At 33.0% G+C, this 72,089-nt stretch overlaps 7 protein-coding genes and 1 pseudogene across 7 annotated transcripts; 5 read left to right on the forward strand and 3 right to left on the reverse strand.

Annotated features, from left to right (window-relative positions):
• Positions 1-8,137: 8,137 nt before the first annotated feature.
• Positions 8,138-9,905, forward strand: LOC120149966 (protein unc-13 homolog). The gene is made up of 3 exons (XM_039162679.1): positions 8,138-8,637; positions 9,307-9,500; positions 9,692-9,905. Exons 1-3 carry the CDS (start codon positions 8,245-8,247, stop codon positions 9,903-9,905), a joined length of 801 nt encoding a protein of 266 aa, XP_039018610.1. The 5' UTR covers positions 8,138-8,244.
• A 2,781-nt stretch (positions 9,906-12,686) lies between these two features.
• On the reverse strand, positions 12,687-13,324 carry LOC120149911 (lachrymatory-factor synthase-like). Its single transcript, XM_039162618.1, has one exon. The coding sequence runs from the start codon at positions 13,257-13,259 to the stop codon at positions 12,771-12,773; it is 489 nt and encodes a 162-aa protein (XP_039018549.1). The 5' UTR covers positions 13,260-13,324; the 3' UTR covers positions 12,687-12,770.
• A 12,199-nt stretch (positions 13,325-25,523) lies between these two features.
• Positions 25,524-26,281, forward strand: LOC120150018 (RNA-binding protein 25-like). The gene is made up of 2 exons (XM_039162713.1): positions 25,524-25,738; positions 26,019-26,281. Exons 1-2 carry the CDS (start codon positions 25,676-25,678, stop codon positions 26,268-26,270), a joined length of 315 nt encoding a protein of 104 aa, XP_039018644.1. The 5' UTR covers positions 25,524-25,675; the 3' UTR covers positions 26,271-26,281.
• A 3,725-nt stretch (positions 26,282-30,006) lies between these two features.
• Positions 30,007-30,609, forward strand: LOC120149967. The gene has a single exon (XM_039162680.1). The coding sequence runs from the start codon at positions 30,007-30,009 to the stop codon at positions 30,607-30,609; it is 603 nt and encodes a 200-aa protein (XP_039018611.1).
• A 4,512-nt stretch (positions 30,610-35,121) lies between these two features.
• On the forward strand, positions 35,122-44,102 carry LOC120149887 (probable RNA-dependent RNA polymerase 5). The gene is made up of 19 exons (XM_039162590.1): positions 35,122-35,455; positions 35,556-35,724; positions 35,804-35,930; positions 36,086-36,160; positions 36,572-36,746; positions 37,518-37,716; positions 37,800-37,887; positions 38,001-38,168; positions 38,353-38,400; positions 38,481-38,552; positions 39,026-39,132; positions 40,635-40,783; positions 41,529-41,748; positions 42,056-42,281; positions 42,605-42,750; positions 42,887-43,043; positions 43,264-43,399; positions 43,486-43,652; positions 43,787-44,102. The coding sequence occupies exons 1-19, from the start codon at positions 35,161-35,163 to the stop codon at positions 44,021-44,023; spliced, it is 2,961 nt and encodes a 986-aa protein (XP_039018521.1). The 5' UTR covers positions 35,122-35,160; the 3' UTR covers positions 44,024-44,102.
• Positions 44,103-45,698: 1,596 nt separating this feature from the next.
• On the reverse strand, positions 45,699-47,627 carry LOC120150113 (uncharacterized tRNA/rRNA methyltransferase slr0955-like). The gene is made up of 2 exons (XM_039162834.1): positions 47,013-47,627; positions 45,699-46,976 (listed from the first exon to the last, which is right to left on the reverse strand). Exons 1-2 carry the CDS (start codon positions 47,409-47,411, stop codon positions 45,792-45,794), a joined length of 1,584 nt encoding a protein of 527 aa, XP_039018765.1. The 5' UTR covers positions 47,412-47,627; the 3' UTR covers positions 45,699-45,791.
• Positions 47,628-49,192: 1,565 nt separating this feature from the next.
• Positions 49,193-50,350, reverse strand: LOC120149891 (profilin-2-like). The gene is made up of 3 exons (XM_039162593.1): positions 50,177-50,350; positions 49,972-50,109; positions 49,193-49,457 (listed from the first exon to the last, which is right to left on the reverse strand). The coding sequence occupies exons 1-3, from the start codon at positions 50,306-50,308 to the stop codon at positions 49,323-49,325; spliced, it is 405 nt and encodes a 134-aa protein (XP_039018524.1). The 5' UTR covers positions 50,309-50,350; the 3' UTR covers positions 49,193-49,322.
• Positions 50,351-51,819: 1,469 nt separating this feature from the next.
• Positions 51,820-53,780, forward strand: LOC120149899 (annotated as a pseudogene).
• Positions 53,781-72,089: the final 18,309 nt, after the last annotated feature.

The following is a 72,089-nucleotide window of genomic DNA, read 5'->3' on the forward strand; positions in this document are numbered from 1 at the left end:
AGAGCAAAGTTCTTTTATTACCCATCATTTTCTTCTTCAATAATTCAACTCCTTTTTCTAAATCAAATTTTGGGACCATTATATGTTACTAATAACATGCCAATTTTGTAATTTAGATTTATAATCTTGAAATTAAGGCGGAGTTAGATATTCTGAATATAGATCGAGATAAAATTAACAAATAAAACAAGATTGAAACTAAAAAAGTTGTGTTCGAAATTATTTAAATCAAATTATTAAAACTTTTCAAGTGAAAAAGTTAAAAAAATCATTAATTAGAGAGCTAAAAGGACTAAATTAAAGGATTAGCTTTTAGAAACGACTAAATCTATAATTATAAAATTAAACCAAGGAGGCCAAGGCCCTCTCTTCCCAAACATTTGCCCAGCTTAATATTGGCCTCCCCCCAAAAGCTACAATTACTTTTAAATCCTTTAAAGATTACGAAAAGGGTAAAATTATTTTTAAATCCTTGAGATAATTACTTTTAAGATTGAACAACGTGCACCATTTACAAATGCAACATTTTGATTCTGATACGACTTTCCAAAAATAAACCTAATAATGGAATATTATTTAGTAATTTCAAAGGCAAATAGTAATCATGTCTCCAGATGGGGCAAGTAATAATTCAATTTGCTTTTAAATTGACGAGTCTTGCAAGGAATATTGATAAGTGATTATCTATGATAAAGTGTCCTATTGTCATGAATAAACAGATTGATGTTAACACGTCGTATTTCTTTAAAAAAATTAAATTATTATATAATTTAATAATATTATGATGAGGTGTGAAACCTTAATAAATAATTATTAAATTTAACTATTAACGTTAATTAAATAAGGGAATTGGTAAAATTCTAAAATAATTATTTATTTTATTTGTTCACAAATTCGAGAATTTATGATGTCATTAAGTCAAAATAAAAAGAATGATCATTAATATATCTATGTATTACAAGAAAAAGAAAGGCGAAATTTCCCACGGTAGTGTGTTTTTCGACATGTGTTTATCAATTGATTTATTATTATTATTTTGTAAATATTATAGATACGGCCTAAGGGTTCCATTGACAAAAGTAATAATCACATCTTTGAAGCCAGACAGTACAGGACAACCTAAATTAAAGACAGACAATGAACCCAATCAAATTCACAAGCAGACATGTGACATCATATATACTTAATGATTTTTTTCTCACACAAGTGCAATTTGTCCATTATAGGTTCAATTAGAATGGTTAATTTCATAATAGATTTTTTTATAGTATTCGGTTTAAATTGATTAATTAATAAATTAAATATTGATAATTAAAATATAAAATTAATAATACTTAAATGCAGTTATTTTTATTTTAATAATTAAAAGAATTATTAACAATCTATGAATAATAACTCACATATTAAAATTCTTTTGTGATCGTGTCATGTTGAATATTATGAGATCTAATATGAACGTATTATAATGAAAGTCTAAATCAAATCGTTGAATACATTGTAGGTATCAATAGTACGTATTAGATTTAAATGCATATTGTTGCATAATGAAAAATATAAAATTTGAAATTATAAAATTAAAGTATTGATAAAAATATTTAAAATATAAAATTTTAAAAATAGTACCGTCTCCTTGATCCGCATCAAAATGCAAGCAACTGGCATTTACTTAAATTTGGAAACTCTAGGGGGATGGAAATTGTCACCTGCTATGTGTCCATGTCCATGTGAATTGGACCCCGTGATGCACATGGCATGCAAATATCATGTAAAAATAGATTTGACATAAAGTTTTTGTACGTTTAAGACGTGAGAATGGACCACACTAAACATCCCTATCCTATTGGAATTTGCCGACCTAAGCTAAAGTCATTTAATCAATCAATCAAATCAACCAACTATATCCTTCATGTCATGATTATGTTTTTTTAACATACTCTTAATAATAGATTTCCGAAATTGTTTATTTATATCATCTTCAAATCCACAACAAATAGTTGTTTTAATATCTAATATTCGAATCCATAATTTAAATTACAGTCTATTATTTTAACTTGAAACAAAAAACATAAATTTGATCTTGATATAACTTGATTCAATAATACAAATGCTAATAATCACAAACTACTCCATTTAAACTCGAAGCAATATAAATTATAAATGACCAAAATTTTAAAATGATTTAAACCCTAAATGACTTGAACTCAATAATGATTCAATCTCAGTTTAATTTGAATTCGAAACAATCCTAAAATCAACTCAATAATCCAATTAGGGACTGTTTTAGGTTAAAAAATCACATCTAATTCATCTCAACTCGACCACATATATAATAAATATTTTTATTATGTAAAATAAAAACCTAATTGAAACAATTATAAAGATAAAGGTACTATAACAATTGTATCTAAATATAAAAGTAAATTATATTATTATTTCATGTTGAATCAAAAACTTTATACCCTAAGCTCAAATTCGATTTGATTTAACTTCATCTTTTATAAAAATCAACATGAATCTATTTTTTTTAAAAAAATAATTAATTATTTAAAATCAAATCAAAATCCATCAAAACTAGACCAAATTACCATCCCTAAACCCAATCCTCACAGTAGATAGCTTTTTGATGTCCACTTAGCGAGTGAAAGCCCCACCGTAGAAAAACCGGAACACGTTAGGTGGTGTCAGTCTTAGTTCAATGGCGAGAAACAGTAAAGGGGCCTCGATGATTTGCGGCGTCGGACAAAATATCTCAACAACCACAACCCTACATTGTTTAAAACGCACAAACACAATTACTATTTCGACCTTTACCTTATATTTTGTCTGTAATGTAGAAAATCAAATTAGGGTTGGGTGTCGGGAAGATGAACATGGTGGGTCGGTCTGATTTTCAGAATATGAAAAATAATAAAGTGAATTTATGTTCTTTTCTCAACAGCTGTTTTGTAAGGACAAACGTTTTGTTTTGCTTGTGAAAAACATGAGCTTTGAAAGTTATATGGTTGAAATCAATACATGTTTCCAATTCTAGCTGGTTAAATAAAAAAATTATCAAATTTTAAAATTCATACTAAAGTTATTGATTTCTAGACTAAAGATTAAATTTAGAAATCAAACCAAAAGTTAAAAGACAACAGTGTTTATGTTTGGGTTAACATGATCGACAAATATCTAGGATTCAATTGAAGATAAAAGAGTACTTGTAGGAAAATATAATTATTAGAGTAATAATTACGAATTCGATAAGTGTTGTAGAGTTAGTTTATTTGGGTCACTTGATCAATCGAAAATGATAAATGTAATCTATCATTTTTTAGTCATGAAATGCACTACTAGCTGTGTATGTTGGTAATGCAAAGCGAGAAATCTCACATTGATTGCATATAAGTTATTGCGAGTATATAAATACAACCTTTATATTTTCTTTTGTCATTGAGTAATTAGGGTTAAGGTTTACACATGCACATGATTGCTACCTTATCATATTCCTTCGACACATTTTGTGTTCGTGTTAATGCATGTCAAAACGTGTCATATATATCCTTTATGAACACTATTTTATACTTTTTTATTAATAAATCCAAATATAAACCTAAACTTTTAAAAGAAAATTCAATTCTATAGAATCAAGGCCATTGAATTCAAGTTCTATGCCTATCCCTATTTATAATCAAAGAGTTGCAATGTCAGTAATCCTACATTAACGCAAGAGCCACGAAGATATGGTTTAATATATAGTGAATATAAGGTAATATTTGTTCAAAAACTCCAAACAATTTGTAAATAAAAAACTCATACTCATACATACACGGTGCTCGAATTCAAGACTTCAAGAACAACAATAAATCCCTTAATGAAATCGTTTTGTGACAATAAGAAATTGTTAAACGTGAAACAAAGAGTGGTTTGTACATTGTTTGTCCTCAAAGAGTGGGTGAAGATCCAAAACTTTGGGTTAGCTAAGCTGTATTGACCCTTGCAAACAAGCCCATTCATAACTTTAGAACCCATTAGAAACTTTGAAACTTTAAACGATTTTCTCTTTTGGATTGAAAAAAAGGGGCCACTTACATCATTATTCACTAAATTTTAAGTTATGTATCAATTTTAAAATTAAATTTTAGTACAATTCAATTAATACATTAAACAATCAAATCATTAATCATTTGATGACGTGGTAGTTTGATGTTGATGTGAAAGTTATTTTTTTTAACTTATATTCTTTAACAAAATTAGTTTTTTCTTTTTTTAAAAAAACTCATTTTAGTTGTTGTCGAAAATCATCATTCTCGACGTCTCTTGTGACTACACTAAATAGATATAGATAAATTTATCTCATTATCTTCTACCACTTTATTAGTTTAGAATTTTGTTTTAAATACTCATGGAATTAAACATAAAAGTCATCATTTTGGAGATTTGTAAGATTTATTGAATTTGAAAAGTTTGGAGTGTTTGTTGAAAAATCTAAATGATGAAAGGTATTCTTTCAAGAATGTGAACAATAAATTTGAAAATTAGATTTATAAGATAATCATCGAAAAAGATTAGAACATTAAAAGGTTGATCAAATTTAAATGAATTTTATAAAATATAATCGAATGAAAGGAAAAAAAATAAAAGATGAACATAGCGTGAATGTGGACGTGGCATTGAATGTTAGGTGGTGTTTGTTTTTGCAGAGGTAAAAGGTCTGCAGTCTGCGGACCACATCTGCAGCAGAAGAGGTGAATCAAAAGTCTGCAGTCTGCAAGAAAAAGAATGTTTGTTTTTTAACGTCTGCAAATTGCTAAAATAAACTGAAATATAAATAAAGTGATTTTTTAAACTATACTCAAATAACCATTTTTGCTATTACTTTTTTAAAAATTATAAAATGTCATTAAATTTAATGAATTATTACAAAATAGTCACTATAATGTTGTAATAAATTATAAAATTTCGATAATATAATAATTATTTTAGAGTATTTAGATAAATTTATTAATAATTTTATAATCTTTTAATAAATTTAAAAAGTATTTTATAATTTTTTAAACTTTATTGATGAAAATGATCATTTGTATATAACTCAACGATATCTAATATACTTTATTTGAAAAAATATATTAAATAAATATTATACGAATTTTATTATTATAAATTATTACATCTACGGACTATTAGATTTTGGTTTTAATATTATACATCATTTTAAAAATTATTATTAAATCAATCGATAATGAAATCAATTTGATTTTAATTCAATATGTTTGTTTCAGTTTAAGTAATTGTTAAAAAAATTATATTTTAATTCTCAATTATTTTCGATTCACAAATATATCAATACTCGATGTTATAATATCATTTAAATCATCTTAATTTATTCGAGTGGTACAATCCGATTCTAGTAACATAAAAAAATATATAATATATACTCCATATAATATACATCAATTAGTATTTTTCTATTTAGAAAAAATATATTATTTGTTTTTTATTTATTAATTCTGTATAAAGGGACTTTCGTACTTTACCAGAATTAAATTATAAGAATCATATTTTTAAATAGTGTGAATATTTTTTTATTAAAACATTTATTTTGTCTTTTAATGCTAATAATTGTATGTCCCCGTGATTTTCGAAGTTTTTATATATAAAAAAAAGTTTACTAAGTTTAATTGTATAATATTTTTACTAAGTTTAATATATTTTTTCAAATAAAATATATTAGATATCGTTGAGTTATAAACAAATGATCATTTTCGTCAATAAAGTTTAAAAAATTATAAAATTCTTATTAAATTTATTAAAAGATTATAAAATTATTAACAAATTTATCTAAATACTATAAAATAATTATTATATTATCGAACTTTTATAATTTATTACAACATTATAATGACTATTTTATAATAATTCATTAAATTTAATAACATTTTATAATTTTTAAAAAATTAATAGCAAAAATGGTTTTTTGAAGAGGTTAGAAGAGCTTTGAAGACATAAGTCCACGTCTGCGACAAGAAGAGGACACACAGACGTTAGAAGAGCTTATGTCTTCTAAAAAACAAACTGTCTGCGAAGCCCAATGTCTGCGCGTGGTCTGCGCGGTGCAGATATAAAAGTTTTGAAGACCTTAAACAGTGAAAACAAACACCACCTTAGTCTATGGTGGCCACAACCTTAAAAGTAATAAATTTCATAAGTTAATATTGATTAAATTATGTTGAAGTGAAAAATAAAAAATTGAGCCTCATTGTTCATCGATTAAATGATGGCATTACAAGGACGAAACATATTAAAAGGAAAGCGATTCCACATTTGGAGTACATATATTCAATTGAATTTACGGAGCTAAATGTAAAAGAAGCTTTTGATTTCTTGTTCACTAAGGAAAATAACTCTAGAGCTAGAAAGGTCTAATTATAGTTTTAGTCCATCAATAATGTTAAAATATGAAATTTAGTCTTAATACCTTAATTTGACATAGCTTAATTTCTTCTTTTTATAATGTTATGAGTAGATCCGAATTGCTAACACCATCTAAGTTTTTTTTAACAAAGTTAAGAATTTGATTAATAAATTACTTTATTGAGGGTTAGACATTTCTGGCTCTGGCTCTGTATTAGAATATCGCGTTATCAATTTGAGACATTTTATAAAAAAGGAATTACCAATTTTGCCGAATAAGGATTAAATTTTAACATAATAGAGGGATTAAAATCATAATTAAACCATTGAGAAAATGTCAGAAAATCCACGCCAGAGAGTACATCACATCATTTCATATCCATTAAACAAACCTCTTTCGTAAGAGAAGAAACCATATACCGAAAATCTGTTTGATGAAATTCCCGGAACTTTCATTTCGTTTCCTTTAAATTCAAGATTTTCCATCGATCCAAAAGGAAAAAAGAGAAAACAAAGAGAAAAACACAGTGCATTAATCACTAATCACCCTCTATAAAACCTTCAATGAACATGTCGAGTTTAATTTATTCTTACCCTTTTTTTTCTGATTTAATTAACTTGTTGTGTACATTAAGGAAAAGAACTTCCAGGAAAGTCAAACGACGTTAGCATTATCATAAAACGACAACGGTGGCAGGGGCGACGATGATAAAGGTAGCGAGGGCAATGCGTAATGACTATACTGAAACGCTTTCGTGTCCCTTCGGGGAGTTGGCGACTGATTTATCAGACTCGAGCTCCGTGAGACGGCTTACGAGATTATGGTTGGAGCATGTCTGAGTTCCGTCAGTGAAACGTCTAATAATAACGTATCGGAATCGAAGAAAGCGGCTCCGTGAAAGGCTTGTTGATTACCACAGTTGTTTTCGTAGTGATAATACTGAGTCGATGGCATCTGTTGTTTCCATGGCGGTTCAATCGGCAAAGATAATGGAAGAAGAAGATCATGTTGAAGGAAACGGAAACTATGTGGGTTATGAGAGAGTTGATGGGTACATAAAGTCATCGTTGCGTGCTGCTTTTGCGCAGGCAAGTTCCCAATATTTGAGCTTATTCTATGAACGAGCAACATAAGGTAACAAGTCTCCTATATCATTCTATGTTGATTTAAGGTAAATATTAATCCGAAAAGAAATATTTAAGGTATAATCAATAAAGTTGGTTTTAGATTTGACAGTTTTAAAATCGTTATATGTTGTGCGAGTTTAAATCGTCTACATATCTTGATAATATTACCTGAGTTGATGGTAATGATTGATGACTTTAATTTAATTTAATTTTTTCGTAATAAATGTCATTAAAATTATAAAGATAAAAATAAAATAAAAAATATATGATATTCAAGTGAAAAAGATGCGTAGAAGGCATTTAATCAGGTTGCTGGTTGAGTTATAAGTAGTGTAAAACTTTGAAAGGTCATACTCCTATGTTTTTATGTTCAATTGAGGTGATTTTGGTTTTTATTAGAAATTTTAGAAATATCATTATTTATGAAAATTTAATACGTGTAATTTTACTTTAAAATTTTAAATTTTGATTCTTATAGATTTAATTCTCTTCTAATTTGGTCCTTATGATGCAAAGCAAATGTAACTAAATCAAAGTTGTCGGCAGCTAATATCGACTCTGACAAGTAAAAATTCAAATAGGGGGTGGATTTCATTATTTTACCAATGTTATATCTGAAAGATGACTCATGCTTTTTTCAAGTGATATATATTTTGGCAGGTATTGGAGTAGGAAAAGTCGAGCAAGTCTCCATCAAAGCACCATCACGACGAGATTCCTTTCATGGCCAAACTTGCAGAGGAAGTGAGTAAACTGGCTTTTAACGAGAAGGAACTATTCAATCCGATACTAAAACGGTGGCATCCACTTGCAGCCGCCGTAGCAGTGGCCACCCTCCATTCCTTCTATGGGAATGAGCTCAAACAATACGTTTCTTGCATCGACGAACTGTCGCCGGATATTTTACTAGTGCTAAAAAGTGCATACAAATTGGAGAAAGATTTGGTGCAAATGGCAGTTGAGAATTCAGTGGATTGTGAAGATGGTGGGAAGTCAATCATAAGGGAGACGCTTCCTTATGAGTCTGAATCTGTCACTTCTGATCTGGTTAAATCATGGATAACCTCCAGAACTGATAGATTGAAGGAATGGGTTCATAGGAACCCGCAACAAGAGGTAATATGGGTTGAATTGTGGCTTTCATCCCTTTTCTGTGCTAGGATTTTATATTTATTCACGGTACTTTAATTTGACATAATTTTATCCCTCTACTTTTACGTTATCATGAGTTAAAAATAAAGAATAAAATAACTTTTAGTCCTCAAACCCTTTTTTGGTCTACATTAGTCATTGATTTGAGTTCCCCCACTCATTTTTAGTTTTTGTTTTTGGTGTGACGAATCTATAAATGTTTTTCAAGGTGAGCACCCATGTATTAATAATAGAAATTTTTTGTATGGGGTAGACACAAAAATAAAATTTTAGGGTGGACACCATAAAAAAGAACAACTAATATAAAAAAATTCGAATTTCAAGGTAGCCATACACATATTTCCGCCACTGTTTGTTAGCTTAATACTTCGATGCCACTAAAGATCTCTAAGAAGACCAACATTTTCGTTAACCACTTCTGCCACTTGATGGGATCATGATTAAATGTTTATTAGATCCTATTAACTTTGAAGTTAGATAACTTATCCTCCCATTATCTAATCCTAGTTTTGTCCGTGATAATGACTAAATTAAAACACAGTAGAGGGATTAAAGCCGTAATTTGACAATCTCTTCCACTGCTTACCTTTTCCACTGCTTTTGCATTGTGAAATTTTTTTCATCTCTTTGTAGGCATGGGATCCAAAGGCGACTAGGGAGCGTTTTGCACTATCTGCAGTTGAATTGTTGCGTATTGTAGATGAAGCTTTTGAAGCATTCTTCATGTTACCAATAACTATACATTCTGCTTTGCTTCCCGATTTAGCCACTGGGATTAACGCCTATCTTCAATATTACATTTCCATGACAAAGTCCGGCTGTGGTACGTATCATCTAAACAAGAGTAATAGAACATAGGCATGATTTTATGTTAAGAGTATAAATTTAGAAAATTATATTATAAATTTAAAAAGTTCGGAATTAGATCATCAAATATCATACTACAACACTTTTAGAAATAAACAAACACCCTCTCGGTGATGCATTTACAAGAAACTGACACCATGTTGTGATACAGAGAGAGCAGTAGTTATGTACCCACGATGCCGCCTTTGACTAGATGTTCTCAACGCTCCAAGCTTCCTATTGTGTTCAAGAGAAAAGAAAAAGCTCATAAGAAGCCTCGGGCTGGAACTGCAACTGCAACTGCCAATGACAATGACTCCTTCGGAACACCCCAAATGTGCTGTCGAATCAACACACTGCAGTATCTTCAAAGTGAGTTGGATTGATTGGCGAAAAGGGAAATTCATGATATTTCCAATGGGATGGAGAAAGCGTTTAGAGTCTCAGCTGCTGCATATGAAGAAGGGATCCAACAGCTATGTGAAGCAACGGAAAACAAAGTCATCTTCCATGACCTAAGTCATCTCTTCTGGGATGGTTTGTATGTTGGGGAAGTTTCATCTTCAAGAATTGATCCTTTTCTTCAAGAGCTCGACCTCCGTTTGAAGGTCATTTCATTAACCGTGCATCACAAGGTTAGAACACCGGTTATCTCTCAAGTGATGAAGGTTTGTTTCGATGGTTTCTTGCTGGTTTTACTTGCCGGAGGCCCTGCTCGTGCTTTCACACTGCAGGATTACGAGACCATCGACGAGGATTTTAGGTGTTTGACTGATTTGTTTTGGTCTAATGGCGATGGACTCCCGGCTGAGTTGGGAAGAGTTTCTGCCCTTGTTTCAAACCGATACAGAGAGCCTGATTGAGAAATTCAGGAATTTAACACTCGAGAGTTGTTTTTCTTCTAACAAGTCCAAGCTTCCATTGCCACCCACCACCGGTCAGCGGGGTCCGACTGAACCCCACACAGTTTTGCGAGTTTTGTGTTATAGGAATGATGAAATTGCAGCTAAGTTCCTTAAGAAGACTTACCAATTGTCCAAGAAACTCTAAGGGTGCGTTTGGTTCATGGAATGTAAGATTATCAATAGTAATGTAAGATTACCAGGAAATAAGATTACTGAGAATGTTGTATTTTGTGTTTGGTTGGCTTAGCAGGAATGTAAGATTATCGTGTTTGGTTAAAGGAATAAAAGATTATTGGAATGTATATTTGACCAAATTATCCTTATTATATATTTTCTTTTTTAACAAGTTGAAAAATATTTATATATTTTCTTTAAAAAATTTAAATTCATAAAATTTATATAATTTTTTTTACAAAATTGAAAATATAAAAAGGTTTAATGAAAGGGTAAAATTTTATTTTAACCCCTGAATTTCATATAAAATTTTAATTATAAATTTTTTTTTTGTAAATCTAAAATAGTTTAAGGATAAATTTGTAATTTAACCTTCGTAGAATTTTTATTATTCAATTACAGAAGAATGATATTTTTGAAAGAAAGAAAAATTAAGGGCATTTTAGTCCAAAACGCCAGTAATCCAACAATACTGAGGTAATAACATTCCCGGTAATATACCCAAAAAAATCTACTATTGGTAATCTTACATTACCGGAAATGAGATTTCCGGGCTAGCCAAACGGGGAATATGAATTCCATTCCCATGGGAATCCCACATTCCCCTATCCAAACACCCTCTAACATTAATTTCTCCTACTTTTTTTTCCTTTTTAATTTTCTATAGTAAAAAGAACGGCAAAACTTTCGAGATAACGTTCTCGAATTTTTATTTAAAGATATAACATACTCCCAAGATTAATTGCTCAAATAGGGCGAATTGCACAGTGTCCAGGCGACCTACGGCGTGGCAGCTTCCCAGCATAGGTCGCCATGCCCTCCGGGCGACCTTGTAGGTCGCCATGCACGTTGGGAGACCTTTTCCTGCGCCTTGCACGCTGGGAGACCTTGTCCTGCGCCTTGCTTCCCGCTGCATGCTCGCCTGCTCCCCACTGCATTCAGGCAACCTCTTCCGGCGTGCATAGCGCATGTAAAGCTTCATCCTCTCACCACAGCTTGTAGCAAAGCTTCATCCTCTCGCCACAGCTCATATAGAACACTTTTGTCGTGATTTCATTGCTGCATGCATGAGGGAGACAGGGGTGAGGGAGGCAGAGCCGCCTTTGTCGTGATTTCAGCAGAATCACGGAGGAGTTCGAGCCGCTTGCATGGCGACCTACAAAGTCGCACCGAGTGTATGGCGACCAATGATCTCGTTTGGCTTGCATGGCGACCAATCCATGCATTGTATAATTCACACCATTTGAACAATTATTTTTTGGACAGCATTATCACGTGAATTATTTTTTTTCACAGCAATATCTCGTGCGTTTTGCCTAAAAAGAACAGTCAAATGATACTATAATCTGATTCATGTGAGCCATATAGCTGCCTTTGTATATGTAAAATGTTAAAAGAAATTGGGTAAAATAACGAGAACAAATTACAAATTAAAGAAATTAAATAGAAGGTATAATATTGAAGTTCATCTCTAATTGTACGATAAAATAATTATCCTGATTTCTATTTACTTTTATAAGCACTTTAGTCTTACTGTTTTATTTTATGACAAAATGTCACTTGGGTAAAAACTGTTAATTGATTAAGGAACAACATTTTCACTGATGTAGCAAGTTTTATACCTAAAATGATGATATAATATTTAACACATCATCATTTAAGTACATATAGTATGTGTCACATCATAATTTATGTATACAAGATATTTGTCGTGTCATTATTACTGTACACGTAATATGTGTCTTGTTATCACTTATATAAACGTTACATGTCATATCATCACTTTAAAAACATAAGATTTATCCGTCAACGACAAGTTCTGACAAGTTTTCATCTAATCAATGGTATTTTATATCAAAATAAAACATTGATAGTTAAAATACTATAAAAAAAATAGGTATCAAATCAAAGTGACTATTTTTATCAAATAATTTTTCTATCATTACGCCTAAATAGAAGTAACACACAAAAATACCAAAGTGCTTATGTTTCTATTTCTCTAAACTTGAGTACATACACAAACATATGGAATAATATATAATTATCCTATATTGCTTGGCAACAAGTTCATATTAAATTTAGTTTGGTCCAATCAAAATGCTTGGCTAATTCTTAATTTCTCCATTACATTTCTTCTAGTAAGAAATGATCATAAAGAAAGAGACAATGATCTTATTGATCTATTGAAGCTTGAAAAAGTTGGAGTGCTGCTTCCATTCTCCGAGCCATAACTTGTAAACCAGAACCGATGAAGAAATCCAAATCCTCAAGTCTCCATCCTTCGACAGGCTTGACTTCGTACTTCCACTCGATGGCACACCCTAGTTCCTCCGGCAACACTTTCACCGTCGCCACATACGAATCAAAACCGACATTTCCTTCTTCAATGGAATAACTAAACACCATCTCATTAGGATCAATGGACAGTAGTTTTTGCTTAGTCCAGTTCATAGCTCCTTTATCACTACTGTCGACTGGAGTTTTGAAGCCGGCGCAGAAACGAACACACCCCGGCTGTCCCGACACACCTTCGACGGGAAGGCAAGTGGTGAGAGTCGGGAACCATTTGTCTAACCCGAAAAAGTCTTGTAAGAGAGGCCAAACTTGCTCAGCTGCGCACCCTGCGAGCTTTGCATGGGCCTTACCTTCCCATTTAGCCATTAGACAAGTTTTATTTAGCAAAGATCAAAGTAAGCAGGTATTGTTTATATAGGGAAAGATCAGATACTGTTGAAAACAATGGCTCAAAGGCTATAAGTGGCTGAGCATTGTCTTTGCATGGTCCGGTGGAACCGGTTGAGTAATAAGTGATTGTTTGTACAGTTTTGTTTCACGTTGGCTCGTTTTGCACGTTGTTTTGTCGTGTTTTATTTGTCAAATCTAGCAGAATCTAAATAGACCCTAATGTGATTGTGGTTGGTTAAAAGGTAGCTGTGATTTTACATTTTTTAAGGATTCAACTGTTTGCAATCATTTTCTCCTTCATTGGTACTATAGTAAAATGGCATTTTCCTCCTATGTTGTAAGTTTTTAGAGTAGGATGAGATCGTTCGTGCTGAATCCAACGCACCAGTTCGATAGATTGAACATCGGTGATTGACATTTAATGATGTGATTAAATCTGTTCAAGGGTCGGATTATCTGATCAAGCTCGAAGGTCCCTTGAATGATATCCACAGGAAGTGAGGAGGGAGGTGTGAGAATTTTGGTAAAAGAAATGGCTTAGAATCCACGCATTTAGATCACAGATTGAGACTGTTTACTTACTACCACCTTGGCAACAGCGGTGGCAGTAGACCCAAAGGTACTGTGTGGCTTAGATTAGAGCAAACTGAATGGTGCAATGGATATCAGCATTACGAACCAGTTGGAATCACAAGTTTCCCGAGGGAAGCAAAAACACACAAGGATAAACAATGGATATCAGCATTACGTCACAAATTATGATATGCCTTCTTGGTGGTGGAGTGGGTAGGGATATGGATTACAAGATTCGGTGTTCCTGTTAAATAAACGTGAGTTTTCTAGTATCACAAATTATATTTGTTATATATTTTACGTGATAATAAGGGTAAATTATATTAAATACTATTGTGTTTTAGGCATTATATCGTTTATATTATTGAATTTTAATTTTATTCATTATAACACTAAACTTTGATTATCTTTTTAATTATATCACTAAGTTGTTAAATTTTAACGGTACGGTGATATGAACATATATTTAGGTCATTTTTATGACGTAGACAAAAGAACATCGATTTGTCGACAACTATTAATATCCAAAACAACGTCGTTTTAGACATTAAACTTTAGCGGTGTATCAATTTTGTCATAAAATCTTTAAAATGTTTACTTATTTGGCATTGTACTTTCCTACCGTCTCCAACAGCTAATTACTGCCCATCACCAATGTCTTTCTCGACAAGATTGATATCGAAATGTTCGCATTTCACATATAACATCATCAATTAAATACATACAAAAATATCACGTCAGCAACATGTATTGACCATTAGTAAATTAACATTTTTCATCCAATATTAGTTATTTTAACAAAAAATTGAAACATTAGGAGTTGAAATGCTAAAAAAAAGAATAGGAGACAAAGTGATCATCCATGTAAACGTTGGGAGCTAATTTTATCATTATGCTAATTATATTTGATATAACATACATGGCAATAAAGATAAATACAAGCAGTCATATAAATAAAATTTATTTAGAAGATATTATAAAAAAGAAAAAGAAAATCTGCTACAATATCAAATAATAAAAGAAGATTTCTTTGAGAAGATTGGAACACTTCTACTACTTAATTCTAACTATAATCCTTATTGTTTGGAACGACAAGTTGAATGTCGTGTTCACAACAACGTAGAACTTTTGTAAAAAGAAATATAGTATTTGTTTATAATCTCTTAACCATTGACGATGTACACATCGTGTAGATATAATTGATTAAACACAAAATCTTTAAGGAAAACAACACTTTTTTTAATCATTAAGATCGTTAGTTCAATATGAATTCTTTTATTCAAATAAAATTTAATAATATAGCCGACTACGAACTGTATGTGCAGTAAGATTCGTACCACAAAGGGCACAACCCTGCACCCCTCCAAGTTCAGCCCAAGAGCCTCCCCATTCACCGTAGATCCTCATTTTGTTCTCTCAATTTTATTTCTTCATCTAACATGTTGCACCACAAAATTTTCAAGTTAAACTTGGACCATAAACTCTATTAATTTTGATGACAATAATATTTTCAACATAGATATACTGATAGCATAATAAAAATAGAAGGACTAAATTATTTTAAATTAAAGTAGTAAAATCTAGAGATTTAAAGTCTGAATTATTAACCTATCCTCAACTTTGACTTACATTTAAAAGATGTTACCTTATTAAAGGATTCCTTAATCATCAATTAGTTTGTCTAACGAGACGAGACAATAAATACTTTAATAAAATTAGGAGTTTTGAATCTTAACCTTGTGAATGGAGAGAGCAGAGTTAAAAGAATCATTTCTATATTAGAACTTTACAATATTCATTCTAAATTAATCGGTCAATAAATCAAATATTAATAATTAAGTATAATCAAATCTATAAATCTCTTTGTAAAAGTAAAAGTAAAAGAAAAGCATTAAAGTTCATTTTACAATCGCTTTTGGAATCCAAAGTCTATAGAATATGAATTCTAAGGCTTTAAAAAGATTGAATAAAGAGATAAGAATGAAGAGAGGCTGGGGGGTCCTAGAATCGCACATAATAGATTGGTCCCACCATCAACCTCAGGCTTGGCGTTTGTTCCACTTGGCACCTGACAAAGCTAATAACCAGACAAATCCACCAACAAATCATGCTTTAACATTACATTGAGGGTATGTACTTGCATTAAAAAAAAGACCAAATATGTAAATAAAATGTAGAATTAATCAATATATTCGGTATAATCATAATTATTTTTTATAATTGAACGAAATACATATGAAATGAGAATCTACCCTTCATAATATTTACACACGATAAAATTCCAATCAAATACTTAAAGTATCAAGGCTTCAATCTTATTAATATAAAGAAAACAACCTTTGAAAAATAATAAACAATGAGGGGTCGACCACCAATAATTCAAGGGGACTATACCATTCCAATATGAAAAATGAAATTATTTTCAAATTGTAAAATTGTATTGGTCGTTGTTATTAATTATGTTGGATGAGAAATGAGAAAAATGATGGAGATTAGTGGTTAGGGCTCCAATCGATGTGGGATCCAATTTTAATTAATAATAACAAGCTTTTGCTCTCATCTTCACTTTCATCTCTATCAAAAGTCGTTGCGCCTATCCAAGATTGAGGTGAAGTCAAGAACCTTTGTGTAAGGTTATGATAAAAAAAAATTAAATGAAGGATCAAAGCTAAAAGTTTTGTGTTATAATTACTTAAATTAATATTAAATTTTGAAAGGGATAAAATTATATTTTTTTTCATTTACTAAAGAGGTTAAATGAGATTAAATTGAATTATTAAGACATGAAGGGGATCGATAGAGTAATTAAATGATTCAACCAAGGGTGCTAAGGCCCTTATCTACCCTCATGATTTTGCCCTTGATCTAAGACTCGGACCGTACAATAAACCTACAAAGTTAAGTAAATCATTCAACCCAAAAATAAATCTTTATTTGAATATAAATCTTATAATATTTTTTATTCAATTTAATCATAAATTAGATCGAAAATCTTACATTAAATGATTAGAGAGTATGGCTTTGAACAAATTAATAAAGCATAAACTTTTGTGCTATAGTATATAAAGCAAACGTACAACAAAGTGAGAGCCATCTCTTGGTGATTTTATTAAAAGAAGTAAAACGTGTAAGTGCTCCACATTTATACCCATTGATTTGCTTTATTTTTCTCCTTTCCCACTAAAACCTTAATTAGGAAAAGGCATTCCATCGGTAGCAATGACTAATCTCATTTTTGTATTTTTAAAATTTATATATTAAAATCTATATAATTATTGATATCTGATTTATATTAATTTAAATTGATTGTTATAGAAACTCATTGTAAGAGATCATATTAATATATTTTTTTCATAATAATATAAATTATAATTATGCGGTCTGATAAATTTGTATTTTAAAATAATATTAATTATAAATTGAAGAATGTACCCACATAATTACATTAATTCTCACTCCTCCCTTCAAAAATGAATAATGAAATAAAAGATTTTCAATTACACTCAATTCAATAAGATTTACAAATTATAATAATTAGATAAATATGTCATTGTTACATTTGTAGAATTATACTTAAATTTAATTAATAATATAATTTTTAAACATATCCTAACTAATTATCTATACTATATAAAAAATAAAGAATGTTAGAGTTTGCCCCTGTTTTTTCTATTTTTCTTTGACAGTCGATAGTCTTTATTTTCTTCATCTTTCTAATCGGCGATGTCATTAATTTTGGTGTTGGTCGCTGACTATTGATATTCATTATTTTTTTCTTTTCTTTTATTATAGTGTATCTTTGTTTTTTTAATTTTAATAATTATACTTTTATAACATGTTTTTCTCTGTCATTATGACACATTTTCAGTCGTTTGAACTTTGTTTTCATTTATCCTTTTTTTCTCAGGGTTAGATTTGACATCGCCACGACTGATCAAGATATCATTTATATGCTATCATGTTGATCTTCCCTATTTTGGACCATCGGATTAAATTTTTAATATTTTTATGTCGTTCGACTCTGATTTGTAGTTTATCGACGATCTTTCATAAATTGATCCTATTTTGTGGATCATTTATTGATACAGTCATATCTGTTTGTATTTACATTTACATCGAGTGTATTTGGTTAGGTTTTTTAACATTTTCTTTGTATGGTCCTTGTATGATCTTAAGTTGCTAGTCTTCTTATGTTAGTGAATATAGGAAAATCTTCTTATTATGTGTTTAGTTTACAATTAAAATTGTAAGCATTCACTATAATTTGAATATTTTTTATTTTTAATAAAATTAACTAAAGTTAATCTTATGATATATGATAGAAATATACAATAGATAACAAGGAACGAATCCTAAATTTATGAGATAATTATAAATTATTCTTTTAATTTTAAGAGATATATATCTTATCTCATAAATTTGATATTTTTATTTTGTCCTTGTCCATGATTAAACCCTTAACTAAATATGTAGTATGGGTATGACTTGTTTAATTATAATCTCATATTATAAAAAAAAAAACCTTGTCAATGTTATCAAACATTAATGTTAGCCTATGGGGGGTCCATGGGGAATTTAATATGCACAACTGACGGTCAAGATACAACCTTAGACGGTGAGGATTTAACCCATTTGAGATACGTGGTGTATACTTTGTATGAAAATCAAGTCGTCTCTCCAATGTGCACGGCAATAGGCCCTTTACGACCTCGTAAACACTAAATGTTTGTTTTTACTGTGCAAGCTCTTTAAAGCACTTATGTCTGCGTCGCGCAGACCACGCGTAGACATTAGGCTTCACAGACTGTTTATTTTTTGAAGACAGAAGCTCTTCAAACGTTTGCGCGAACTCTTCTTGGTGTAGACTTGATTTTATGTCTTCAAATGTCTTCAAACCTCTTCAAGAATAATTATAAAATATATTTATTTATTTAAATAATTTTAAATAATTTAATAAGGTTATTTATTTTAAAATAATTTATTATAAAATAATTTATTATAAAATAAATTATTATAAAATAAATTATTTTAAAATAAATTATTATAAAATATGGATTGATTTATTTTAAAATAATTTATTAGTATGTATTGATTTATTTTAAATAATTTATTAGTATGGATTGATTTATTTTAAAATATGGATTGATTTATTTTAAATAATTTATTAGCATGGATTGATTTATTTTAAAATATGGATTGATTTATTATTGTAGTTGTATGGATTGATTTATTTTAAATAATTTATTAGTATGAATTGATTTATTTTAAATAATTTATTAGTATGAATTGATTTATTTTAAAATATGGATTGATTTATTTTAAATAATTTATTAGTATGGATTGATTTATTTTAAATAATTTATTAGTATGGATTGATTTATTTTAAAATATGGATTTATTTATTATTGTAGTTGTATGGATTGATTTATTTTAAATAATTTATTAGTATGGATTGATTTATTTTAAAATATTGATTGATTTATTTTAAATAATTTATTAGTATGGAATGATTTATTTTAAATAATTTATTTGTATGGATTGATTTATTATTGTAGTTGTATGGATTGATTTATTTTAAATAATTTATTAGTATGAATTGATTTATTTCAAAATATGGATTGATTTATTTTAAATAATTTATTATTGTAGTTGTATGGATTATTTAAATTTCAGTATTGTAAAACTAAAATTATTTAAATCTCAGTATTGCAAAACTCTTTTAAGTTTAAAAAATCAGTTTATTTATATTTCAGTTCATTTTAACAGTCTGCAGACGTTAAAAAATAAACATTATTCTTCTTGCAGACTGCAGACTTTTGGTCCACCTCTTTTGCTGTAGATGCCTGCAGATGTGATCCGCAGACTGCAGACCTTTTATTTCTGCAAAAACAAACACCACCTTAAATATCTTTAAATCATTGAACTCTAAGGTATACTTAAGTAATTCGACTGCACCAAAGGGCTCTTTTAGTAATTTCAATGCAACTTTTCTAATCAAAGAAAATAACTAAAAAAAGCTAAATTTGTAAAAAGAAAATGAAATAAAACAAATTCCCACCACTATTTTTAATCTACTATTGCATGGAAATCATAAGAAGCGCGTGGGGACTTTGTATATAATAGGTCAAATTATGTTTTTAAGCCTTCTACTATATTCAAATTTGAAATTTAGGCTATTATATTTTAGTTTGACATTATTTGATCATTTACCTTTATAATGCATTATTTAATCAATAGTCAACAACGTTTTATACTTCGTTTAAATACTCGTATGATTTATCACAAGGAATGAATGAGATAAAGGTTTTCCCTTTTGTTGTTTCTTTGCTTTCTCTAGTCCTTTGCCTTTACGAGACCTTACTACCCACTACAGCAAAAGTGGCTTGTTGCGGCGTTTTTTTTATACTTATAGCGGCGTTTTAAGCGCCGTTAAACACCTGCGGCGTAAAGACAAACGCCGCTAAAAGCGTCGCTAAAAATAGCGCCGCTAAAGTTTGCGGCGTTTTTCAACAAAAAACGCCGCAATAGGTGACAACATATAGCGGCGAACGCCGCAAAAGGTATTGATATTTAGCGGCGTTTGGCAGAAAAACGCCTCAATAGGTGTTGATATTTAACGGCATTTGGCAAACAAACGCCGCAATAGGTGTTGATGTTTAGCGGCGTTTTCTTCACAAACGTCGCAAGAGATGTTGATTTTTACTGACGTTTTTCCTACTAACGCCGCAATATGTGTTGAGATTTAGCGGTGTTTTTATCAAAAACGCCACTAAATGTATGGTATATTGCAGCGTTTTTTGTTACAAACGCCGCTAAATAACACAGAATTTAAAAGTTCTAAAAATTATGCTTAATACCCCAAATCTGTTTTTTTAACCTGTTTCATTATCCAACAAACAAAACATCAATAACATCAAATCCAATATAATAAATAAAAGTTTTCATTAACGTAATATAAAAGTTAAGTTAAACACGGTTTAGTAACATTAACATAATGCTCATAACATAAATGAGGCTACGATGGTGGATTCTGAGGTTGCGTTTTTTGTATCATCAGCATCATATCATTGAGTCGTTTTTCAAATTCTTCACATCTCTGCTTATATATTACTTCTCTCTAGCTGCCACTGCTTCTCTCTGTGCTGCTGCTGCCTCTCTCTGTATTGCCACTGCTTCCGCTGCTGCTCTAGTTACTTCCGATGTTGCTCTCTCTGCTTCCCTTGCTTCATTTTCCGCTTTCAAGTTAGCCATTTGTTGATCCATCTCAGCCAACTTTTCTTTTAAACGACCAACTTCTAATTGGGAAGATCGAGACTGTGATGACATGCACTGTGATGAACTGGATCCAAAATATTTGGTGGGAGTAACGAATGATCCTTGACAGCGCACCCGACCATATCTTTCAGGACCCAAAACGTCATTAATAGCTTGGTTTTCAATGTCATCATCATTAACAATACCTTGACTCGAAGCAGTAGCATGATACTCTGCCCTTTTCTCCCTCAATTTTTCCTAATAATAAAGTGAATAATTAATTAAAATAAAAAATGTCATGGTACAAATATAAATAAAGTCAGGTAAATTTAAAACATCTACCCAATAAACGTACCATAATTTCTGCAGCGTCAGCAGTCATAGGAGTGACATCCTTCTTCGTATGTGTCATGTCGAAGAGTTAGATTCGACCAACTTTAGAACCAGATGTATTTTCATACAATGTACCATAATGTAATTACTATGAGTTAGTATGTACATGGAATACAAAAAAACTATTTTAATAATCTATAATACCTCCTCATGAGCTATACAAGCAAAGCTCTTCGATCCAGCCGTGTGCGTAAACTTTTGTTGTTGCCTGATAGCAACACCAACATGCTCTTGGTCCTACAATGTCAAACAACCACTTATAATGATGATTTAAATTTTGTTACAAGTATTTATGAAAAATACATCATACCTGTCCTTTTTGAGAACTCCAAAATCTGACTGCATCTTCCCATTAGTACCTGAGCATTCCTGGTGGGACTGTTTGCAACTTCTCTTCAAGGCTGAGATCATTCTTGAAGTATTTCTTCTTTAAGGAGCTCTTGTGGTCCCTCCATCTCTTCCCTAACGCTTGCTTCACATAATCGTTAGAGACCTCTAAAACAAATTTCTCCTATACAATAAATAAGTGTGCACCGTAAGTATAAATTAGTATTGAATTTATATAGAGTATCTATTATAATGACATTATTACCTTAACAAAATCCAACGCTTGATTTTTGTTACTATTAGGCATTTTGCGCCATGACTCATAATTGATCGGTAACAGATTCGCATTACGTCCAACTATGCCTAAATAACCTGCTAGAAGACGTGATTTTGGGCCAATAGGTTGACCGGCATCGTTTCTTGAAACTTTGACACGATGCCCAGGAGGAAGTTGGTATAATTCCTTTAAAGTTGTACATCCTCGAGTCTTGCGCGTTCCAGCATTTTCAACTATATAAGAAATTATTAAATGTCAGTTTTGAAAATGAACAAAGTAGTAAATAAAGTTTCGAAGATTACCTTGAATTTCTACTTCTTCAACAGTTTCAGGAACTTCGGAAGACTCAGGTGCATTCGTTTCCTCGTTATTTCTTTCTTCATGGTCTTCAGAAGCTCGAACAACCTGCAAATCAAATATTTTTCTCCTCGGCATTATATCTGTAATAAACAAACATGAGTAATAAAAAATGATTTAATTAATGAATACATTGAAAGACAACATGTTAAGGGTTATAACATTATAAATAAATAAATGAAGATATAAAATCGTACAACAGTCTTATGTAATGTCAGTTGTCATAAATATCTTCGTCAACGTCCTCCCGAACCCATTGAAATTGTGTTGTATTACTGATAGTTTTATCTAAGTTTTGTGGTAGTAGAGGTAAACACTCTGATCTTTTTTCAATGTCATCTCTACTTCCATCCCCGATGTCTATCAAGTCTCTGGGAGTATTTCGAAGCACAACATACCAACCGTCATCCATTGGATCGTGACAATAAAATACTTGTTTCACTTGAGAGGAAAATACATATAGTTCATCCATCAAACGTTGACCCGTGTGAATTAATCGAGAGAAATTCACCATTGAAGACCCGAATTTATCTCTTTTTATACATCTGTTTACATCAACCCAGTCACACCGAAACAACACAACCTTTCGTTTTCCATAATAATCTAACTCAATAATGTCCGTAAGATTTCCATAATAATCGACCTCTCCATCTTGCGAATTATTGTCCCTTACAGTAGCATAACTTGTAGTTGATGAGGTAACTTATACAACTTTTAAATTGATAAAATTGTATGGGAGCAAATGTATCACAGTTAATTTATAAAAATTATAACAAGAATTATATACAACTGCATACTATAGAACTAAATACTTACACATGTTTCATCAAATGTAGCATTTACATCTAAACAGACTCATGTTTCATTGTTACCGAGAGAGGCATTAAGAACTTAGAACGAAATATAAACCCAATTAACCCATTAACGAAGGGTTGAAGAAATAAAGAAAAAGAATAACACAAAAGGACAACCGACTTAAGTCGTAGTCAACAATTTCTCAGTGAAATACATACTATATCTCTGTGATTAATTATGATTGTTAGAAGTTAGAATTCCAAGGACAATCCACTTAAGTCTTAGTCAACTATGCGACACCAAGAATAATTTAATACATTTGACTTGACAATCTTAAAGCAACGTAAAAATACTTTACTTAATGAGTATCATGGACAAACCTGGAAAATGTTTATTATGATGCTATTTCGATGAACCAGAATAATATATGCATGTCACTAATACCTGTGCAACTCGATCAAACTCCAACAACAACAGTGATTTATGTAACTTTTTTTTTGCAAATTCTGACAACCATGCAAGCAAAGCAAGTGTACTGTAGCAAATAAACCACGATTACATATCATCATAAGGGAAAAGGAGGCTAATACGTTAAATGATTTAAAGAACCTAAACCAAAGAAGTGAGCACGAATACACGTCTTCACAAGTGAAGTGAAATGAATTAAGAGCCATTTATTGTGTACAACACAGTAGACATGTATTTGAAACAAAAACAGAACCATTTAGGGATCGTTAAGGATAGAAAAGATGGTTCTAACATAGTTCATACAAATTTTAGAAGACCCTCGTCTTGTGTCACTAACCATGTCGTTAACAGAACCAAAGATGGATCATTGATTAAGAGTTAACTGGACATTTCTTCTGACTCTTCATTTGTTTCACACCTCCTCTTTACTTGGATATTTAATAATTAATCGGAATTGTACCAATTGCACGTTCTTTAGGTTTTGAGGAGGACAATATATTATAATCCATAATTTCCATTCATACAAATATTTCCCCCAATGAATATGGAGATATGTTTGTTTATTTGTATAGGAGAAATTACCAACCAACCAAGGATGAACTAAGACATGGATGGATATAGTTGCCTCATTTGAAAATTTAAAATTATTATATATTTTGTATTTATATATTGATTTTATATTAAAAATATATTTTTACCCTCTATAATTTTACAAATTTCATCTTTCCTAAAAGTTTAAAAATTCTCCCCCTAACATAAAATCCTACATACATCCGTTCGTGCAACCAACTAGACGAACAGAGACAGAGCCAATTCCAACATAAGAGGGAAAATTAATCATAAAAAAATATGGGAGACAAAGTATAATTAATCATAGAAAATAAGGGGACAAAATCTGTAACGCACTGAATCTCGGGTTTGTAGTTGAACCTGAGGCCCATAAATTGAGCCAAATGACCCATTAAAATAGTTTGGACTTAATTAAGTTGAGAATGGGCTTGAGTTGGGCCCAAGAGATAGTGGTGATTTAAGGTAAAATAGAAAGTAGAGGGACTAAAAGTGCAATTTTACCCTTTGTTATTTTGAAAGCTAAAAACCCCTTCCCTATTATATGATTTCACATGACCACTCCCCTAATACACTAACCAAACACTCTTCCTCTTCCTTTCATCTTTTCTTTCTTCTTCCTTTCCAAGGTGAAGGTTTACGGATCTCAAGTTTAGTTTCGTTAAACCAAGGTAATAATATTAATCCTCACCCTTCAAGCTTCAATTTAAGTTCCATTTCTCAAGTTTTATACTTAGTTTCCAAAAATGGGTTTTATAGAGGTTTAAGAGAATCTATGGATTTTAGCTCGTTTTTAGTGTATTCAAGTTATAAGAAGTATTTTTAACTTTAACCCAACCACGTAGTTGATTTAGTAACTCATTTTCTTAACTTTGATTAGTGAAAGAAGTGGGAGAAAGCTCAAGAGAGAGGGGAAAAGAGAAATTGCCTATTGAGTGATTTGAGGACGTTTCTAGTAATCAAGAAATCAAGGTAACACATTCACAACTTCTTCATACCAATTATGGGACACTAGAAATGCATTATATCTTAAGAGTTGAGTGTGAATCATGTTTAGTAGTTTTCATGGTAGATTCTATGTTTAAGTGTTATAACATGTTTCAAAGCCTTATTTATGACCCCTAAACATCACGTAAAAGACTAATAATGATTGGGAATTAGTTTGAGTGCAAATTTTAAGCCCAAGTAGGGTAATTTCGAATAAAATGATGTAAGAACCCTAACTAGTAGGGATAAGGATCGTAATGATGAGGATAGAAATCGCAACAGAGACAAGACCAAAGAGAAAATCCCTGACCGGGATAGAGACAGGGAACATGGACAGGGTAAGGTGAAAACAACCGATAACCAGAAACTTTTGGATGCAAAACAATTAATTGATATGATTCCAAAGACCAAGGAGGAGCTATTTTCATATGAGATAAACTGGAATGTTTATGACCAGGTAAGCATCTTTTCACATGTCTTTTTTCAAACTGTTATTTTCAAACATTCTGTCCTCTAGTTAGGGCTAACTAGTTAAAATAGTGCATAATGTTAGCTTCAATTGCATTAGGCTTGTTCTTCCTTGGCATATATGGAACTAACATGAATATTGCAGTATCCATATTTCTCTTCTGCATTTGTTTGAAATAATCATCTTTGGGCAGATATCTTTTACCTTATAATTTTAGTTTAAACCCAATTATAAACTTGACACTAATTCTAAGTGGTACTTTGTGCAGCATGCACTGCATGAGAGAATGAGACCCTGGATTTCAAAGAAAATTATGGAGTTCTTGGGAGAAGAAGAGAAAACTCTGGTTGATTACATCGTATCGAGTACTCAGGAACATGTCAAGGCTTCCCAAATGCTGGAGCTACTGCAGTCTATATTAGATGAGGAGGCAGAGATGTTTGTGCTTAAGATGTGGAGGATGCTGATATTTGAAATTAAAAAAATGGAGACTGGTCTGGCTTTGCGTTCGAGATCCTGATCTAACATTGATGCCGTGCTGGCGGTTCATGTGTTGGTTTTAAGAAGTGTAGATGCGATAATTGGCAAAAGGGTTTTCGGCTGCGTCAGAAGGTAATAACAGAGGCGAAATCGAACCCATGAAGTAACCATTGGCAGCTTAGAAGGTTGTCATTGTCGATTTGAAGTGAGGGGGAGTTGGAATTTGTGGCCTGAAGGGGAAGTTATAGGCAATCAGGCGGACGAAACCAAGACAAGGATAGGCATCGATGTTATCCAGAATGTGATTGGTAAAGAGGATTGGATCATGTTTTTGGATCTCAAGGGGGAAATATCCAAGTTTTTTTCTTGTTTTGTCTCCCTAGTGTGTTGGGTATATATGATCCTAGGCCTAACTTTTATGGAGAAGAGGGAACCCAAAAGAATAATGCCCTTTCCTTGTCCTTGATACATGAGATATTTTTGTCTGTTTTGTTCATATAATCTACATAAAAAGTTGGAATTATTATTGATCTTCTTGTTCTCGTTATGGGATAATTATCATCATGTTTCTCATAACACCCCCATTAGAAAATGGTCGTTCAACTTCATCAAATGACATTGTTCTTGTTATTTTTTTACTGTCTCTTGGTGACAATTGCATAATAAAACCATATGAAAAGGTCACATTCATGAAACAATGAACTTTTAAGAGTTAACATACTATTGAAATAGCCCTAAGGGATCTCAATAAGAGAATCTAGGAATCCATTCATTAATTTCGATTCAATCATGAAGATTCTAAAAGAAAGACAAGGGCAATTCAACTAATCTGAGGGAATTTTGGGGGCCTTAGGGATAATAATATGAAAAGCTTCAGCTTCCTCTTTTGACACCAAGAGAACTAAGTACAAGTTGAATATGGTGGTTCGCTCATTTGAGTTATTGAAACAGAGACCTGTCATATATAAATCTCCACTCTATAGATATAGGGCCACAACTAGATGAACATATGATCTTTGGGTTCTTACATCATTTTATTTGGAATGATTAGTAAATCTTTGGGTTAGCAAATCTATATTAAGCGGTAATGGATTATAAGATGATTTTCCATGTTTATATTAAGAGGATTAAACCCTAACGAAGCAAAAAACAGAGACAAGAACGAAAATAAAGGAACCTGTGATGGTGCCGTGAACGACGGTGCCGTTCTTGAGCTCAATCGACACCATTTCATTGTTCAACTTCACCAAAAAACCTGCACATTGTTTTTCAAACCGAAGCCATTTTAAAGAGATCTAACAAGTTGTTTTTAATTTTTTACACGTAATTGTTACACACGAAGGGAAGATAAATTTCGCTAATCAAGAGTTGAGATTAAAGAGGGAAAGGGAAACTGACCTGACGAGCTTCATGTTGAGAAGAGAGAACAGAACTAGAGCATGAGGCAAAAGGCGAGAAACCTAAATCAAAGGAAGCGGGAAAGAGAGGGAGAGAAACGAACTCTGTTTGCTGCTTCTACCAGGCCTCGAAGTCGGAGGTGATTTAGGGCTCAATAATATTGCAGCGTTTATACATAAAACGCCACTAGATACAATAATATTACGGCGTTTATCAAAAAACGCCGTACCATTAATACTCAATAGCGGCGTTTGTACAAAAACGTCGCTAAATGACTACTCTTTTACGGCGTTTGTTGATAAAACACCACAATAAATAACTCTATACCGGCGTTTGTTCCAAAAACGCCGCTAAATTACTACTCTATTGCGGCATTTTTTGAAGAAACGCCGCTATATTATAATTTGGCGGCGTTTGGATTATAAACGCCGCTATATTTCAATATCTTGTGGCGTTTACTCTCCAAATGCCGCTAAAAACGCCGCTACAGAACACTTTTGTTGTAGTGATTATTGCGGCGTTTGTTAAAAAACGCCACTATTGATTAAAACTATTGCGGCGTTTTTGTAAAAACGCCACTATTGATTAACACTATTGCGGCGTTTGTATAAAAACGCCACTATTTATTATAACTATTGCGACGTTTTAAGAATAAATGCCACTATATGTGTAATCTATTGCGGCGTTTGTGGTATAAATGCCGCTAATTTACAGATCTATTGCGGCGTTTGTTGTAAAAACGCCGCTATATGTCAACTCTATTGCAGCGTTTTTACAACAAACGCCGCTAAAGTATCAATTTGTGGCGCTACGATTGTAAACGTTGCTATATGTTTAAATTTTATTGCGTTTTCTCTCCAAACGCCGCTAAAAACGCCGCTACATATCAATTTTGCTGTAGTGACCCTTCTTTCTTAAAGGTAGTGGTTTGTTAATTTTAGGGTTGTTGTGTTTTTTTTTTGTCTGTTTATTTGGTTTTTTTTTTTTGCGCTCAAGTTCTCATCTTCATATTGTTGTCTTTGCTTATGAATCATTGTTATATAAAGAGGATTTTAGAGGGTTTATATAAGGAAGGTTAAGGGGGCGTGAAGGTGATGGAAAGAGGCCGAAGATCTCGAGATTTGAAGATGTTTAAAGTTTGTTTCACGAGATAGTGATCTGGTTTAAAGTTAAGACAAGTATGCTTTTGTTAGATCTAGGATTAACATCTAAGCCTAGATAAAAACAGGTGTTTACATGGAAATCTTTTATGAATTTGATTTTTTTTTTTATATTTTGATGATGTGACACTATGAGATTATGTTATGGGTCAATCTAGGATTAACATCTAAGCCTAGATAAAAACAGGTGTTTACATGGAAATCTTTTATGAATTTGATTTTTTTTTATATATTTTGATGATGTGACACTATGAGATTATGTTATGGGTCAAAATATCATAGGATCAAATCATCGACAGATCTATAAATTAAAGAAGCTACAAGTAAATCAGTGTATATCAAGTAAAAACACAATGCTTAAATTAAAAAAAGAAAATCAGATTTTATAGATTAAAAGTTATCCTATTTTTATATCAGAAAAAATGTTTTTTTAAAAAAAAAAAATTTACTTCGAAATATAAAGACTAACCAACGTAGCTACAACTTTTTATGAATGTGAGGTAGCCACAATTGGAGTGATAATACTATTGTATGTTGACAAAAAAATATACCCAAGTTCAAGCGCTAATAACCCCGATCCCAAAATTTGTTATGATAAGAGAAAATCATAAGGACTAAATCTTTAATTTCAGTATATTAAGGGGACCAAAATCAAATTTTAACCTATTTAAGTATATTAATTGGGAGTGGGGACTGTTTGCCTTTTTTTATAACTATTTGTTTAAATAACGGGTAAAAGTACATAAATGGTCAATAAACTATGTTAAAATTACCATTTTGATCATTGAAGTTTCAGAAATTTTAACATAGCCATTAAACTTAAAAAACGATCACAAGTTGATCATTAAACTTTCCAAAATGATTATTAAATTATTATAAACTAGTTATTAAATGTATCATACTATTATAAAAGTATTTAAACTTATTAAAATTTATCACTCTTTTATAATATGAACTAACTATTTCATAATATTTCGATAAATTTAATGATTATCTTATAACTTTCGGAACTTTAATGGCTAAAAGATCATTTCATAATAGTTTAAAGACTATCTTGTGTACTTTACTCTTAAATTATTAATCTTGATTTATGGATAACAATTTTGAGCTCTTTATATACCTCTCTTCGTCCATTGCGTCCAAACAAAGATACATTCTTTGCTTCAAACTCTCTCAAGATTTACCCAAAGATTCTTACAGAACACAAAGAATATGGAAATGGAGACAAGTCCACCAGCTGTAGCAAAGAAGCTATGGAACATTGTACGGATAGTGTTCTTCATGTTAAAGACAGGGATATTAAAGAGCAAGATGATGGTCGGTCTCAAGAAAAGCAAATACAATGCCAGCAAAGCCATAAGCAACCTCGTCTTCCACCGCAAAGTTCACGACCATTTGTCTTCCTTGAGCTGTCGGTCCGACGACTCTCTCTCCTTCGTTTCGCCACGAGAGTACGAGTTCAGCTGCAGCAACACCCCGGCTTCCTACCACCACCACAAGCGCAAACACAACCACTACTACAAGTCGAATTACCGATACGAAGACGTTACGACTGTCGCCGCGGTGCAAAAGGTTCTGGAGATGTTGAACAACGAGGCCGCGGCGGAGGAGTCGCCGTCGCCGATGGTTTTGCCGGGGTTTGGACGGAGTCCGTTGGTGAGGCAACTGAGGGTGACGGACTCGCCGTTCCCGTTGAAGGATGACGGTGATAGTCAAGTGGATATGGCGGCGGAGGAGTTCATAAACAAGTTTTACAAAGATCTTAAGCTACAGAAACGGTCTGCCCTTGAATATCCTGCTCATAATAGATGGGGACGATGATGATGATGATGATGATGTTCTTCAAAGAGATAACCATATATATATGTGTATACACACCTTCTATTAGTTCATGTGAGAAATTTTTATCAACAAAGTTTGGTTACTTTTTTGTAATTTAATGATTAGGAAGGACTAAAAATGAAAATTATCCATTACTACTTACAAATAATTACTTTATCAAGTGATCAGGCTTGTTTGTATATAATTATTGAAATTTAATTTATTATTTAATTATTTTAAATTAATTTTTATAAATATTTCTTATGAAATTACATTTAATTAAAAATTTATTCATAAATTTAATATTTAATTTTTTAAATTTATTTAAAAGATTTAATTTCTTATTTTATTATATCAATCAATAATTCGTATATTTTATATTTGATATTAACTTTTTAAGGGTTATTATTTTAACGCAAAAGTTTTTTTTATTAGTTGTTTTAAATTTTTTATATTTATGGTTACGATAAAATGTGGTCATAATTATTTTTCTTTCTTTTCATTTAATTTTAGAATTTAATAATTTATTTTACAAAAAAATATAAATTCATTATATATATATATAAATATATACGCGTGGTGCGTGTGGAAAAAATATATAATTATATGAACATAAATTTGTGCCAAGAAATAACAATAACAATGTACGTGTGTTAATCACAAATTCAATTACTCAATAAATAAATGTTAAAAAATTATATTTAAATACTTAAAAACCCATATATCTAAATAACCTATGGGGTTGTAAAACTCACATTGGGTTTTCAAGTCTTTGAATATAATACTTTAAATATGTATTTATTAAATTATTTAACATAAGATAAATATATGCATGTCGATTAGGGATGGCAATAGGTCGGGTCGGGTCGGGTTTTTGAGCCACCCGATCCGACCCGAGAAGAAAGGGTTTTTCACCCGTGACCCGACCCGACCCGACGAAATTAAGGTTTCACCCGACCCGACCCGACCCGAATATATGACTTAGAAACCCGACCCGACCCGACCCGAAATAATAAAAAAAAATTTATTCAATGAAAACAGTGACTTAATTGAAAAAAATTATATATGGAGGGACATTATTGTAATTATCCCTAAATGTATGGGATAAAATTATATATATTTTTCGGGTCGGGTCGGGTCGGATTTTTTCACCCTAAACCCGGCCCGACCCGACCCGAACAGTACATTTTAAAAAAACCCGACCCGACCCGAAATTTTTTTAAAAAAATCCGACCCGATCAGGTCGGGTCGGGTCGGATCGGAACCTGTCGGATTCGGGTTGAGTTGCCATCCCTAATGTCGATGCTAACGTCTAACTCATGCCCATACTCACGTGTCTTTAATAAGCACCGTACATGCATGTATTCGTGTTTGTTGCTGTCACATAAGAAAAAGACAACTTTATTCTATGTGACAAAAATAGTGTTAAATTGAGAAATAAACTACTATGGAGGATAGAATGAAACATTATTTTTAAATGGGATATATTTAGCTTAGAAATTCATTTTGAATAGTATAATAAAATAAATGTTTGGGTTAACTACATATTTAGTCATCCACTTATTCTTACAGTTTTGTTTTGGTCTTTCAATTATTTTTTAAATCATATTTAACGTTATGTTTTGGTTCAATTTCGGTCTCACACAGTTAAAAATTATCGGTGATATTGACGTGTCAACATAATATAATACCACATTGTCATTGAAAATATAAGAAATAGTCATGTCAATAATTCTGTTTATTTTTTAACGGCAAGTGATCAAAATGGAACCAAAACGTAATATTATGTATAATTTTGAAAAAAATTATTTGAGTGACTAAAATGGAACTGCTAGATAAAATGAGTGATTAAATGTGTTGTTTATCCTATATATTTTTATTAAAAAACTTTGGAAGTATATAAATTATAATTTAAAATGATATTTTGTATTTAAACGATGAAATTATAAAAAAATAGAAAATCATGTTTTAAAAAAGTTATATGAATGTCTTGTCCATTAATAAACCTCAAATGTTTATCAATAGGAAGGTTATCATCTGAGGCAGACTAATATGTGGTTAAAAAATATATGATTATAGGTGACCGATTAAAAGTGCTACCGATAATATTATATGTTTTCACCGAAAATATTATTTGTGTTGGTATAATAATAGTAATAATCGAGAATATTATTTTCGTATGTAAAATGCGTCAAAAAATAATGATTTTAACATAACCAGTTAATTACTATAAATATTATTAACCATAATAACATAACAGGTAGCGTTTATGTAACGTAATAGGTAGCACATTTTTAAAGTTGATGCGGACTTTAGAAATCCGACGATAACAAAATAAGTTAATTACTTGATTTGTTATCAATATTATCAACATATTAGGTAGCGCTTAAAATGTTACTAAAGTCTAAGCTGATAGATCCTTAGAAATCCGACGATAAAAAAATAAATTAATTACTGGAAACATTATAAACCATAATAACATAGCAAGCATCGCTTATTTAATGTAATAGGTAGCATCTTTTTAAAGCTGATGGAGCATTAGAAATCTGACAATAATAAAATAGGTTAATTATTTAATTTGTTATCAATATTATCAACATATTAGATAGAGCCTAAAATAGTATCAAAGTTTAAGCTAATAGGGCATTAGAAATCTGACGATAACAAAATATGTTAATTACTTATTTTGTTATTAGAATTATCAACATATTAAGTAGCGCCTAAAATATTAGCAAAATTTAAGCTGATGGGGCATTCGAAATCTCACGACAACAAAATAAGTTAATTTCTTATTTTATTATAAATAAATATTAATGTATTAAGTTGTGCCCAATAATATTATTTTGAATAAAGAAGTAGGTTACAATTTAGAATATTAAGTAGTGTTTAATGATATCAGTATAATTTAATATATTATGTACCTATGACAATTATTTTTAAAATAAATGTCGATCCTACTATAATCTGATGGTTGATACTTCAACAAATATCAATACTTTTAGAGTAAGTATGTGTACATTATTATTATGGATACATTATTATTAACCTTTAGAGTATCTATATTTTTAGAGTAAGTATCCATACTTTCGAATTTTAAAAAAATATTTCAAACTGTTAAGTTGTATATATATTTACTGTTTACATTACTGTTGAAACAGTGTCCATACTTTTAGAGTAAGTATAGATACATTATTATTAACATTTAGAGTATTTATACTTTTAGAGTAAGTATCCATACTTTCGAATTTTAAAAAAAATATTTCAAACGGTTAAGTTGTATATATTTTATCGTTTACATTATTATTAATCTTTAAACAAATCCGTAACTAGTTTAATGTTATAGATATCGCTTATTTCACGTTATCGGTAGCACCTATTTAATTTAATAGGTATCACCTATTTTATTTTACCGTTTACATTACTAGTAACCATTAAACAAACCGGTAGGTATTTTAACATAATTAGGTAGCGTCTATTTTCTTTTACCATTTACATTATTATTAACCTTTAAATAAACCAGTAGCTATTTTAACGTAATAGTTAACGCTTATTTAACGTAATAAGTAGCTCTTATTTAACATAATAAGTAACACCTATTTTATTTTACCGTTTACATTATTATTAACTTTTAAACAAACATGTAAATATTTTAACGTAATAAGTAGCACCTATTTTATTTTACTGCTTACATTATTAGTAACATTCAAATAAACCGATAGGTAGTTTAATATAATAAGTAGTGCCTATTTTATTTTAACCGATTAAGTTTTAAATATAAGTATCGATACATACAGTATAGGTGTAGATAGTTTTTAGGACAATAGTTGAATATAGCTTATTGCCGAAACATTATCCATACTTTTAGAATAAATATTGATACAGAAACTATGCAATTTATGTTTCAAATTTTTTTAATAGTTTTTTATATTTTCCACCTACAACATTAATTTAATAATTTCATTTACACAAAAAAATACTAGATTATTTATATTTTTTATAAAATATTAATTAGAATTTAAATTTAACAATTTAGTTAAAATAGATAATAATAAATATGTAATATCTATGTTTACTATTTTTAATTTAATAATAATATATATTGTAACATAAAAATAAGTTATTAGACGTTTATAATTTATTAAATTAATATCTTAAAACTCATAAAAAATAATCCTAAATTAATATTTTCTATAATAAAATAAATATAAATACTTATATATAAATATATTGATACCTATCGATAAATAAAATTTACCTGTTATCAAATATTTTAATAATTTTTTATATTTTCCACCTATAATATTATAAATATGTTAACATTTATGATAACATTTTACTAAATTTATTAATTATTTTATTAAATTTTCAATCAGACAAACCCCTCTAAAGAAGTAATCGTTTTTACAGAAAAAAAAGGATCAATTATTAAAAACGCCAAATAAAAAAATTTAAAATTTTGATGCTCGGAGGCAGCTTCTCTTGCTATGAGAATCTTCCCCCACCCAGAAAAAAACTCTCATTGAAGCATTTGAGTTACTTGGATTGATAATAATGGAGAACAATGTTGTTTTACCTCCAACTGTCGAAGCATTAATATCAAGAATATGCAGCGAGCAAAGCCAACTTCCACTTTCCCGCTCAACTAAGCAGGCGTTGGCCCAGAAAGACGAAGAATCATCCATGAAGATCCTCGGAAAAATTCAAATGTCGGGGATTAATACTACCTTTGATCGGTTCTTAATGTTTCTGATCAGGAAAGAATCAAACGATTCTCCTAAAAAACGATCAAACCCTTCTCCGGCGAACTCTCCATTGAAAACTTGCCGTCTTATGATGAACTCTCCTGGTTAGCATCTCTTCATCTCTCGCACTGTGGGTTTATTTTCATTTTAATAGTTCTTTTGACGCTTTTTGTTTTTGAGTTTTTGGTTTTATAAATAATTCAGGGGGAGATAGTGTTAGCATTGGTTCTACTTCGGCACCGGTTACTCCTACTCGAAGTTTTTCAGCAAATGCTAGTAGTGGTGGTGGAGCAGAAGGATGGAGCCCTCAGTTGGTAGCTTTAGGGGAGCTGGAATTCCGTAAAGCTTTTCTAATTTTGAGCTATATTGGCCAGTAAGTTTTCGTTCTATTGATATGCCTATCTTTTGCTGCTTTTAGTAATATGTTTTGTTTTTCTTTCTTTTTACCTCAGAAATAGGCTAGAAGAAGTAATCCCTGCTGATAAAATTCGAAGTTATAAGAATTTGGCAATGGATGAGTTTGAGAGAAAGGTCTGGGATTCTCTGGGTAAACATTATGCTGCAATTGATCGTGTTAAGGTAAACATAAGCCTTAGACTCTAGCTATATCGTGTTTCTAAAGTTTGTAATTGTATTCGACCCCTTTATGTTTGGGCCATTACCCTCCCCTGCTTTTGATTACTTTCTCTTTCTCTGTCCTTTTTTTCTTACCATTTTATTCCTTTGTCTTGCAGTCACTCGAGTGGGAATCTGGCAAGACCTATGAGTATCATTGTCATGTAAATGAAAATGGAAGCTATAGGTTCAAGGTAAATTGGGAGTTGCAGTTTCAATGTTTTTGTATTTCCTTGATTTTGTGCATGCATGTATGTTATCTTACCTTCATTTAACAAAAGATTTGAGGTTAAATTTATAAACGCTTGTAGAAACATGTTTTGGATGGTGTGGTGTGGACAGCTTTAAGAGGTTACTGATCAGTTCAATATGATTTCTCTTTTCTATCTCATGCATGTTCAGATTGAATCTTGATCTCATAAAATGCTTGTGATTAGTATTTATCAATAGGCTTAAGTCCCCCTGATCCTTTTTTTTTCAAAGGGATGGGTGCACTCCAGAGTAGCACAATGTGCATTGCTTGTTAATTATTCTTTTGCTCTGATTTTCCCCTCAAATTCATTGTATTTTCCTATGTCCTTATTCCATTGGATGTGGTTTATCAGGGCCCTTATTTTGAAAAGACTAGGAGTCATTTACAAAGGGTTATAGGAGATGATAACGTTCTTTCTGTTAAGTTTGAAAGAGATGGTAAAAGTTCAGTTGACAGTGGTTCTGATGAGTTCAAAAAAGTTGCAAAAGAAGGAATTCTTGTCGGTTTGCGCCGTTACCGATTTTTTGGTGAGTCTTCTGAATTATTGGAATGATAAATCTACCTTTTGTTGTTCTTATTTGCCCTTTCATGTAATTCATAATTGTTATTCCAGCATGCATAGAGTGTCCGAGCTGGCTTGTCTTGATGGCTTTAATATTTCTGCTAGAATTTTGCAATGTACATGATATGACCCTTTTCTGGAGTAGGGAAATCATTTATCCACCAGTTGAATTGTATTTCTTGTTCTTGTCTATTAATGAGAAGTATTTACATCGTCCGTTCCATTGTAGTTGCTTTACTCAACATTGATTTAGGTGTTTTGTTCAACTTGTCTAAGAGAATTAGCACAAAGGAATTGGTTATTTGCTTTGCTACATTCTTACCTGATAGTTTCGCCATTTTGATGTTGGCTAAATTAAAGTTGCAAAAAAGAAAATGTTTGTGAAATGTGTCCGTTGTTTTCCCAATGTCACTCCCAGTTTCTGTCTTCGTGATAACTAATACGACTTATTATGGATTTCAGTCCCCATACAAATATAGGGCTACTGTTGCGCTATGGTGTCGAGTGTTTGGGGTTATATATGTGCATGTATGGAAGAATTGCTTTTATTTTTCCAGTTTGCAGTTTTGGGGGATATCTTTACTGGCACATGCATGTTTGTTACCTTTATCTGTCAAATATCAGTAATTAAGGATCCTCTGCTCTTTTTATGAGAAAACATAGGATGTGATTTTTTTAATACTCTATTTACTAGGATTTTGGCAGTGCATCGAATACTTACTGTGTAAATTTTCAGTGTTTAAGGATGGAGGCAAAGAAGCAAAAAAGAAAGATCGGACTACCTCATCTGTTAAATGCTTGTTTGTTCGATTCGAGTCTCATGCGTCCGTTGACGATGGTAAAGAATATGTTTTATCTGGGAAAACAGTACAAGAAGCCAGAAGCGTGTTTATGCATGTCCATACCCTACCAAGTATGGCGAAGTATATGGCCAGGTCAGTGATGATACAAGTATCCATGTTCAAATTCTTCTCTCTCTCTCTCTCTCTAAAAGTGGCTTATATTCCGTGGGCTGTAGATTTTCACTAATACTCTCAAAGTCCATGAAACTGGAAGTTGATTTAGCCAATGTAAATTTTATGGAGATAGAAGATATACGATGCGAGGTATGTTATATGGATTTGAATTTTCAATGAAAATCTATTATTTTTTACTTTTTTAGCTTTTTCTCCTATATTTTCTAAGTTCAATTTAGTATTTTAGCACAATAAATTTGTAGGGTAAAGATGGAAGTTACGTACTTGATAAAGATGGAAAACATCGTATTCACACTGATGGGACTGGGTATATATCAGAGGATTTGGCTCTGAAATGCCCGAGAAATGTCTTCAAAGAAAGCATTGCTGGTGGTGCCAATGTTGAGATTGGACCAATTGTTGCATTGATGGTATGTTAACCTGTGAAAGCATTGCATTGCTGTTGCATGAATAATTCATCATTGTGCTGTGCAGGACAGAAATCAGTGTCATATATACAAATCACGAAACAGTTTTTGCACTAAAACTCCATTATATCTGTTTTTCAGTTAAACAATGTTCTAAGATTGTAAATTTCTTCTCAATGAACTTTAGGGGGAGGCTCCAGACATGAAATCGACAGAGTTCCACCATAGGGTACCGGTATGTACATGTAACTACTGGTGCTTTCTTTTTTAATTTTAAAAAATTGAATATGATTCCATTCTTTGTTTTCTTTCTAGCCTTTGCTTCTCCAGATCCGGTTCTTTTACAATGGTTATGCTGTCAAGGGAACTGTACTAGTTAATAAAAAGGTAAAATTGTTAGTTTGAGGAATTATGAAAAAAAAACATGAACTTTCCGTTATAATTAGAACCATGCTCCATTTGAAAAGTCTCTTCTTGACATGAGAAGCAATGGTTAGTTATTTGCAGGAGTATATCTTGAAGTAGACAATACTGGTTAATTTATTGCAGAACAGAATGTTTAAAAATTTTAAGGGGAGTAGAGCTGAGGAAAAACATTGGACATATTAGCCTGGTTCAATTGGTTGTAACAGATATCACATTGGATAATCTAGTTTTGTGTTTCCAAACGAATACCGTTTGAAAACAAAATTGGAAACACTTCAAACGAGAACCATACCCTATTTGAAAACCGATGACACTTGAATTAGAATTATAGTCATCTGGAAAGTCCTTTCTTGAAATGAGAAACAATGTTAGTTATTTCTCTGTGCTTTTAAAAAGCTGCATGCATGTAGTAATTTTAACCCAAAATTTTGTAGCTTCCACCCCAAACCATTCAAGTTCGGAATTCCATGATTAAAGTTAGGCCAGATTCGAATTCATCAAATATTTGCACAAGAAATTCGCTGGAAGTAGTTGCAACCAGGTACTTGCCATTGTTCCACTCATAATTTATGTTTAATATATTTGTATATCATCTGTTTTTTTCCTGTTAAATCATTGAGTAATAAGTACCCAATTAAATATGTTGTGTGTTAAAATAGACTAGTGGAGTTGGGAGGTGCATCAACATTATCCAAACTTAAATGTGTCTTCTAAATGGAAAATAAAAGGTAAATAAGGAAAAGTATTTAACCTCTCATTTATGTTAATTATTTATGCATGTTGTCAAAAATATCTGTTCAATGCATAAAATTACATGTACTAGAATACTCTGAGAGCTGCTGAAGCCTTAATGTTGCAATGTCGTTCTGACAGTAAGTCTAGGTCGAAATATTTACCGAACTCCCATATATTTTGGGATAATTTTTAAGTTATTTAGATAGATAATCTTAGAATAATCAATTGAGATTTTTTAGGAAGACTTTTCATCTCTTAGTAGTTTACTAGGATAAGGGGGCTATTTTTCCCAATTATGTTAGTTTTTTTTCTATTTAAACTCAGTTCTTTACCTAATGACAGAGCAGAACAATTTATTAAATATAGTCTCTTAAATCTTTCTTGCCATCTGAGCTTGGTTAAATCTCCAGTAACACAGTGGTTAAAACAACCTTCACTGGAGATAAGAGATTCAACAACCAAACTGAGGTAGAAAGCTCTGCCATCGGAACAACTACCGAGAGTGTAATGACTCAAGGGACAGAAGTGTCTCACCTCTTTTTTCAGCTGACATCTCACAAGCTGAATGGCAAGAATTACCTCGAATGGTCGCAGTCTGTGAAGTTAGCAATTGATGGGCATGGCAAGCTGGGCCATTTAACTGGAGAAGTCAAGCAACCACAGGTGGGTGATCCAAGGATCCATCATGCAGTGCCCCATCAATTGCTAACTTCTCTACGACCATTTGAGGTAATTCTTGCCGATGTCAGCTGAAAAGAGAGGTGAGACATCTAGCAACATTGGTTTCTTCTTTTAAGCTGTCACCACTTTGAGCCTGGTCTTCGGAGCATTTATTGGAAATGTCAATATGTGTGTGTGGTATTTTTTTAAAGGGGAATGCTTCATTGAAGTTTGAACCATAGCTGCAGAATATGAGCCTTGCCAGCTCTTTCTTCTTTAGTAATTGCAAGCATGATTTAAGAACATGTTCTGAAGTGTGCAAAAGAATGGAGCAATGTGTCTGTGTTCGATCCCAAATCAGGAAGGCGTGCCCATTCCCAGTTGTTGGATCACTCCTGTGCTTGTGTGTCCAACCTGATTTGTGGGTATAAATCCCCTACTCTGTTGCTCAAATCAGTCTTCCAGCTGTAATGAAAATTACCCACACTGTTATAAGCCAATCTGCAATTGAAGATATAACATCTCTTTTGTTTCTGGCAATTGTTTTGATGAAATTGGCTTTGATGAGATGATTTACCCCCAAGAAATACATGCCTTAGAGCAGTTGTTCTTCTTTGATGCACTTGTGAGCGATATATTTTTTTACAGCAATCAACCAAAGAGAACTTCTCTTTCAAGGAATTTGATTATGCTTCTTAGCTATGGAGGTGTCCCAGATGATTTTTTTATGGACATATTGAAGAATGCTTTAGAAGGGTCACAGGGTGCTTTCTCCAACAAAAGAGCAGCTCTTAAAGGTAGTTTTCTTAACTTCTTTGTCCCATAACTTCAGCATTTTCAAAATTTGTCCTCTAGTTTTTTGTTTTGAAGGCTATACTAGCTTAATGTGCATATATTAATAACTCAACTGACATTAAGAACTTTTCATACTGGCGGAGTATTTACAGGAGTACTGCAGAACATGTATGAGCCCCTTTTAATGGAAAAATAAAATTCAATGAGGATTTGGTTCATTCTACATGCACACGTCAAGGGCATCCTGCCTTTTAAGTTATGTGGACTTGTATTTGAGAGCGAAGATATTATACATAAGGTTGTTTCGTCCGGTCATTAATAACTTGATTATTTTTTAATAATAGTAGATAGAAACAACAATCGTAAGGAGTCCTATTGGAACCAAGAAATATAGGCCTGGCTGCCATCCACACCAGAATAAATGGAGTTCACCGAATAAATCTGCTAGTGGAGGAAGACCTCCTAGAGATAAGAGACATAGATCTTAAGAGCCAAAAAAGGAACTTTTGTGTATAATCCTGCATAATCTTGAATGTTATCAGTTCTGGCACGTAGACCAAATAATAGAATTAAAGACCATTCTATGGAAATGTTTCAATTGTTCTATTCTTTGTTGGCTTTGACAATCTTCCAGAATTGCTCTACACATCAGCAATAGTTTTGTCTCGTTGATGCTTCTTTGCTTACCTGCTACCTCTCCCTGGTATAATAAGCTTTTGAATCAATCTTCATAACTCTCACACGCAGTTGCTCTTAACCGAGGTGGCATGGAGGAACTTGTGGCAAAAATGATTTTATCGGGGATTCCCCTTGATGAGTCATATTTACAAAATCTGATGTCCATAATGTTGAATGAAGAAAGAAAGGGTCTCCTAGTAGGAAAGCTCCCTATAACTGACTCTTATTATTTAATGGGCACTGTTGATCCATCAGGAGTCTTAGAAAGTGATGAAGTCAGCATTATCTTGTAAGGCCTTTTCTTTAATTCTTGTAATTTTGTTTGTGATGGAGACATAAAAACATAATAACAATTTCACTGCATTCATAAAGATACCATCATGGAATATGTTTTCTTCAATAACAATCGAAATGATTAGTCCCTTAGAGCATCTCTAAATTTGAAGGAAAGAGTTTGTCTGGTTTGATGCAAAATCTCAGATGCTTTTTCTGTAAGTGATTAAATTTGATTCTTTTATGTTTATGTGCATGTCAACAGAGAGTGATAATTTTGCTATTATTGTTGAATATTTTGGGTCCTCCGATGATATGTGTAGGGATAATGGGCAGATTTCTGGGAAAGTGTTGGTGTACAGACAACCTGGTGTACATTTTGGAGATATACATGTGCTGAATGCTAGATATGTGAAAAAGCTGGATGAATACGTAGGACATGCCAAGTATGCTATTTTTTTTCCTTGTAAAGGCCCGCGGTCTCTGGCGGATGAAATTGCTGGGGGTGATTTTGATGGTGATATGTTCTTCGTATCAAAAAATCCACAGGTTGGTTTCCTCTTGAGTTTTTTTCTTTTCTTTTTTTCTGGTTGACAAGTTCATTTACCTCTATCTACTTTTAGTGCTTCAGCCCTTGTTGCTTGAATTGAATGTCTATCGGTTGACTTTTCACATGTTGTTTTGGCCACTGAATTCTAACATGAAGTTCAACTTACCCTTCAAAAAATGAAGAACCTCGTTTTTAACTAGGTTATAGTTTTGATGATTTATAGTTACAGACCCAACTGCAAATTACATACGGTAAATTTTCGTTATTATTTATTGCTATATTTTAAGGTTTTCTGACTGAGACTAGGTTGTACTATCTTCAGTTATTGGATTATTTCAAAGCCAGTGAGCCCTGGGTAGAAAAATGTTCTACCCCTGAAAGGCCTAGTCCACGACCAAGTGACCTTTCAGATGAGGAGTTGGAGAATGAGCTGTTTGATTCGTTCTTGAGAACTAGGTTCCAACCGAGGTAATAATTTTTCTCTCAGATCAAGTTCCAAGAATTATCTCCATCACTTCATAACGAGTACATTATAAAGAGCTCTCAAACTATTTATCGGTTTTGGTTCTTATGTTATGGTGCGTTTCGCTGCTTCTTTTTTCAGTTATGCTATGAGTGCTGCTGCTGATAACTGGTATGCAATAATGGATCGATTTCTTACAGTACAAGATTCATCTGAGAAAGAACTCATGAAGAAAAACCTGGAATGCCTGATTAATTTATACTATGAAGCTTTGGACGCATCTAAGACCGGAAAGAAGGTTAGTTACTTTTGACAAAGGACAGTGATAGCTGATACTCATAGCAGTAGTAAATGTAATTCTTTAAGTCGATAACCCCATTCGCATCATTCAACGGTGAGCAATGATATATCTGTATTTACTTCTATATGTTTCTTGGACTTGAAAGACTGTTATTCACTTTCAAGTGCTTGCTGCTATCTTAGAGAATTGTATAATGTTCCCCTTGATTTCCGAATAGGTTGAAGTTCAGCAAGAGTTGAGAGTAGTTGTATTTCCTCATTATATGGAACGGGATAACTCGTTCAAGTCGACTTCCATATTGGGGAAGATTTATGACTATGTCAAGTCTTATCAAGAAGAAGTGTCAAAGAAAGGTATATAAAGCGTTTCCGAGTTTTATGTTCCGTGCTATCATGGAATAAGTGAAAGTGAATGGTGTGTTAATCTTAATCCTTTTCAGAAGTTCGAAAGCTCCCTTGCTTCGAAGTTGGAGTCCTCGAGGAGTGCCGTGAAAAATGGACTGCACTTTACGAGGAATACAGGAAAGACATGCAGAATGCTCTAAACTTCCCGGACAAAGACCAAAAAAACGCAGCTGCTAATGCAGTTTATGACAAGTACAAAAAGGTGATTAATGGCTAAATGCTTAAAATTTCACTTCATCAAACAGCATACGATAAACGGTGTCATCAACTTGGAAACACCAAGTACCATAATTAAACCGAATAATTCTGACTGAATATAGACTGTTGATGGCTTAGGAATTATATGGAGCTTTGGAGCTTGCGGAGAGACAAAGGCCAGTGGACGAAATTTGCAATGAGGCCATTGCCATTTATAACATTTGCCATGATTATGCCATGAAAATAGATGATGTAGGCAAATGTGGGTTTGCATGGAAAGTTGCTGGCTCCGCCCTCTTAAATCTGAATGCCTCGCAGCGAGACGAAAACACGCTGTTGTGTGTACCTTCTGTTTTGAGAGAACTCTTTTCTTGAACTAGTAATGTTGTATGTAACAAATAGCATGTTTGTTTGTACAATGATCAACTTGAAAGTAAACTTATTGAGAGGTGTATATGTATCTATATGTTGTGGTCAATGAATTGAGCTTGAATGAACAAGATTGTGTTCTTATTTTTAAAGGTTTTCATATTTAATCTATGTTCGATTAAATATATAATATCATGTTCATGTTTGTTTGTTTATTTTTTAAAGATGCTCATGTTCAATTCATTTATCGTTTACAAACATGTTCATTTAACGTTATAATGTTTTGCAATCAACACTCTTTTATCCTTTTATTTGCTATATAAAGAAAAAGGATGAAATTATGTCACTAGTCCTTAAGGTCTTTAGGCTTTACAGTTTGAACTCTAAAATTCACATTGTATTCAGTTTAGTCCTTACCTTTACCCGTATCTAAAATATAAAAAATAAACGCAAAAAGAGAATAAACAAGTTTATAAATGAGTCGATAAATGAGTTTATAAACATGCAAATAAACTTGTTTGTTCATGAAAATAAATGAACCGATCACATCTCTATTCGTGTTCGTTCGTTTATTAAATGAACATAAGAAATTTATTCATACTTGTTTATTCGATTTAACAAACATTATACGAATTGTTGGCAAACATTTCATTAAACACTATTCATTTACACTACTACATGTACGCATTGCCTCAAACCCCCATTTCACTGCTCTTCTTGTACCATCTCTTTTGACAATCATCATAACTAATATTTTTTGAAAAACGGGTATCCCAGAGAAGAATGATGAGTTAGAGAAAACTGGGTTTTTGAGCAAATGTAATATAGGCATAAGTTTACGATATGCTGATTGGATTTTCTGATGTTGAGATAGTATCCAAAAGGTAGATGATGTCGACATAAGAGAGCTCGATGTTCAATGGTACAGGAGACATATGGCACTTGTCAGCCAAGAGCCAGTGTTGTATTCAGGCAGCATTCGGGACAATATCGTGTTTGGAAAGCTTGATGCATCGGAGAATTAAGTTATGGATGCTTCTAGAGCTGTAAATGCTCTCGAATTTATCTCGTAAGTCAGTTTACTTTTTCATTTAGCCATTGCATTAATGTTTTCACAACCTTGAAAATGTGATGATAATTTGTGTAGGGCACTGAGGGAAGGATTTGAAACAGAATGTGGATAGAGAGGAGTTCAGTTGTCAGGAGGCCAGAAATAGAGAATAGCCATTTCCATTTACCAGAGCTATAGTTCGAAACCCGAAAATCCTTTTACTAGACGACGCAACTAGCGCTCTTGATGCTCAATCCGAAATATTTCAAGCACTGGATCGAATAATGGTAGAAAGGACCACAATTGTGTTAGCTCATCGGCTAAACACAATTAAAAATGTCGACTTGATCGCTTTCATCGCCGATGGGAAAGTGGTGGAGCAAGGTACCTATGCCCTGCTCATGAACCAAAAAGGACCATTCTCCAAACCTGCTATCCTTCAAACCTAATACTATTTTTTAAACTCATCATGTCTCTCCTTGTTAGAACAACAAATGTAACGAAAGAAATAAATGAACAGTCTTAACTAGTGAATTTATCAAAATTTGGTTCTTTAATTGAGATACATCTTTCTGCATAAAACCGATAAATGTCTCGAGAAAGAACATCATCTTCGGCCCATTCAATCTAGAGAAAGCCTTACAAATGGTGATAAAACTTCAGTAACGAGTATTAAAAGATGACTATATAGATACTAAGCTCAATGCATCGGAAATGGAATAATCATTGATGCATATCAGTTGGCTTGTCATTGATTGGAGAATCAATACCATGGCTGCTTCCAGTTAGGTGGTGAAGAAGCACACCTGCTGCGACACTGACATTCAAGCTCTCGACTGCCAGAAAGGACCGGAACTCCTCGCCGGCTGCTATGCCTGTAGTTTCCGTATCATCAACCTCTCCGGCTGCTATGTCTGTAGGAATATTTCCCGGGATCCTAACTAACTGAGTGCATGATCTCTCCACTAAAGGCCTTAAGCCAGTCCCTTCACTGCCTAAAACAAGAATGGTCGGCACACCTGGCAAAACCTCATTCAAGGGAACAGCTTTCGAAGAAACAGAACCCCCGAGAACCCGCCAACCGTTGTCGGCCGAGGAAATTAAGAATTGCATCATATTCTTGCAATATCTAAGCTCCATTAATTCGAGTGAGCCGGCACTTGCCTTGCTTACGACACCACTTAACGGGGCCGAATTTTTAGCACATAGCACAACCCCTGAGGCTCCAAAGAAATAAGCTGACCTAATTATTGCACCCAAATTCTGAGGATCGGTAACCTCATCTAGAGCTACCCAAAGAGAACCTTTCTCTTCATCAGATAAAAGGTCTAATTCCTTTATCTTCACCATCTCAAGGGGAGAAGCATCAAGCACCAAACCTTGATGGGGGCGATTATCAACAACCATATTCAGATCATGCTTTGAAAAATCCTTTACATTTAAGCCAAGTTTTTGGGCCATCTCAAACACTTTCTTGAATCCTTTCTTATCCTTCTTTTTCCGATTATTACTACTCAAATCTAATCCTTCTTGGACATACAAAGCGTAGAATTCCCTTCTTCCAGCAGACAATGCAGCCAAAACAGGACCTACACCATAAACCCCTTCACCAACCATCTTAGGTAAAGTTGATTCAGTAGCCTCTTTCCATGTTTTTCTGCCCCAATTTTCCTGCTTATTCCATCTTCGAAACTCCGGTTTCTCAGACCCAAATTTAGTGTCTACCATTCCTCTAAACCTTCCCTTAATCTTATCCCATCTTGGATCATTGACAACCTCATCTTCTTCTGTCATCGCTTCTTTTTCTTCATCAGTTTCATCCTTTCTACCTCGCCTGCCATCAGGTCCATTACGATGATCCCTTATCATATCTACTTTTCTATATCTACTCTCTTTAGTATCCATTGAGAGAGCACCTTTCTTTCTCAAAAAAGATTCATCCGCTTCCTCCAAAGACGAGCTGTGATTCTCTTTCAATCTATCCAATGATTCCTCCCAAGAAGAACGACTACCCGTCTTCGCAACCGACACTTTATGTGATTTTTTCACTCCATTCACTCTCCCAGAATCTAACCAAGGTAATGATTTTCCTGCTCCAGTAAAAACCCTATCTTCACCAACTCTTTCCGAATTCAAACTCGATAAACCTCTAGCTCTTACCAAAGCACAACATTCCACAGCAGTTCTAATCCTAAACCCACTTTTTTCCACACTGCTAGCTCTATGAGTGCTATACATCAATGGAGGGTTTAAGCAGGGTTTTGGACAACAACTGGGTAAAGTTTGGGAAGAAAATCTGATAGCTATAGGAAAAGCTTGGATCCTTGTCAAGTTGCAGTACATTGTGTGCGATTATAGATAGAACCAGAACTCAGTTTACATAAAAAGAGATGAAACTGGAAATTGAAAGAGCAGTTCAATGGAAGAACAGTCTACCTGGGTTTAAAGCAGAGGCTTTTAACAAGTAAAATAAAGCTATAACCTTATCCACTCTCCTTCAATGGTTACACAAGCTCTGGTTCACTCTCTCTCACTCTCAGAGCAAACGATGTTTTTAGGTTTATTAAGACTGCTGAATCGTAAAACGACACTGCCGTTGCGGTACCTCAAACGTTTTGAAGTGTTTTTGGGCTTACGGGTACCACAGTAATATTTTAGAAAAATTATTAAGATTTAGATGTTAATATTAATCAAAATATTTAATTTTTTTAATTCAAGAGTTTAATTTTTTATTTGAGGATTCAATTGAGTGTAAAAAAAATTTATAAATTTTATTAATTCTTTTTAAAATTGGGGGGTTTCATGTACTTTTGAGTCTTTATTTTATTACTTGTTTATTTGTTTAATAAATTGAAATTCATATGATAATATATTAGTTTGAATATATATTACCAATTAAACTTTAATTTATAAATAAACTTTTAAATATTAAAGGTTTAAGGGATACTTTTATCTTTTTAATAATAGTATTAAATTATGGTTTCAGGGCTACTTTTATTATGTAGTTGATTAAATTTTTCATTTTTGCTCCTATAATATTTTCGTATCAATATAACTCTTGAAGCTGTTTAGAGGTATCATCCTAGTTTTCGATGCCAGTTTTGACTAACAGAACCGTTAGTTTTTTGTGTATGTGGATGTCAACAATTTACACTTCAACCAATATTGCAGATATAACTTAATGATAAGGTGATATTTATTAAAAATAAATAATAAAATATTTAAAATATTTACTAAACACAACGATTAGAAAAAATCCCCAAAATTTTAACTTAATCCTCTAATCTCACTGAAATAAAAATAAATTTTTGAGATTTTTTTAAATTGTTGCATCTAATATATATTAAATCTCTTAATTCACATACATAAAAGACTCACGTTACGTTTTATTAGTCAAAACGGTCAACAGAATTCGTGGGCTAAGATGATGCCCTTAAACAAATTCTCAAGGCTAAGTTGATATGAAAATATATAAGGGAGACATAATAAATTAGGACTGCTACTGGAGCAAAAGTAGCCCTTAAGCCTTAAATTATTAATATTATTTTTCAATTTTTATTATATTAATTTAACATCTTACTTATTCTAATTATATAACGTGGTCTTTTAACCAACGAAATATTGTTTATCATTATAATATCAATATGATTATTAATGGTACTAATGTGACAACAATGAAAAAACAACATCTTTAGTGTTCATTACTAATTTATAATAATAATGATAATTGTTGAAGGTTGAATGGTGAAATATAATGACGAATATGATAATAATGAAAATGAATTAGAAAAGAGATTTAATTGATGCAATATTTGAATGTTGAAGGATAATTTCTAGAATTAATATCAAATTATAATACTAGATTCATTGATTAATTAATTTGAATTTATATTACATAGACTTATTATGGAATTCAATTTCCTATATTCATAACGTCAAGCCGTAAAGTTCGAATTTCCAACTTCATTTAAGAGACTTAACACCTCATCCTATTAACCTAAATGATAATTAATAATGAGTAATTTTTTTGACTTAGTGTTTATATGTCTCCACCTTCTCATTTCTTTACTATGATTATGAATTTATGATAAAATTTTAAGATAAGGATGATCTTGACAAAACAGTTTAGGAATTAATTAAATTCTTTTATTTAACCAAATAAATATAAATGTGTCAATGGAAGAAGCAGAGGCAAATTCCATGGGAACCCAAAGCATAAAAATAAAAGTGCATTTAATTAGGAAGACAAGTGGACTACATGCCCTGCTCGGCGAGATAATCACCCAACCTCTCGACGGCCATGTTGCATTGTCCCGGAGTCACCGGCTCTTCGTATATGCCAAGCACAAGAGCTTGTCCTGTTTTCTTAATTGTTATCCCTCCTGGTCCCTTCACACATCCAAATATACACAATTGCAACCATGTTCATGATTTGGACTAAATGTAACGTTAATAACAATATGGGGGCTAAATGTAACATTAATAATGTTGATAAAAAACAATTGCGTTAGTTTTGACAGTTCATTTGTTTTGATTTGGACAGAAAATTGTTGTCAGTGGTATAATTAGATTGAAGAAAATGAATACTATCAAAAAAAGGTCAAAAAGAGTTTTTTTTCCTTCAACTTGTATGTTGATTTATATATTGATTATTGATGTTGATGTTAGGTTTAGGATGATGATGTCTATCTATAGGTTGGTTGATAGAATTAAATAAATATGATTGTCAGATAATAGATTTATTCTGTCGGATTAAAAAAATTTATTAGTAATCTTGTCAAGAAACTATCTCTATTCGAAGGATACGGAGTTTAGGATATTTTAGGAATTTTAGAGGTTTGGTTAAGTTATGAGATCCGGTGAAGTTGCAATAAATGTGTTAGTTCGTTTTAAAGCATATCACCTTTTTACCACGAATGACAGCACCGGGCTCACCCTGGATCACCATATACTTTGAGCCACCAAGGTGTAATCCCGTAGGAGCAAGGTGGCCTGGTTCATCCAAATCTTTCATTATGTCCGACACCTCATTAGCCTTCAACTGCAAAAAACATAGCAAAGGAATCGATAAAGAAAATTCAGATCAAATATGGGGAAAACAACAGTACCTCAGGGAAGTTAGAACTCTTAGCCCAGACACTGCCATCATGGCCAACGATGGCGGCGGCAGAAAGGTGTTGGCCTTGTTGCCCCTCGATTTCACACATCAAGTGCTGATCTACGTAGCTTTGCCACGACATTTTTTTTATTTTTCGTATTTGTTGCCGGTTTACCAAGAAATGATGGGGGAGATTTGGAGCTTGATAAAGGCGAAAAGGGGAAGATAAATAAGGAAAGCGATGAATAAGGCAAGGGAAGTGATTTATCTTAAGCCGTATGTTTTGCAACTTTTCATTGCTGCCATGCACGTCCTCCTTTATTTTAGTAACCCTCCTTTGCATGCTTATTTTCAGTATAATTCGGGTTTTGATCCCTCTAGTACAGTGCTGAAATTTAAGATTTAATCCATATACTTTCATGTTCATGGTTGCCACTCCATATAATCTGTAAGATTCAATTTCTCTTCTTGGGAGTACAATATATGTTCTTTTAACTCTTCTGTCAAGTATTTAATATTTCTAAATCACAAACTCGAGACATTAATTAATTAAGTTGGAATAAGCACGTGCCAATTGATCCAACAATTTGGTATATATCAAGTGTATGATAGGTCGGGATGAAGATGATGAAGCGCCAGATATGCCACGTCAACAGTCTCATATGATACGTGGAGTTGGAAAAAGGAATGAAAGAAGACGAAATTTCTGCCACCTCAAGTCCAGCTCAGCATATCCTCCCAACTGTCATGGTCCCACATTTAGTACTCAAATATATATTTTATATTATCTTTGATATTATTTTTATTTTTTTAACATGACAATATTATCTTTGATTTTAGAATGTAAAGATTGTGACTATTTTAGATATTTACTTGTTATGTAACATTAAATTACAATTATATTAACTAATTAGTATAATAATTTTTGTAATTAGATTTCTCAATAATTTGCCCATTAAAACCAACCATTAAGAATATTGTATTATTCTCTTATATTAATATGTATTTGCCCATTAAATTTTCTTAAACTTTGTATTGTATTTTTAAGATTAAATTTGATTTTTTTTAGTTAATGATTATTTGATTATCTAGTTAATATATATTGATTTTAATCTTTTAATTATTGTTCTTGTATTAATACATATTTACGATCACTCCAGATAGATAGCATTTAAATTATTATACAATTAGTTGTTAATATATTGCTATCTTTATATTTATTTTTATGTCAGTATTAATGGTGATTATAGTAATATGAGTTCATATTTTTCAAAAATATTGTTTAACTAATTTTGTTTATAATCATATTTTCTACATTTAGTGATTTTTTATAAAATAATATCTTAATCCATCATAATTTACAAGTTAAAAATTTAAAAAAAGTATTAAACATTAAAAATAATTTAAAGATTAATTTAACATTAAAAAATCGATAATTACCTAATTAAGCTTCTTTCCTTTTGTGTATTGCCATATTAAGCTTTTTTAGGCTGTAGCTTATTTTTCTGTAGATTTCATAGCCAATAACAGCTAATATAAACACCAAGAAACACTGGGAATTCTTTACTAACAATGGATTCACTGCCTCCATTGGAACCAGCTTCAAGAATTCAATAGTTTTTCAAGTCAACCACCTTCATTTCGAGTTCCCATCGAGAAAAACCAGATTAATACGATGGATCCATGCCCATTCGTTCATTTGATCGTCGAATCATTAGCTTTGAAACTCCCGCATCAGATAAAACATCCCGGCGCCGGCGTTTATCCGACGAAGGCACCGTGTTTCTGCAAGGTGAGAATCGGGAGCTTTCAGTCTCAAACTGCTTTGTTGCCTCTCAGCAAAGGCGCCGGTGATTCTACACTCGAATCATCCACCTCCCCCACAGGTTTTCACCTCGACGCGCTGACACTATGCTGTATCTCCGGCCAGCCCGTGACGCTGTGCGTGGAAGTCTACACTGGACGCATGGGTCGAACCTGCGGTGTCAGCAGTGGGAAGCTGGTGGGTTCGGTTCAGTTTAGTATCGACTTGGGGGTGTCGCAAGCCAGACCGGCGGTGTTCCAAGATGGGTGGATGAAACTCGGCCACCGTCCGGAAAAACCCACCGCTAAGCTTCACTTAACGGTCAGAGCCGAACCCGATCCCCGGTTCGTTTTCCAGTTTGGTGGAGAACCAGAATGTAGCCCAGTCGAGTTTCAAATCCAAGGCAACATAAGACAATCGGTTTTCAGTTGCAAGTTTAGCGCCGACCGTTCAAGATCCCGGTAAGTGACTAAGTTCCTCCGTTTCCTTTTGCAATATCAGCGTGATGCATTTTAGTGACTTCTCATGGAAATTTAGATAAAATTGTTATTTTAGTCCTTCCACTATGCAAATTTAGAATCTAGTCCATGTACTTTAATTGGCATAATTTGATATTTTCCTTTCATAATATAATTTGTCAGTCTAATTAGTTAACACCGAAAATTATTTCGATAAAATTGTTGATTTCAGTTTTTCTCTTAAAAACATCCATTCTAACTCATCATGCTAATATATATTTTTGTGTCAGAATGAGTGTTTTTTAGAGAAATATTTGATGTGAAACTATAAAGATTAAATCCTGAAGTTAAATATAGTAGAGGGATTACAATCAAAATTTGTCCATTTCATACTAATGGTTATTGATGAAATTAGTTAATCTCTTGTAGCCATTGACCGAAACAATCACGGATTCTCTTCCATGTGCTCAAAATCATAGTGGAGGGGACAAAACCATAAATTGACCCCTTTTTAACCATTCATTTTTATAATGTATTAATATATAGTTTTGTTCGATTAATTGATCGGATATAAGCGGTTAAACCAAAAATATATATATTATTACTTTTGTTTATCTAATTGTCAATGGTGAAATCAGATCTCTCCCACTAGATTTTTCCAACAAGAACATAGGATGTATGAGAACATTATCCGGATAAAAGGAAAAGCAAGGCGGGGAAAGGAAAGAATGGATGGTAATGATATACGATCTATCAGATTCTCCTGTTGCGGCTGCCTCAGTGATCACTCCATTCGTACCCTCCCCTGGGACCGATCGAGTTTCGAGGTCGAATCCCGGCTCATGGCTAATACTCCGCCCTCATGGCTTCTCCGTCAGTAGTTAGAAACCATGGGATCATCTCGAGGCATGGCGAGAAAGGGGTCTCATTGACAGCTTAGGCTATATATTCGAGCTCGTCACCGAGGATGGACCAAGCAATGACATCCCTATTGCCGAAGCCACAATAAGTGTGAAAATGGGTGTCTTGTTTTGTATAGATAGGAAAGTTTCGAAACCAAATTCTTCGACGCTGAGGACGTTAATGCCACCAGTTAATAGATTTGTTATGGGTTCGACGGTCGAAGGTGAAGGCAAAGTTAGTAAGCCTATGGTACAAGTTGGGATACAACATGTTACGTGCATGGCCGATGTCGTATTGTTTATTGCCCTCTCGGCCGCCATCGATCTTAGCATGGACGCTTGTCTGTTTTTCTCGAGAAAACTAAGGAGCTTTGCCACGATGAACAAGATTCATCTTCTCAATCAAAATAAAGCCTGCAAAATTTCAATGATAATTTCACCTTTTTACTGCAGTGACAATCAGTGATAATTTTCAATGTTAAACTTTGCTTGTAAACATCACAAAATGCACTACTTTTTTCATTTCATAGAAACCTATATTTATCCTTTTACAAATGAATTGCTAGAAAATCTAGTTGGTTACGCCAGCTCACCTATGCTGTTACACCATTTTAACAAACCAACTGATATTTGTTTTTATTAGCTAACAGAGCAGAAAGTCGACGATTTTCTAATTCATTTAAATATTACCATTCAAATCAATTTTTGATTAATTGATTTTTATTGTTTAACCCTACTCAAAAGCAGCTTGTGTTTTAATATTTGAACTTTGCATGCACGTGTAAAACAGTGTTATTTTGCTCCTGCGGCTAATTTGATTGATAAAGACTATAAATATATATATGTATATATACATACTAGAATCATTTCGGTTTCCTATCACATTATATTAATTATTTAGATCATTTGAAGTTATAATTAATTTAAATTGAAACCATATTTTTAAACTTTAATGATCAAATCAATATAAAATTAAATTTGAACTGAACAATCAAACTTTTAAATTCGAGTTAGAATTAATAATTCTAAAATTACATATAAATGCTCGAAAAAACTAGATGTTGGGCTGAAAGCTGATCATGAGAGACGATGTTATTAACAATAACATGGGTATTGGCCCAAAATGTCTAGTCCACAATTTAATTTCCAAAGCATATATTTACGTGAAAAATCTTTAAAAAGAAAGTAAAACACTGACAGGGGAATAAAATTTCATTATAATCGATAATAAATTACAAGAGTATTATATGAGAGTGCCTCGAGAGTATATAAACTCCTAAAATCCTAGATACATATATATAGTTGTATGAATATAATAAACCTAGTTGAATTGATCCAATAACCTCCACATCAACCATTGATTCCTTTTTCCTTTTTTCTATTTACATTTTCACCAACTGAATCACAACATAAACTTTTTTTAGTTAGCATCCGTTCAAAATCTTTATTAATAATTGATAAATGCGTACGAACCCTGCAAACTCAACTGTTCGAACCCCTGACTTTAAGAAAAAACAATATTCCCTCTAACCATTGAAGTCTCCAACATAAACTTTTTAATTAAAGCAAATGAAATTGGAATCAGAAATTGTGAGAGGATCAGCACGGCACTTGACATATGATAATGAAAAGGATAAAAGGGTTACATTTGTGTTTTAGACAATTGGTTCCACAAAAGGCAATCATTCCCTTCAGTCTTTCAGCTTTAAAATAAAGAGCTTCTCTATACCTACTTTGTTGCCTTCAAAATCTTTAGAAAGAAGGCAACTTTAAAAGATTCATAGGCAAGCGCAAGCAAGGAATTATATACTTCACATGCTTTGCTTTAGTGCTTAAGCAATACGTGGAGCCGCCCATTATATTGCCTTCCTCAAAGATATTTCTTATAAACAAATCTTATCGCAAACTAGGGACCAAATTAAGATTCGATTAATAATACTCCCATAATTTATAAATTAAAAACCAATTTAGAATATATTTGTAATTTTAAATTTAAATATTTTAAAAGTTTTAAATATTCGATTCATTATGATTCCAGTAAAGATAATTCCATTATTCTTCCCTAGATGAACATGCAAAACATTGAAAATGAAGGATCAAAATTCAAAAGTCTCAGTCCTCTATTATGGAAAGACAAAATCAAGAAACCAAATCCATGAGACTTTCAAATAATCTTGCCTAACAAGAAGCAATAGACTGTGGATGCTGTAAGTTGACTAACACATACTATGGTTGCAAATTCTCCTCAAATTAGATTGAAAATTAATTTTCCATGCTTTAGTCATTTTAACATGTTATCTCCATTTTTTTATATAAATTCATTAAATTATAATAACAAGGGTGAATTGTGAAATTTATCATTTAATTTTATTCTCACTCCTATTTTGATCATCAAAGTTTATTTTTTGTTTAATTTACTCACTAAAACTTTTGATTTGCTCTTATTTTACTCACTCCATTATTAAATACTTAATAGTGTTATGGCTAAATATATTTCTTTTAAAAATCATAAGATAGTCCCATTTTTATTTTTTAAAAAAAATGATTTCAAATTCCCTTTGATTTATCGACGATGAAACATCTTTTTCTATATCTCAACAACTGAGAGGCGGAGAATGAGAAAACGAGCTACATATTTTGATTATGCGATGGTTGTATGATGGATATTGTATATCCTACTGGTTTAAGATTTTATAAGTTTTTAAGTTTGAGTTGAATTTCTCAACTTTTAAAGTGATTTTAGAAATGAAAAAATTAAATAAATAGAATAGTGAGAGATGATGAGATGAACTCAACAATGTTTTGAGTCGAAAAAAATACTAAATAATGGTGATTTTAATGTCACGGGAAGTAACTATAAAACGTTATTATGGAGAAATAAGATAAAAAAATGATGTTGATGACATGTATATAATATATTAATAAAGGAACAGTTTACATCGGCATACATAAATATTATGTTATCTTTTAGTTTTTCATTTAAAATTTGAAAAAAAATAGTAAATTAAAATTTAATGAGTAAATGTAGAAGAAGGTTGTTATAATTCGAGGTTTGATAAATTTGTTTAATACGGTGGGTTGGTGTTTGTGCTTCTTTCGGCCAAGAAGATCCAAATGAGAAATAGGAATCCCTTAAACATGTGAACCAACCCATATATGGAAAACAAAATGAAGAATCTTATTAAAAACGGTAAGTTTAATATTATTTTATTCTTAAAGATAATGTACATCTTTTATATTCTTGAAAGAGACAAAATGTCTTTTCGTAGGTTTGATGTTTTAAATTAGTGTCGGTATCTACATGATGTGTTGTGTCGGTTTAAGTTCTTTTCTTCTTCTTTTTCCAAATGTCAAGCCGATAAATAAAATAGAATATAAAACGAAAGGTGATAACTTAAAATGTTGATAATTACGCTAACAAAGTCATTGAAGTTGTATTAGTTAAATTCTAGGATGGATATTTTATGGGTTTGTTGAGTTAATCGATTGACGGAATCGGTTAAGTGGGGGTGAATTGACAATTAAAATTTTGTGGAATCTTTTACAGAAAATTAAAAGTAATTGCACAACGATTTAGAGTGGTTCGACTTTATCAACCAAAGTCTACGTCCACTACCTTAGCAATCCACACTAAGGATTTTCTAACAAATTCACGAATTTATTCTTTCTTTTGAGGCCAAAGAGATAACCTTACAACTCCCTCAAGAATATATCACAATTATTGAGAACACTCTTTTCTCAAAGAGAATATTACAAATTTGCAAACTTACAAGAAAAACCTCACAAGGCAAATATGTTTGTACAATTTTAGAACAAAGAAAGAACACTCAAGAATAAATACAATTGAGTACAATAAGTGTTCTTGAAAGCAAAATGAATATTTAATGAAAAATAGGCTTGAAATGCTCAAACTTGAGGTTTGATGCTTTCTCTTTGATTCTCTCTTGATTCTAGTTGCTTGATGCTTCTTGTTATTGATCAATGGCTTCTAAGCTTGCTTAAATACACCTTGAATCACTTCTGAACGTTGGGGATCATTAATGAAGTTTTTGGAGTCGTTTAAGTGTGAAAACAATTAATACAACAGCTTGGAGCGTGGGGGGAATCGGTACCCCTCATGGGGAATCGGTTCCCTAAGTGTAAAATTCAAATATTTGAACGTTGAACAATGGGGGGAATCGATACCCCCTGGGGGGATCGGTTCCCTCCGAGCATACTGGAATTCCTCGGAGCAAAACCATTCAGGGGGAATCGGTACCCCCTTGGGGGGGAATCGGTTCCCTCTGGACAAACTATAATTTTTGACTTTGAAACGGTTCGAAATACTTTGTAAAATTGTTTTAAAATTATTTTATTATTAAAAATTAATTTTACACTTTAGTAAGGATTTAAAATAAACTTTGAAATATTTTGAGTAATATTTTGATATTCGATTAATATATTGAATATGCTTAGAAAAATCTTTTTCAAAATTAAAATTCTTTTAATTTAATTTGTTATATCGAAACATCAGGATGATTGAAACACGAGTTTTGGATTGTCATATTATGATCAACGAGATTAGGATTTGGAGGTGGATTTGGTTGTTGGTTTGGACGACTAGATGAAGACCTAACTCATTTGAAGGTTTAATCGCCTTTTGAGTCGATTCGAGAAGAGTTACATCGATAATCAAAGTCATCAATGGCCTCTACTTCAAACTTCGACTCCGATCTCGATTCGATGCCCGTCAACAAGCCTCTTTTCTTTAATGGGGGCTAACTATACCTATTAGAAAAATATGATGATGTACTTCATTCAAGCAAGTGACATGGGAGCATGGAATGTCGTAGAAGAAGGATACATCAAGCCTGTCACTCATCCAAGATTGTGGAGTGAATGAGATACACAAATTTCCCAGCTCAACTCCAAAGTCATCCATATCATATTTTGTGCTCTTGGACCAGATGAATACGGAAGAGTTTCATCTTGTACAACCGCCAAAGAAATATGGGACAAACTTCAAGTAACTCATGAAGGTACCGATGAGGTAAAGAAATCTAAAATTAGTATTCTAACGCATAGCTATGAAAATTTCATGATGAAACCAAACGAAGATATCAAAGCTATGAAAGATAGATTCTCAATGATTGTCAGTGGTCTCAAATCATATGGAGAGATCATTTCAAATGAAAAGCTTGTGAGGAAGTTAGTTTACTCCCTTCCAAAATCATGGCAATCAAAGAAGACGGCAATCATCGAGTCTAAGGACCTAACGTCTTTAACTCTTGAAGAATTAATCGTTTCCCTCCTCACTCATGAAATGGTGCTTGAAGATAAGGTGGACCTCGATAAGATTGACGAGACACCAAAGGAGAAGGAGAAGAAGAAAAATATTGGAGTTGCTCTCAAATCCACAAAATATGAAAGTGATTCGAATGAAGATGACGATGATGAGGAAATGCCATTATTTGTCAAACGATTCAGAAAGTTGATGATGCCCAACCGAGGAAGAAAATTCAAACGTCGTGAAGGCTTCAAAACTGAATCGAATGAGAAAGACCCGATTATTTGTTACGAATGCAAAAAGCCGGGCCATGTCAAATATGATTGCCCATAATTGAAGAAAAAGGGTCAATCTAAAAAGAAGCACAAGGCTCATGTAGCTACATGGAGCGATGAAGAAGGTTCCGATTAGGGCTGTAAATGAGACGAGACAGATCGCGAGCTACTCGATATCGACTCGATCTTGGCTCGATAAATACTCGGATCGAATAGACTCGACTCGAGCTCGAACTCGACTCGAGCTCGAACTCGACTCGAGCTCGAACTCGACTCGAGTTCTTAACGAGCCGAAACGAGCTACTCGATACTCGACTCGAAAAGCTCGTGAGCAGCTCGAAAAAAAATGTTATATTATAATTTTAGATTTTTTAAAATTACATTATTAAAAATATATTAAAAATACATTATTGATGAATAAATATTCTTGAATTAAAAATGATTAAAAATTATTTTTGAATAAATTTTCTTATATTTATTTTAAATTAATAAAAAAATTATTTATCTAATGACAAATATTTAATATATTTCTAATGATAATATTTGTAATAACTAATTTTTTAAATTATTGTTATATTTTGAGGTTTCGAGTTCAAATATCATAAATATCAAGGGTTTGAGCATTTAATATAAAGAGAGAATCGCCTCAGTGACCAAAAAAAAGTTATAATATACGATTTTAACCAACTTTTTTTGGATTTGCCAAAATGACCAACAAAATCGCAACGCGAAATAAAAATCGCAACGCGATCCCCAGAATCGCAAATCAGTTTCCAAAATCGCAACGCGATTCTTGAAAATCGCGATGCGATAGTACAAATTCGCATTGCGATTTTCCATAATCGCAACGCGAATATGAAAATCGCAACGCGAACACATAAATCGCAACGCGTATCCGTAAATCGCAACGTGTATCCGTAAATCGCAACGCGTATGGGTAAATCGCAATGCGTATCCGTATATCGCAACGCGTATCCGTAAATCGCAACGCGTATCCGTAAATCGCAATACGTATCCGTAAATCGCAACGCGTATCCGTAAATCGCAACGATAATCCGTAAATCGCAACGCGTATCCGTAAATCGCAACGATAATCCGTAAATCGCAACGAGAATCTGTAAATCGCAACGATAATCCGTAAATCGCAACGAGAATCTGTAAATCACAACACTTAAATTTTGGGTATATAACACTGAAATCATAAACTAAATCCCTAAATCGCAACTCATTCCATCTCCATCTATCACTCTCTCCGGCGACATCCGTTCCTATATCCAACGACATCCTTCCCAATCCGGCAACAGGTTTTAGTTTCGCAGCTCGTCTGTTTAGTAAATTAATTTACAACCATGAAATCATCTAATGTTGATCATGTTTGGATAGATTTGTGTTTTGGAGGGTCATGGGATAATGTTCATGGTGTTTTACAATATATGCCTTTACCCATGAATCTTCAACTAAAATTGTCTTTACAAAAGTTAACTTATGAAACTCTAATGCTACGTGTTTCAAATAAATTGAATTTAGAGCCCCTAAGTGGATTTAGGCTATCTTATCAGAGAAATGGTAAAGTTTATTTGTTAACCGACAATGAAGATGTTGAACGATTCATTGCTTACATTAGTGTTTCACAAGATGATGTTACATTGTATGTTGTTGAACCTAGAAGTAGTATTGTTGGGTCAGTAGCGGGTAGTAATCAACTAAGTTTTTCTCAAAACCCACAACCTTTCTCTAATCCAAATCCCAATCAACTTTCAGCACCAAATTCCGGTTTTCGTATTGACCAGTTAGACGATGATGAGCCAACAGAAAAAATTGTGAGTACTAGTCAGTATTCGAAATTTGGTCTTGGTCAATATCCGGACTTTGATATTGGTCAATACACGGATTTTGATGATGTTTCAGAAGAAGAAACAGACCATGCGTGTAATGATATTGATATTGGTCAATACCCGAATTTTGATGATGAAACAGCCGTTGCCGAAGAATGTAATGTTGATGATAATGAGGAGGAAGTTACGACTGTGAATGAACATGTTGAACATCCATTCTGTAATTCATATAATCCTGAAGAAGAAAAAGAAGAAGAAAAAGTCCCCGAAGAAAAGAAAATGCCACGGGCGTATAACTGGAATATGCCAGAATTACTTCAGATACCGGAAGAAGAGTTGATAAAGAAAGCAGTTGATTGTTACACAAAAGTTATTCGTATCAAGAAAGATGATTGTTTTGATACAAAGGAAGACTTGAAGATAGCTTTATATACGAAATGTGTGGAAGATGGCTATCAACTAAAAGTTAACAAATCAAGCAAAGATCGTTTCGAAACAAGGTGTATGATTGACAAAAACTGTACGTGGCGTATGATTGCAAAGAGAATAAAAGATTGCAAAATGTTTCAAGTTAGGACTTTTATTGATAAACATACATGTTCAAGAACCCAAGTTTTTCCTCACCATAGACAGGCAAACAAAAAGGTGTTGGGTGGTTTTCTGGCTGAGTTAATGTTTTTGAATGGCAGGGTATATCGGGGACATGAAATTATGACTGACATGAATGCTCGGTTCAAGATTAGTATATCATATTCTCAAGCTTGGAGAGCCAAATGTTATGCCTTGGAATTGTTGAGGGGGTCGCCAGAAGCATCGTTTGCCCAACTGCAGGCTTATTGTCACAATTTAAAGCTGAAAAATCCTGGGTCGGTAACTCATATCAAAACAGATAGAGATGGACGCTTTGAGTTGCTGTTTATCGCCATTGGTGCTACGGTTAGTAAATCAATATAATTTTGTTGACTCATTTTTGTTAGTTACATGCATTTCACATTTAAATGATTATATTTCTTGTGTATATTATTTTGTAGATTCGTTCGTTTATTACTTGCATGCGCCCAGTTATTATAGTTGACGGAGCACATTTGAAAGGTCGATACCTTGGAGTAAACTTATTAGCAGTAGCCATGGATGCTAACAATGGGATATTGCCAATAGCTTACGGGGTTGGCAAATCTGAAACCTCTGATTCATGGACATGGTTTATGGGGCATCTTAGGGATTGCATAGGTCCTATTAGCAATCTGACAATCATATCCGATAGGGCAAACTCAATTGACAACGCTGTTAGAAGGTGTTTCCCAGATGCTTTTCATGGACTTTGTGGTGTTCATTTGTATAGAAATCTAAAATCAAGGTCTGCTGGTATAAAAAAGCACAAATGGACATACTGGAAGGCTGTAAAAGCTTATCGGGAAGTGGATTTCAATAAGCATATAAATTGTTTAAGACGTGTTTTGCCTCAGTGTGCTCAAACACTAGAAGATGTCGGGTTTGAAAGATGGTCAAGAGTACATCAACTTGGAGCAAGATATGGTTTCATGACGTCTAATAGTGCAGAATCAATCAACGCTCTAAGTCGTCATTCCCGGAAATTACCCATTACTATGTTAATGGAGTTTTTTCGAGCCTCTATTCAACAGTGGTACTACAAGAAAAGAAACCATGCAGGTATTATTTCTTTGAATTCGTAACTTATCATATTTATATATTTTACTAAGTATTGTTTATTTAAATTTACAGGAACATTGGAACATCGTGTTACACCATGGACTGAAAAAAAGATAACGAAACGTGTTGTGAAGTCAACGTCATGGAGAGTTGAACCATGTTCAAACACTTTGTTTCAAGTACTGGATAATAACTTAAATGGGCTAGTCGATCTAAATGCAAAGACGTGTAGTTGTATGAAATGGCAAACATCTGGTTATCCGTGTGGCCATGTTATAAAAGTTGCTCTTCATTTAAACCAAGATGATTCAAGCGCATACGCTATGGATTGCTACACTACAGAAGTTTATCGACAGACTTATGCCGAGATTGTCTACCCTATTCCACATCCTTCTGAGTGGGACATACCAGATGACTTACAAACAGTTTTGCCACCAGCCATGGACAGAAGGCTACCTGGCCGACCAAAAAGTCACGATCGTATACCGTCTAAGGGTGAAGAGAAGAAGAGATCGACATGTAGTCGGTGCAAGGAAAGTGGTCATACAAGGTTGACATGTGGATCACCAGTGCCATCAAAATCATCTTTTCCTCTACCAAAATATGGATCCTCATCAAAATCCAAAGCTCATATGGTGTCAAGCAAAAGGCAATCATCTTTAAAATCCCAATCACAATTGGCTTCACCTTTTGAGACTGTTAACTTAGGTGATTTTTAAATGCAAACGTTGTATTATGTGGATTTTATGTGTGAACTTTTAACATTTTCAGTTGAATTAATGACTCAGGCCAACCATTTTGACTTAACCAACTCTTGTTATTCAGTTGTTATCACTATTAGGCATGCATTTGACTATCGCAACACGGAAAATACAATCGCAACGCGAAATGAAAATCCCAACATGAAAATCGCAATGCGGAAATGAAAATCGCAACGAGAGAATCGCAATGCGAAATGAAAATCGCAATGCGAAATGAAAATCGCAACGACAGAATCGCAATGCGAAATTAAAATCGCAATGCGAAATGAAAATCGCAATGCGAAATGAAAATCGCAATGCGAAATGAAAATCGCAACGAAAGAATCGCAATGCGAAATGAAAATCGCAATGCGAAATGAAAATCGCAACGAGATAATCGCAATGCGAAATTATAAACGCATTGCGATTTTCATTTCCGCATTGCGATTTTCATTTCGCATTGCGATTCTCTCGTTGCGATTTTCATTTCGCATTGCGATTTTCATTTCGCATTGCGATAGTCATTTTTGCCTTCAACATAATGCAGATTGAAATCAACAAAATCAACCATTACATTTCAATCAATTAAACAAGCACAAATAAGAATTATGTTCGCATCAATTACACAAATCAACTTTTACAAATCATCTTTTACAAATCAATTAAACAATCAAAAAATAAGCAATAATTCTTATTTCCGATCATCTACTATTGAATCAACTTTTACAAATCAATTAAACAATCAAAAAACAATCAATTAAACTATTGAATCAACTTTTGCAGCTCGACATCATTTTCACGCAGTTCACTTCTGAGATTAACCTGCAGAAACCAAACATTTGTTCAAACAACACTTTCTACGCAAATTATTGAATTCTAGTTAATTAACCAAACATTTTCATTTATAAGTATATAAACTTACCAATTGTTTATGGACATTTTTATAACGCGGATGCAGGTAGGCAGCGTCTCGTATATATCGATTTAGCCATATAATGCCGAAACCACAAGCCTACTGCAGCTTTATCTCTATCGGTGGGAGGTAGATACTTGATGCTTCCCGTCGTCAAACGCTCCAACGCCAAGCATACGAGAGGACCACAATCTCCTCTGGCTCCGCTCGTTTGTTGTGGCGCGGTCTCGTCTCTAATAACTGTAATATTGAGCTTCTTTGGCTTCTTGTTTCCAGAACGAGTCCAATAATTGATCGCATCCAAGAATTTAGCCAAATGAGAGCTCCATCCCTTAATAACATCTCTTAAATCAGCCAATGATATGTAATTTATCATGCTGTCATACACTATTGTCTTAAGGGATGGGAGCTGAAGCTCGACGAGAATCCAATGTTTACGTTCCAAAACAGGGATAAACACCTGCAATCATAAGTAATAATTCATTCATTTGCGCACTTATTTCATAAAACCTTTAAACTCAATCTAAAATAAATACTAACCTTATCGACCTCCCACCATGCAGGATAAAGTTTAGCTTGTCCATTGCCCAAATCAAATGATTCATCTCGTGCATTCTTCAAGTGAACGGCGTGAAAAGACGTCGGCATTATTGTATATCGTATATTTTTATTTTTCTTAAGTTTTCTTATTATTAGAAGACGTGTCACCCACGCATCGATATGCTGTTTTACAAAAAAAGACATATATTAGTGACTTACATAAATTTAAAAAAAATTAATCAAATTGAAATATAAGAAAAATATAAGACTTACCCCCCCATCGAAATAGCCATTGTCTTCGACCCCTAATAATACGCCCCACCAAGGCCGTTCAAGCAACAAAAAGATATCATCGGTGAGCTTGCATATGTCAGTGAAACACCCCTTGCTCCGCTCATGTAGATAAAAATCAACTGCGGTCTTAGCCCAAAGGGTGTTATCCAAAATTGTGTCCGGTAGTTGTTCCCTCTCCTCTTCAGATACCGGTATGGTACTGGCCGGTAACTCATACGAGAGCCAACTTGAATCCATCATGTCCGGCACGACAGAGGGTTTCTCAAGAAGCCTACATATGACGCCATGTGAATCGGGCTCTTGAATGGTGGGAGGGACCTCTTCAATGATGACAGTGGCCTCTTGAACGGTGGGAGGGGACTCTCGAGGAATGATATGGGGGCCTCTTCAACGATAGGAGTGGACTCTTGAGGGATGACAGGCGAGTCGGGCTTCTTCTTGCGGTGTCTTCGCACTATTGGGGTGTACGGAGACTTAATAGCACGTGCACGCTGTCTGATGCGTGAACTCCGTCGTGCAAGCATAACCCGACGTAAAGCATCCACTCTATCGGGCCGCTAAATAATTAAATACAAAAATCAGTAAATAAACAGACATGATATTTAAACAGTGAAAACAAAGACAATATGTTTCAAACTTGCATTGTATTCACCCAAGTCATTATTCTATCATAGTTCACAAAATGCATCAGATAACAAAGAAAAATATGTTTCAAACTAATACCCTGAAGTTAGTATTTGTCTTTGTTTTGTCTATTGGTTGAAGTAATGCAATCCATTCAAGTTTCAATTTGCAGAAGAAGAAATAGTTTACTTTCGCAACACGAAACTTAAAATCGCAACGCGAAACCAAAATCGCAACGCGAAATGAAAATCGCAACGACAGAATCGCAATGCGAAATGAAAATCGCAACGAAAGAATCGCAACGCGAAATGAAAATCGCAATGCGATTTTGGTTTCGCGTTGCGATCTTGTCGTTGCGATTTTGGTTTCGCGTTGCGATTCTGTCGTTGCGATTTTCATTTCGCGTTGCGATTTTGGTTTCGCGTTGCGATTTTAAGTTTCGTGTTGCGAAAGTAAACTATTTCTTCTTCTGCAAATTGAAACTTGAATGGATAAATTTACTTTCAACCAAAAGACAAAACAAAGACAAATACTATTTCACAGTGTTAAAGAATACACAGTTTAGCAGAATTGGCAGCAACCGAACAAATTTACTTTCAACCAAAAGACAAAACAAAGACAAATATATTTCACAGTGTTAAAGAATACACAGTTTAGCAGAATTGGCAGCAACCGAACAAATTTACTTTCAACCAAAAGACAAAACAAAGACAAATACTATTTCACAGTGTTAAAGAATACACAGTTTAGCAGAATTGGCAGCAACCGAACAAATTTACTTTCAACCAAAAGACAAAACAAAGACAAATATATTTCACAGTGTTAAAGAATATACAGTTTAGCAGAATTGGCAGCAACCGAACAAATTTACTTTCAACCAAAAGACAAAACAAAGACAAATACTATTTCACAGTGTTAAAGAATACACAGTTTAGTAGAATTGGCAGCAACCGAATAAATTTACTAAGCAATCTAAGTGAAATGGCTAATCTAAGTGAAATTACGAGTAAATTTATCATTAAGTTAAATATGGAAAATCTTAAACTTACCTCGTTGCGTAGAGTATGAACCTCATTCTGCAACGATACTATCATCTCACGTAGAGCGACAACCTCACCACGTAAAGTTGACACCTCCACACGCCATGCACCATCGTTATCGCGTAGAGTACCGATCTCCTCACGCAAGGCATTGACCTCATCACGTAACTCCCTTGACTCATCCCGTTGAGGTGGAGGTGGAGAACAGGGAGATAGGAGTCGTGGCATCTTTGCCGGTCGCCTATCATGAGGTGATGGTGGAGAAGAGGCTCGATGATGTGACGGGATAGGTGATGGCTCTCGTTCTAGAGATGTATAGTCGGGTCGATCGGGTGATGGCTCTAGGTGAGGTGATGGCTCTCGAATTGGAGGAAGTGGATGCTGCTCATCATCCGTGCCATCAAAAAAATTCTGACTAGCTTGCCACCAATCAGTGGCAAGCTCTTCCTCCGTGAGTGTCAGTCTTTGTAATGGAATGTTGGCCTCCTAAAATATAAAAACTCAAACAAAGTTAAACGTCTACTATTAATAACTTGTTTATATATTATATGAAAGTATTTGTGTTAACTTACATTATTTATTGTGGCATATGGTATTAAGTCTTCCCAATCCAACAGAGTTTTCCTCTTCCAGGAAATAGCCCTGGGAATATCATTTGACGTTTTTATTGCATATGTACGCATGCTGGGGAAAGCCTCGAATATCCAAATCTACAAACAATATAATAACAAAATTAGTAATTGTTAAATAATTAATTATAATTTTAGAAACATTATATAGAAATTCTTACCTTAAAGGCCCAAACAAAGCCTGACAAAGTGTATTTGGACCCATCGCCCCGCAAACTTTTGCGGTCATCAAAGGCAGACGACAACTTAGTCCAGGTAGCTTTCCATATATACGAACCCCACGGAAACAGATTCCATGCATTCAGGTCCTCTACCAATATTATTAGCTCCCGATGAATAGGTTGTCTGGCCTCTCTGCCTAAAAAGCCGGCATACACAAGTAGTAGAAGGCATACTCGGACAACATCGACGTCTTCCATCCGAGTGAAACCAGCTTTCTTATTAAATAATTTCTTCAGGTCGTCGACATGTAGGTTCGGCTTCTCCATTGACTCATCCGGAAAAACCCGGGATAACCATGATGGGCGGGCGATATGACGAGTGTACCGGCCTACATCATCGTGTCCGAATCGTAGACCAGTGATTAAGCAGAACTCCTTCCGCCCAAAGCAAGTATACACTGGTGGAAAATGAAACCATATCTCTTCCTCACCACGTTGTATACTGTCGGGTAGATTTGATGTCATGGTCTGAAGCCACAAATGGGTCAAATTAGCATCTCCACCCGGATGCTGTACTCTCAGCCATGGCCCGAAGCAGGTTTCCTCAAACAATTGTCTTTGAGCAGGTGAAAGCTTCTTTGCAATTGTAGTGGCCAGGCTGACTTTATTTCTCAAGGTCAATTGAGCCGAAAAAAATTTCTACAAAAACAATAAACATACCAAGTTAGATATACCAAAAACTACACTGTGAAGATATACCAAAAACAATAAACATAAAAAGTAGTAGTTTATTCTTGAAACTAAAATTTGCAACACTGTTTTGTCTTTTGGTTGAAATGAAAATCGCAACGAGAGAATCGCAACGCGAGATGACAATCGCAACGAGAGAATCGCAACGCGAAATGAAAATCGCAACGAGAGAATCGCAACGCGAAATGAAAATCGCAATGCGATTTTGGTTTCGCGTTGCGATTCTCTCGTTGCGATTTTCATTTCGCGTTGCGATTGTCATTCTCTCGTTGCGATTTTCATTTATCTCGTTGCGACTCTTCTGCAAATTGAAACTTGAATGGATTGCATTACTTCAACCAAAAGACAGAACAAAGACAAAGACAAATACTAACTTGAAAATCGCAACGAGAGAATAGCAACGCGAAATGAAAATCGCAACGACAGAATCGTAACGCGAAATGAAATCTAAGTGAAATGGTTAATCTATTATTGAAATGACCAGTAAACTTATCATCAGTTTCAATATGAAAAACCTACAATAATGCAAACATTTCAAAATAAAAATAATTAAAAAAACTAACCCTCGGAGGTTGATTTTCCATTTCTGAATATTGTGAGGGATTTCTGACCGTGAATGGTTATGAGGGATTTCGCCGGAGATGGGGACGGAAATCTTCGGAGATGGGGACGGATTTCTTCGCCGTAGAGAGTGAGAGATGGAGATGGGACTGAGTTGTGATTTTAGGTTTTAGGTTATGAGTTGCGATTACGGGATTTTGTCTTAATATTCTTTTTGTAATTTGAAAATAAAATACGCGTAGCGATTATAATGGCGCTTTAAATATCGCGTTGCGATTTACGGATACGCGTTGCGATTTTATGTATTATCGTTGCGATTTACGGATACGCGTTGCGATATACGGATACGCATTGCGATTTACCCATACGCGTTGCGATTTACGGATACACGTTGCGATTTACGGATACGCGTTGCGATTTATGTGTTCGCGTTGCGATTTTCATATTCGCGTTGCGATTATGGAAAATCGCAATGCGAATTTGTACTATCGCATCGCGATTTTCAAGAATCGCGTTGCGATTTTGGAAACTGATTTGCGATTCTGGAAACTGATTTGCGATTCTGGGGATCGCGTTGCGATTTTTATTTCGCGTTGCGATTTTGTTGGTCATTTTGGCAAATCCAAAAAAAGTTAGTTAAAATCGTATATTATAACTTTTTTTTGGTCACTGAGGCGATTCTCTCTAATATAAATATACTATATTGTACTTGCCTCATAACTAATTTTTTATTTGATAATAAATATAATATAATAAAAAAATATGATTCAATTTAAATATTAATAATTTAAAATATATATATCAAAACAAGTATACTCTCTATCCTTTCACTAAGCCATCACATTTCTTTCGCTAAGCCATCACATTCCTTTCACTAAGACATATATGCACATTGAATGTGGATTTACAATTGTCCTGATCTATTGTTTGAAATTTTGGATGACCAAAAAGATCTTAAAATGCTAAAAGGAAGGCTTTGCCGCTAAGTTTTAGCATGCTCACACCAGTGGCCTAGCAACAAAGTAACAAACTACATATTGTCGGTGTTCGACAATTAAATCAGAAATGAAAAAAAGTAAATAACTGCAAGGCTTCTTCGATCAGGACATCAGGTATTTGAAATTTTGTTAAACTGACTTAATTAGACTTATAAGAATTTACAAATATAGAAAACAACTTGATGGTTCACAGCTAAACTTGAATCAAATATAAAATGATGGAAAAAGAAGGCTCACTAGAAGTCTCATCCTACAGGCTAATGAGTCATCATAAAAATATACAAGAGAAACTTACTTCCCACTTTCCAGAATTGAATTACCATATAAACAAATAGCAAAATTGTCATCAACTCCACTCAACCCATTGCAGTTCGTCATCTACAGCTGCATTAAGCCATACCATTGAATTGATAGTTTCATATATCAATTAGGCTACAAGTTTTTGATGAATTCCATTCCGAGGTGATAATGCCTCACCCATAACATAAACTATACATGAGAATCCTAATAAAATGATTAAACAAATCATTTCATTTTCATTAAACCCTAAACCCTAAACCCTAAACCTTAAACCATAACCTTAAACCCTAAAATCTAAGGCCTAAAATATGAACCTTAAACCTAAATGTAAACTTAAAACCCTAAACCCTAAACATTAAACCCTAGACCCTAAATAATAAACTATAAACCCTAAACCCTAACTAATAAACTATAAATCCTAAACCCTGAACATGAACTTTAAATCCTAAATCCTAAACCCTAAACTATAAATACTAAACCCTAAATAATGATTAAATTCAAAATATTGAACAATTGAAAGTTGAAATTAAACCTAAATGATAAAATTAATAAACAATAAGAGACTTGTTTTACAATAATATATATCAATAATTATATATATTTGATTTGACTCATATCTTAAACCAAATTAACTTGAAGATCTAAATTTTAGCCTTAATAAAAAACTAGTCGATTTGTTATTGACACGACCTGAAAATTTATCGATTTGATATTAATTTAACTCAATATTTGATTAGACCTAAACAGACTTACTATAAACTTGAATTAAATAAAAATGAATTCGTTTTGACATCAATTGAATCGGATATAATTTAGATCCAAAATAACTTTATTCAAACTTGATTCAAACAATCTGATTAGTACCTAAATTCATTTTCATATTTGCAATCACATAAAATAAGTTCCCGTGTCACATTACAAAATTAAAAAATATAACAATTAAACCAAAACTACAAGATTTTAAAATTTGAAATTTAATAAAAAAACAAAACAAATTATTCTCTCGGATTAATATAAGGAATTATTCTCAATGACAAACATTCTCTTGAACCTCATTCCAACGTTGGAAGCAAACAAGCAAGAAAACCTTAAATCCCGAGCTATTTCTGACAAGCTATATAAACACATTATTTTGGGGAATTTATTTTAATAAAACAATCAAAATGGAACTTGCTTTAAGTACTTCCAAAATATTTTTCGGTCATGCCATGTATTTTCCTATTATTATTATTATTATTATTATTATTATCAAAATGTGAGCTGTTTCTTTGTACATTTATCAACGTGTAAACGAGCTCCATCACCCTAAAAAATCAATTAATAATTGATTATTGTTGAGCTGTCCAAGAACATGCTAGGGCCATTGTTTATGGTCGTGTTGGGAAATGACAAAAGAGAGTTTATTTTTCTATTGACGCCTTTCTCGATTCCTCAGGTTTGCCCCTTTCCCTTTCGTTTTCATTATGATCCGTCTGGTTTTTTTTTTATTGCAATTTCGAATTTTCATTTTCAATAGTTAATATGCTAATCGTTTTAAGATCAGCTAGAAGAAGATACAAATGTTCATTAGAAAACCCCACTCTACCGTGCTTTCAAAACTGAGGAATCGAAGCATTCCATCCCCATTGTTTGTCTAAATGCTTGCGTCTGTCTGTTGGCGAACTTTGACTATACTTTCATGTCCTGGCTCCCACGACCGAATAGTACGTTTCCCCTCTGGTGAGTTTGTTTATCTTTAAATAAATATTCCTTTAATTTTTTATTTATATTGTCACTTGTATGTTCAGATATGTATAGTGAACCACAAAGTTCTTCAACACCCATTGGTGTTTCAAGAGTTGAAGAGTTTTTTGTGAATGTTGATGATGAACATAACAAAGAAGAGTGCAATATAGAAGCTTCTGAACCTACTGTTGACAGCACAACAAAAGAAGTTGAGGTTGAAAATCCTTTCCAAGCCTTTAAGAGACCAAAAAGATCAAAGGTGTGGGATGATTTCTTAGAACCTGAAATCATAAACGAACCTTTAATATTTGAATTTGTTAATCTTGTAATTTTTTACTTCATATTTGTAATGATTTCATGCTTTTTATAGAATAATTTATTATTTTTTATTGTCTTTTACTCTTTTTTATAGGTGCTATGTATGGAAGCTTAGACAT

The sequence above is a fragment of the Hibiscus syriacus genome, unplaced genomic scaffold (assembly GCF_006381635.1).
Source record: "Hibiscus syriacus cultivar Baekdansim isolate YM2019G1 unplaced genomic scaffold, ASM638163v2 tig00111013_pilon, whole genome shotgun sequence".
Taxonomy (NCBI): Eukaryota; Viridiplantae; Streptophyta; class Magnoliopsida; order Malvales; family Malvaceae; genus Hibiscus; species Hibiscus syriacus.

Excerpts from the sequence above, each read along its gene's own strand:
- LOC120150113 (XM_039162834.1), bottom strand. The coding sequence starts at position 47,411 with ATGTACTGCAACTTGACAAGGATCCAAGCTTTTCCTATAGCTATCAGA. Across the intron at positions 46,977-47,012 it reads ACAGCTCGTCTTTGGAGGAA|TCAATGGATACTAAAGAGAG; the intron begins GCGGATGAATCT and ends AAAGGTGCTCTC.
- LOC120149891 (XM_039162593.1), bottom strand. The coding sequence starts at position 50,308 with ATGTCGTGGCAAAGCTACGTAGATCAGCACTTGATGTGTGAAATCGAG. Across the intron at positions 50,110-50,176 it reads AGAGTTCTAACTTCCCTGAG|TTGAAGGCTAATGAGGTGTC; the intron begins GTACTGTTGTTT and ends TGTTTTTTGCAG. Across the intron at positions 49,458-49,971 it reads CTGTCATTCGTGGTAAAAAG|GGACCAGGAGGGATAACAAT; the intron begins GTGATATGCTTT and ends GGATGTGTGAAG.
- LOC120149966 (XM_039162679.1), top strand. The coding sequence starts at position 8,245 with ATGGCCAAACTTGCAGAGGAAGTGAGTAAACTGGCTTTTAACGAGAAG. Across the intron at positions 8,638-9,306 it reads ATAGGAACCCGCAACAAGAG|GCATGGGATCCAAAGGCGAC; the intron begins GTAATATGGGTT and ends ATCTCTTTGTAG. Across the intron at positions 9,501-9,691 it reads ACAAAGTCCGGCTGTGGTAC|AGAGAGCAGTAGTTATGTAC; the intron begins GTATCATCTAAA and ends GTTGTGATACAG.
- LOC120149967 (XM_039162680.1), top strand. The coding sequence starts at position 30,007 with ATGGAGACAAGTCCACCAGCTGTAGCAAAGAAGCTATGGAACATTGTA.
- LOC120150018 (XM_039162713.1), top strand. The coding sequence starts at position 25,676 with ATGATTCCAAAGACCAAGGAGGAGCTATTTTCATATGAGATAAACTGG. Across the intron at positions 25,739-26,018 it reads ACTGGAATGTTTATGACCAG|CATGCACTGCATGAGAGAAT; the intron begins GTAAGCATCTTT and ends TACTTTGTGCAG.
- LOC120149911 (XM_039162618.1), bottom strand. The coding sequence starts at position 13,259 with ATGGCTAAATGGGAAGGTAAGGCCCATGCAAAGCTCGCAGGGTGCGCA.
- LOC120149887 (XM_039162590.1), top strand. The coding sequence starts at position 35,161 with ATGGAGAACAATGTTGTTTTACCTCCAACTGTCGAAGCATTAATATCA. Across the intron at positions 36,747-37,517 it reads GCGCCGTTACCGATTTTTTG|TGTTTAAGGATGGAGGCAAA; the intron begins GTGAGTCTTCTG and ends GTAAATTTTCAG. Across the intron at positions 42,282-42,604 it reads TCGTATCAAAAAATCCACAG|TTATTGGATTATTTCAAAGC; the intron begins GTTGGTTTCCTC and ends TACTATCTTCAG.